Source organism: Fringilla coelebs (assembly GCF_963513975.1).
Source record: "Fringilla coelebs genome assembly, chromosome: 8".
Taxonomy (NCBI): domain Eukaryota; kingdom Metazoa; phylum Chordata; class Aves; order Passeriformes; family Fringillidae; genus Fringilla; species Fringilla coelebs.
The window spans coordinates 3215530-3276813 of NC_140066.1; the positions used below are offsets into that span (position 1 = coordinate 3215530).

At 47.6% G+C, this 61284-nt stretch overlaps 1 protein-coding gene across 1 annotated transcript; it reads right to left on the bottom strand.

Annotated features, from left to right (window-relative positions):
* Positions 1–26639: 26639 nt before the first annotated feature.
* Positions 26640–58550, bottom strand: SGPL1 (sphingosine-1-phosphate lyase 1). Its single transcript, XM_084210540.1, has 14 exons — positions 58430–58550; positions 49099–49264; positions 46620–46687; positions 44368–44515; positions 43006–43085; positions 41608–41736; positions 34710–34798; positions 33917–34022; positions 33378–33476; positions 32461–32610; positions 31458–31696; positions 30800–30946; positions 29799–29919; positions 26640–29713 (listed from the first exon to the last, which is right to left on the bottom strand). Exons 1-14 carry the CDS (start codon positions 58430–58432, stop codon positions 29573–29575), a joined length of 1686 nt encoding a protein of 561 aa, XP_084066666.1. The 5' UTR covers positions 58433–58550; the 3' UTR covers positions 26640–29572.
* Positions 58551–61284: the final 2734 nt, after the last annotated feature.

The following is a 61284-nucleotide window of genomic DNA, read 5'->3' on the forward strand; positions in this document are numbered from 1 at the left end:
GGGCTGGGTCCTGTAAAACTGAGAGAGACCTCACAGGGACGTGCCCCAGTGGACTCTCTCCCCTTATTCAAATTAGGTTGCAGGGCTCCTCTGTCTCCTTTGTGGACACTGGCCCTTCTCAGCATGGTTTTCTGTCCAAACTGGAGCCCTGTTTTGGTGGGTCAGCAGCACCCAAGATGTCAGTGGGATCCATTGATGGTGGAAAGCCTGTCTCTTTCTCTGTTTCAGTCCCTGTAACATTTCACAGCCTGTTTAGGACCTGTCCCTTGTAATTCAGCCATCTCCCACCACCTGTGCCCACACTGTGCAGATTCCAGCTTTTTCTCCAGGAGTCTCCGGGCATCCTCTGCAAGCTCCCACCTGCACTGGCCTCTCCTTCCTCACCAGTTCCACCTGGGTGGATGTACCCCAGGCACCATTGTGCTGCTGCCACCTCACTATCCTGACTTTTTAGGGCTGAGGGTAGCTCCTGGACCTTCTCCACCACATTCAAATGCTTTGAGCCTCACGTTTCATCAGTGCTGACTCCTCCCTGTCATTATCTTCCGCCCCAGTCTCTGCATCCAGATCTCTTTGATCCATTTACAGTAAGATCCACTTACCCCAATCCCTGACCCCTCATCTTTTGAGGCAACACACAGCCAATTCTTTGTGAGAGCCTCTTCCCTTGTGCCAAAGAGCCCTCCAGGAGCAGCTTTGTGTTACAGCCAAACCCATTCAAAGGCCCCTTCACACATTCATCCTGAAGCTCTCTTTCAATCAGCTCTCCTCGTGGAAGTGCTCTTGTCCACACATGCTCCAGGCTCTCATGTGCTCCTCACAAAGCCTCTCAGAGCCTCCAGAGTGGGGTTTATGGACCAATGTGCATTAACCTTTCCTCTAAAAAACCTGAATATGGAGAGCCAAGGTTATCCCAAAGGCCTAATAACCAGTGGAGAGCAGGAGGAACAGCTGCAGCCTTGCAGGGTGTTGAACTGCCTTCTTGGGTGAGGGAAACAAGCACAGAAGTATTTTGAAAGAGTGCTCCTTCATCTCTCTCAAAATTACCAATAATCAGGAACTAATTTTCTCTGTCCTGTTACAGCTTGTTAGATTTCTTCAGAAATTAATACCTGTCCTTAAGGTTAGGATGATACAAGCACCGATGATTTTTCAATGGCTCAACTTCAGCCTTGCAGAACAGCAAAATTATCATCACCTGTCATTAGGTAAAGCAGAAGTTTCATTATTGAAAGGAAAAAAAACATGCATTAATATTCTCTGTGATAAATGCAGAAGCATATCTGATAGAATCATAAAATATTCAGAGCTAGAAGGGGCCCACAAGGATTATCAAGCCCAGCTCCTGGCCCTGCACAGACACCCCAAAAATCCCACCCTGTGCCTGAGAGCATTGCCCAAATGCTCCTTGAACTCTGGCAGGTTTGGGGCTGTGACCATTCCCTGGGCAGCCTATTCAGTCTCTGACCACCTCAGTTCTGGACACAAACATTTTGCAGAACAGCCTGAACTCTTCTGTACTGTCAACATAATCCAAAATACAGATCAAACTGGAGCTGTGGCAAAGGAGCAGCACCACAGAAACACACATAGCTTACTTCTCACCTGTCCTCATGCAGCTGAATTTAAATCCTTGCAAGTACCTCACAGACAAGGTGTGGAGGGAATGGCAGCATCCAGATCCTGGGTTTAAAACATTTACTGCTGTCTCAGGTTGGAAGGTGTGGCTGGGGGTGTGTGTTCTGTCACCCTCTGTCAGAGCTGGGGCAGTTCTCTGCTGTTCTTGGGGCAGTTTGCTTTATCTCTCCCACAGCCCATCCTCCCTCCAGGAGATCTCTGCTGTTCATAGCCATTAATTATTAATTATCTTCTGTCCATGTCCAGTGAGTGTCCCTGCATGGCTGATCAAATTCCATCATCCCCTGGGGAGATGCTCCGCCCAGGGGAGGAGCCAAGCATTCCTACCTGGATACAATCTGAGGGTTGGGACACCCCAGCAGCCTTTGCCCCCTGCATTCCCAGAGGAGCAGCTTTCTCCTGCCCTGCATTCCCAGAGGGAGAGCAGCCCCATCTCCAGCAGCCCTGGAGCTGCAGAGGAAAACTCCCCCCTTGTGCAGGATCCTGCTGCAGCAGAGCCACAGCTGGCACTGCAGGAGGGCTGAACCACCATGGGATGGGGCTGTGCCACCCCTGGGACTGTGCCACCCCTGGGATGGGACTGTGCCACCAACCTGGGACTGTGCCACCCCTGGGATGGGATGGGGCTGTGCCACCACCATGGGATGGGACTGTGCCACCCCTGGGATGGGACTATGGCACCACCCTGGGACTGTGACACCCCCTGGGATGGGACTGTGCCACCCTGGGATGGGGCTGTGACACCCCTGGGATGGGACTGTGACACCCCCTGGGATGGGACTGTGACACCACCCTGGGATGGGACTGTGACACCACCCTGGGAGTGTGACACCACCATGGGACTGTGCCACCCCCTGGGATGGGGCTGTGCCACCACCCTGGGATGGGGCTGTGCCACTATGGGATGGGACTGTGCCACCCCCATGGGATGGGACTGTGCCACCACCCTGGGATGGGGCTGTGCCACCACCATGGGAGTGTGACACCACCATGGGATGTGACTGTGCCCCCACCCTGGGATGGGGCTGTGCCCCCACCCTGGGATGGGGCTGTGCCACCACCCTGGGATGGGGCTGTGCCACCCCCTGGGATGGGACTGTGCCACCCCCCTGGGATGGGACTGTGCCACCCCCCTGGGATGGGACTGTGCCACCACCCTGGGATGGGACTGTGCCACCCCCTGGGATGGGACTGTGCCACCACCATGGGATGGGACTGTGCCACCAACCTGACACACAGGGGGACAGGGCATGCTCTGACTCTGGCAGGGTTGTCTTCTGGTTTTTTGGGGTTTTTGTTTGTACTATTGCATTTGTATTTTTAGTTTCCTAGTAAAGAACTGTTATTCCTACTCCCATATCTTTGCCTGAGAGCCCCTTAATTTCAAATTTATAACAGTTCGGAGGGAGGGGTTTTACATTTTCCATTCCAGGGGAGGCTCCTGCCTTCCTTAGCAGACACCTGTCCTTCCAAACCATCCAATGAGATGTTTCCTTAGGGATGCACCTGTGCCTGGGGGAGTGGAGAAAAGGCCTGGAGGCTTTAAGTGCATAGGAGCACTCTACTCCTCCACACACACCAGCCCAAAGGTCAGGACGATGCCAAACCATCCACCCCACTCTGTTCCCCTGGTGAGTTCCACACTTCAAAACCTGAGGCTGTGCCAAGCCCTCCAGGACAGGAGCACAGAGCCCTGGGAGGGGGATGCCTGCCCCACTCCCCCAGCCCAGGGCTGACTGCTGAGCAAAGGGGGTGTCTCTGCCCCTCCCTTTCAGAAGCAAGAAGCAGAAACAGGGACAAGGCTGCCATTATTATTATTATTATTTGAGGTTTCAGAACTGGGAGGGATGGGGGAGGCTGGAAAATGTCACAGGCTTCTTGGGGACGTGACACAGGCTGGCTTGTGGGCAAATTAACACGACTGGGAGAGCTGGCTCAGGCTCATCAGGGTAATGAAATGTGATATCCACTGGAGAGAGCAGGGGCAGGCACAGCTCCACTGCGCTGCAGCAGCGATGCCCTTTAGACAAAAGACTCCCTGGTGAAATGCAAAACAACTCTTGGACAGAGTGTATTCAAACAGGATCCAAGGATAGCATGCCCATAACCTCCCCTAAGCAGATCCCTTCTGTTAATTTCTGGGCTGCACCAGGAGGTGCCTGAGAGTGTTTAGGGAGCAGGCATTCGGCAAACCTGCCATTTTCCCTTTCTCCTCTCTAACAGTCCTGTTGTTTAGGGTCCAGACCAAAAGGTCTCACCCCAAAAATCCTTGCTGACTGCACAGGTACAGGCCACGTTCATCAGCCACAGGTTCTTTAAGAATGATTTACAGTGACTGCTGCACCACACAGGGGGGCAAATCCACCTGGCAAACAACTCTGCCCATCTAGACACTTCTTTTCCCCTCCAGATCAACCCAAACCTCATTTCCCGTGAGGGCAGACAAATTTCAGCTCCTTTCATACTCTCCTGTTCAGGACCACTGGTTGTTAGGATGGTCTGTGTCATCTCAGGACCAGCAAGGAAATATTCCTTGCTAACAACTGGGACTGCCATTCCCACCTCTTCAGCAATGCTTTTTGGTGCTATCCCTGCCTCTGATCCTTCAAACAGCTCCCAGCCCTCGTGACCCTCTCCAGGCTTGCAGATGAAGACTTGCCTTTTGAGCTATGACAGTTTTTCTCTCCATCAGCCTTCTCTCAGGGCCCTCTGCCTTGCCCTTGCCTCCCCATCTTCTATCATTACAACCAGGTTAATTTTTCTAGGAGCAGGATTCCTGGAAAACTCCTTCAGAGGAAATTCGAGGAGATCCTAGGAAAGGTTCTCCAAAACAACTCCATCTTTGCCCTAACACGGCTTGAGCATTGTACACACACAGAGAGAAGGAAAATTCCCATTACCCTGTGGATGACACCACCTGAGAGCTCCTCTGCCAGTCTGCTGCAGCCCTGGGGAGAGGGAGAAGAAAAAAACAGGGATCACAGCTTTAACTTCGCTTTTCACACTTTCCTTCACAGAGGAAATGCTGCATCGAGGTGTTGGGTGAACGATAACACATCCCACACTCCCCCTCTCAGCTCAAAATGTGTAGCCCCCTGTTCCAAAATCCCAAATTGCTGCGCTCGGGCAGGTGATCAATTTGTTAAATCATTTCTTTGGTGCTGCCTGGACTTGAATGAATTTTAGTGAATCCATATCCAAAGATGCCAACCCTTGTCCCAGTGACATTCTGTTTGCCTCAAAACCACGTCCTGGGCCTTGATACCAGCAACACAGAGATATTTGTTTCTCCACACAGCTTATTTTGGGGTTTTTTTAGGGCTTTAAATAAGCTGTTGCCAAAACGTTGACTTTGCAAATAAAGTTTCCACGTGGAGCAATTTGTCTGCTGCGTGGCACCTTAATTTGGATGTGTGTTTTGAGAAGGGTTCTGCAGGCAGCAGCAGCAGCAGCCAGGCTTTGGGAAGTTACATAAATCAGTGCATTATTCACGTCTGTGTGTGCTAACAAGGAATGAATGCCTCCCTCCTCCCTTCCAGTTAGCATTTGTGTGTGTGTCACAGGCACTGCTCCCTCTGCCCACCTTCCCCACTGTCTTCAGGACAGGAGCACAGGAATTGTCACACGGAATCACCCCGATAAACCCCCCCAGTTCGGTGCCCTCTTTCCTGCCATGCCCCACACCAGCTGCCAGGGATTTCACTCTCCTGCTAATTGACAATGATGGAACAGCACCACCACCAGGGACAGGTTTCCTTTGCATTAGGGGCCCCCTCCATTCCTTCTGTGTTTTGTCACCTGGATTTTCATCCTGCCTCTCATACCTGGGGATGTTGTACGTTGAGAATACCTGCTGTGGTTTTTTGGGAGGGACATGGCAGCATCAGCCATGAGGATGGTCTGAGGGCTGGAGCACCTCTGCCACGGAGACCTGGGGCTGTTCAGCCTGGAGAAGGCTGCAGGGAGACCTGAGAGCCCCTTCCTGTGCCTTAATGTGGGTGTCTAAAAAGGAGGGAGAGTGACTTTTTACATGGGCTGATGGTGACAGGACGAGGGGCAACGGTTTTAAACTGACAGAGGGAGGTTTAGATGGGATATTGGGCAGGATCAAGCATTTCACAGCAGAAGAGGAGCAGAAGAGTCCTTGTATCACATTCACATTTTCTGGAAAAATCCCTTCGCCCAGAATTTTTCTCCTGGGAAGCTGAGAAACCTCAGAGAAAAAGGAAAACAATAATTATCTGATTTGATTCTCCTGTGTTTTGCTCCTGTGTTTGGAGATTGTTTCATTGGTTTCATGTGAATTATTTTCACTCATTGGCCAATCAGGGCCAAGCTGTGTTGGGACTCTTGAGAGAGTCAGGAGTTTTCATTATTGTCTTTTCAGCCTTCTGTAAGTATCCTTTCTGTATTCTTTAACATAGTTTAGTATAGCACTCCTTAATACAATATAGCATCATAAAATAATAAACTATCCCTCTGAGAACATGGAGTCAGATCCATCATTCCTGCCTTCATCAGACACCCTGCAAATACAATACCCCTGCAAATGAAGCAACCCGAGGAGGGACAATTTAGAAATGGGATGCTTGCAGTGGCAGGGAAGCCTTCCCTTGCCTCTGATCCCTGTCAGAGCCCATCTTCCCATTCTGTCTGTGCTGGGTGGCCCTCCCTGCCCGCTGGAGGGCTCCAGGCAAGGCACCAGCTCTCACAGAGCTCCTCTCACCCCAGAGCAAGGAAAGAAGGAGCCAGGCCAGGCTCAGCCCAGCTGGAATTCTTCCTCCTGTGCACCAGGCGTGCACACAGCCCCGTGGCCCAGGTGAACAAAACCCACAGTTTGGATGTTGCAGGGTTCCCACAGCAAGGAGGGGATGGGGCTGGGTTTTGGGCTGCCTTGCAGAGTTCAGCTTTCTCCCTCAGCCGGGGAATTTGCAGCGTAATTAAAATGAAATGTCGGTGTCTGTGTTGCACGTTGAAATATTGATGGAGGGAGGCATAAAGCATTTTATGAAGGGAGGCTTCCATTTTGTGATTTACTGCCCCCAAACACAGCTTTCACAGAACCTACTTGGGAGGAAAAGGGGAGAGATGAAAGAGAAATAGGGGTTTTATCACTGCAGAGAACGGGAAGGGAATTGGGCAGAGTTAAATACGATGTATTGAGATAGTCTTTGGCTCTGAACTTCACATTCAGCAGGGGCTCACTCACACCTGGAAAAGGTCCTCTGAAGTCTGTGGGCATTTTTTCCCTCTTTCCTCGTGCCACAGCAATGCTGGGAAGGGGCTACACAGCTCTTAGCTGCAGTTAAGAAGAGGTCAAGCCCCTGTTTGTAATGAGATTTGCAGCGAAGTGCTCACAGCTGTGTGGGAAGGCACAGGAAGGACCCCTCATCACCTTTACCTGCCACGCTCTCATTATTCCCCAGCCCACCAAGCACAGCCAAAGGGACCTTGGCTCCATCCTTGCTTCAAAAAAGGGGAGGAGGACATATTTAGAGAGCATTTAATCAATGACCTAATTACAGCACAGGCTACGACAGAGGCCTTTGCTGTAGCTACAGCAGCAGCTAACCCTGCCTGAAGTACATTTGCCACAGAAATGAGTGGTAAATTTGCTTCCAGGATGAGAGAAATGCCAAATCTGAGTCCAAGATGAGGGACACACAGAAGCAAGTTGAGTCTGTAGGTTGTGGCACCAGACATACCCAGTGCCAGGCACTGTCAGGTGCAGCTGAGGTCATGGACAGACCCTGGTGGAGCAGCTCAGCACAGCCCAAACGCTTCACTTCAAGGGTCTGTGCTGGTTTGGGCTCAGCCCAGCTCCCCCAGCTGCAATATTCTCTTGCTACTCGATGCAGGCACAGCCTTGTCTCATTGATTTTAACTCCCATTTCTTCCAAAAGTGAAGTTCATTAGACTTCAGCTTTGCATTTCCTACTTTCAAGTTCCACTTCCTCTGCTAAGCTTCAGGACTTGGCTCTCTGAGCTGACTTTAAACCATTAAATTTCTGACTGTACCTTTGAATTCAAGTGTTTACAGGTACAGTTTTGAACCCCTGGCACAAAGCAACTGTTCTCCCACAAGCTCAGGCAGAAGAGGAAAAATTCAGAAGCAAAACCAACCAGGTTGAATATTCAAAGCTGGCTGGGTAGAAGAGCCCTTACTAACTACTCACCTTGTGAAAATACATTTCATTTTAAGGTTTGAGCCTCTTTTAACATAGAGATGGGATTCATCCAACAGGGCAACTTCCTTGCAAGATGAATTTTTATATTCCATGCTCCCTTTACAAGTAATTCACTCAGAGCCATGCAACAAAACACTTTATGAAGCCCCTCGATTTACTGGCTCCTCAGCAGAAAATATCAGCAAGAGGTCTGTGGAAAATTAAATATATGCACATATTGAGAAAAACAGTAAGTGATAGATACCACTCAATGAAGTTTTATGTGACCAATTGCTGTGGGTGGATACGTGATTTAAAGGTTGCATTAAATATCTGAAGCTTTAACTAATCACTGTATGAATAACTTACAGTGGTGGCTCCAGGAAAACCACTGATTTTCATCTTCTCAGCAGACCCACAGCAACAGAGGTGGATTCAAATCAAGATCTACGGGAGGATGGGAAAAAAAATAATAATAATAATTCCAGGAATGCTACTGGAAAACCAGAGAGCAAGGCTGAGCACAGCAGCCTGCAAGGAGCAAAAATATCATTTGTTGTTCATCTCCAGCAGCCAGAGTGCCACAGGGAGCAAGGCCCAAAAGGTCTGAGAGACACAGGGAAATTCTGCACTGCACAATGCCTCCCTGGGTGACCCATGGGATTGTTACCAGGACATTCATGGGGGGGCTGGAGGATCACACAGGATAACCCAAGGGCAGGAGACAAATTCAGCATCTCAGGAGGCCTCACTGAGTCCTTTTGGCTCTTCAATCTGAATAATTTTAATCTGACAAAAAGAGGGATTGCTTCAGGGCTGATTCACCTGGCAGGAAGGAAATGACACAACTTCCCAACACGGCCAAGGATGTGCTGTGTTGCAGGAACATTCAGGAAATAACCTCAGGGATGAGCAAGGACAGCAATTCCCTCTGGTTTTGGGGAGCAGGGGTGAGCACGCAGCCGCGGCTTCCCAGGAGAACAACAGATGTTTGCCTGGGTCAGGAAACACTTCCAAAAGGATAACTCCTCCTTCCTGGTGTTGGGGTTGTGCAGACAGCTTTGGACAATTTAGGGGCACCTGTGTGCAGATGGGGCTCCACCACTGCCCAAGTTAGTTGTTATGGGGAGGAAGGTAACTGGGACATGGATAAATATTCATCTTCATTTTCCCTCCTTCGTGGCCCCAGAGACTCTCTGGGATTCCTTACAAATGATCATACATTATTTACCACCTTTAAAGAGCATCCTGTCTCCTTTTTCCCCCAAGGATGGTCACTTGGGATGAGGAGAGGAGCTGAAGCTCCTGCCCATCTTCTCCTTTAACCACCACATAAGGGGCAGGGAGGGGAAGAAACAAAAATATCACAACCTTGTCTCATTGATTTTAACTCCCATTTCTTCCAAAAATGAAGTTCATTAGACTTCAGCTTTACATTTCCTACCTATGCTACTTTCAAGTTCTCTTTCCTCTGCTAAGCTGAAGAACTTGGCTCTCTGAGCTGACTTCAAACCATTAAATTTTTGACCATACCTTTGAATTCAAGTGTTTACAGGTACAGTTTTGAACCCCTGACTAAGGAGAGGATATCCCTGGATAAGAAGAGAAGCTGAAGATCTGCCCATCTTCTCCTTTAACCACCGCACAAGGGGCAGGGAGGAGAAGAAAGAAAAATATCATCAAGGTCAGTTTTCAGTGGGATGAGGAAGAAAAGTGCCCTCTCGCTGTCCCTTTTGGCTCCTGCTCCTGATGTTGAAATCCAAGAGCTAATGAAGATAGATGGGTTCATCCATACCAGTGGGGTCTGGATACTAATGAATATTATTTAATGGTCAAGGGCTGTCACGGGGCACATTGATTAATTAGCAGAGTTAGCGGGAGAGTGACTCCAGCAGCACATCAGCTGCTAAGTATAGAACCCAAATCAGCCGGGAAGGATGAGGCAACTGTAGGCTCACAGCTCACCTTCACCACGAGAAACAAAGGCAAAAACCCTTCCAGATGCCTTTTGTGCATCACCCACCTCCTGCTAGGAGGAGATGTGTTGTTACAGGGCCAGGCGTCCCCAGGGAGGTGGAGGTGACTGATCCATGACTGTGGCTGTGGGAGCTTGTCCTGGATGGTCAAGCAAATTGGGTTCTGCTGCCAGCTGTATGGCAGCTGGCTTCTGTTCAGGGGGCAGTTTTCCTTATCTCTTCCACAACTGGGGGGACACGTGCTGATAACAGGCTATGGAATGTCCCTGCATGGCTGATAAGAACTACAGCATCCCATTGGGAGATGCGAGCCCAGAGGGAGGAGCCAAGCATTCCCACCCAGATATAATCTGGAGATTGTGACACACCAGCACAGCTCTGCCCAGAGGGAGGAGCCAAGCATTCCTACCTGGATATAATCTAGAGATTGTGACACACCAGCCCAGCTCTGCCCAGAGGGAGGAGCCAGGCATTCCTACCCGGATATAATCTGGAGATTGTGACACACTAGCCCAGCTCTGCCCAGAGGGAGGAGCCAAGCATTCCTACCCGGATATAATCTGGAGATTGTGACACACCAGCACAGCTTCTGCACTGGATCTTCAGAGGAAGACTACACCCTTTTCTCCAAGATCCCTGCTCCAGCAGGACCACCCCTGGCACTGCAGGAGGGCTGCAGCCACAATTCCAATGGCACTGCTGCCAACACCCTGACCCACAGGCGGTCAGGCTGTGTTCTGACTCTGTCAGTGTTGATTTGGCTCACTGCATTGTTTATTTTATCTTTTTATTTTCTTCCCTAGTAAAGAACTGTTACTCCTGCTCCCATATCTTTTCCTGAGAGCCCCTTAATTTAAAATTTATAGCAATTCAGAGGGAGGGGATTTACATTTTCCATTTCAGGGGAGGCTCCTGCCTTCCTTAGCAGACACCTGGCTTTCCAAACCAAGACTGAAGTCAGGGAAGGGATGCTTCTTTCCCAAAGGATCTGCTGCTCCTTTTCTGCCAGGGGATCTACACCCCTTGCAGACCTGACAAGAGACCTCAGCACAGGTCTCTTTGTATCCTCACAAGGTAGGTAGTTGTAAAGTTTTACTCAGAACTGCGTCTTAAACACTCTGAGGTCTCAATTTCCCCTTGCTTCAGCTCCCTACCTCTACAAAGAAACCTCCCCCACATCAATTTCAAGCATAATCTACTCAAAACATGAAATCTTTTTCCCTGTGTGGCTAAACAGCCTAGGAAAAAAAGCCCCACACAAAAAGCAGCCTGTTATAGAAGTTTTCTACGCTGCTGGAAAACAAACCAAAAAACAAATTTACAAAAGTGACCCCTGGGAAAGGAGAGCTGCACTTAAGAGAAGCTTCCCAGGTGTCTGGAGGAGTGCAGGGAATGATGAGGAAATAGCTCTATCACATGTACACACATTTGTTAGAGCACACACTGACACAGCTGGGAGACACTGACAGCTCTGCAGAGTAAGACTAATTTCTAAGCACTGAAAGTCATCTTGGTGGAAGGCTTGGGAGTAAAAATTATCCAGCCATTCTGACAGAGTGGTCATAATTTTGGCACCAAACATCTCAGTCATGCCTGAGCCACAAATTATCTTTCTGCCTCAGCAGAAAGCAGAGCTCTTCATGGTTTTTGTTGACATGGCAGACTTGCTACAGAGGAAGGTAAGACAGGTGGGTTTTGCATCATGCTTACTGCCAGCAAACACAGAGGCACAGGGCAAGGAGGGGAAAGAGCCTGGCCTGTTCTCCACTTTGCTGGTTTCCCACAAGCTCTAAAATACCCTTTCTGAAGGTCTGTAAGCAAAAACCACAACTCCACGCACTAAAGCACAGCTAAATCTCCCAGCAGTGTCAATGGAAGCAAGTGAAATAAAAGCCAATCTCTTAAATAAACCTGGAGTGTATCTCAGGCTGTCCCTCAAATTTTATCAGAAGATGGTGCCACAAAGATGGCAAAAAACCTTCTCCCCAACTCCTCCCTCCTTCTGGCAATGACCACCCAGAACCACAGCACCCACAGTCACATTTTTCTGGTTCGCAGCCCAGAAAGCAGCAGGTTTGTAGCAGGTATTTTACAGCATTAATTAATAAAAGCTATGCACCACTAATCAAAGCAGGACCCTGCTGCTGCAGTCCACATCTGAGCTCCAGACACAACAATTGAGATCCCAAATTTCCCTGTGCTGCTGAGGTGGGCTTTTACTCCTTCCCTCCCTGTGATCCCCACCTGTGCCCAGGAGAACTCCAGCGGCACCAGGAGGGTGCCCAAAACTTCCAGGGCTTTCCAATATCACCATCCTCCCTCCTGCCCTCAGCTGGATTTGCCCACAAAAGCCAGGCTGAATTTCCAAGCAGCTCTTGGGGTGAGACACTCTCCAGTGTCACGGATCAGTCACATAAACCCTCAGTTACCTGCTTAAGAAGGCAGAGCAGCTGCAGACACCAGGCTGGAGTGGATCAGAAGAGACAGCTGAGTTACTGCAGAGCTCCCCGAGGCCTCAGGCTCTGCAGCACCACCACAGAACCTGTATTTATTTCCATGCTGGGCATTTGTTGCAAACTGCTGATCAATACCTGGAGAAAAACCCTCCCTTTGCTGAGTGATGCTGCTGCTACTGCCCAGAGGATGCTTTTGGATCCTGCTGGCTTTAGTCCTTGCTGCCGTGGTGGTCAATATCACATCTCCCACTTGCCCTGGAGCCGTTCATCCTTTTTGTTGTCACAACAGGAGCAGGAGTCTGCGGAGAAAAGTTCCTGTTTTTTGTTCTCCCTCTTCTTCCACCCTTGGCCACTGGGTCTGTTCCTTCTTTGCTTTGCAGGCAGTTTGTCCAACGGCACTGATGATACATTAGAGGTGGATTCCCTGCTATGCCCTCCCAGGGGAAACCCTCCCATCCCATGAACAAGCACTGTCTGCCCCTGTGGGACACACTCCCCCTCCTCTCCTTCCCTTGGTGGGACCAACCTCTCCAAGCACCTTCTGAGGGGCTCAGGGCTGAGAGAAATCCTACAAGGCACAGAACCCCAGCATGGTTTGGGTTGGAAAGGACTTTCAAGCCCTTTAAGCCATGGGCAGGGACACCTTCCACTGTCCCAAGCCTCATCCAGCCTGGCCTTGAGCACTTCCAGGGATGGCACAGCAGAAACCCAAGAGCTGGAACAAGCCACCCCGAGTGACAGGTGCCCCCTTTTGATCCCAAAACCCTTCCAAGCAGGACACAGCTGTCACAGGGAACAGCAGGGCTGGCTGGACTCACAGCCAGCTCCATTTTGCCTGGCCCTGGCTGTGAATCAATGACACTTTGTGGTATTTCATCTCTCCCTCCTCACCATGCCTGCCTCAGGAATTTTTTATGCCCAGATTTTGAAGTGAGCTGCTCTGTTATCTAATTTGCTACCCCCAGCAGGTGAGGCAGGGTGGCTTTTTGGGTCCTCAGGATTGCCACTACACAGTTTTCCCATTAATTTTGATCCTGCTTTGAACAAAGAGTGCAGACAGCATGGTCCAGTGGTCCTTGCCACTAATAGCAAGAACAAATTCAGTCTGTGAGAAGCAGCACAAAGCTCATTAGGCTGGGGAGGAAGAGAGGTGGTAATGTAAATAAGAGAGTAACCTCATCAAAAGAGTATGTTTAATGCTAACAAAGAAAAAAAAAATCAGTGCTGCACCTGACATGAATACCATGAGCTTCCAGCAGCAGGTTCTGAGTTAAGAAAAATGCAAAATTTGACAGTGTGTCTCCAGCAGCTCCACGTGCACCACACTCCATGCCTGGATACTTCCAGCAGTGTGCTTCCACAGCTCCCCTGCTCACCCACCACCCTCCTGGGGTGACTACAGATGAAAGTGAGCGCCCCAGCACACTCCCACAGGCAATCTGTGAGAGACAGGCACACCACTTATCACCAAAAAAACCTCACTCTGTCTGCTCTCTCAGCCCTGATCAGAGGGAAAAAAAAAACTGCTACAAAAACCAGCCAAAGGCAGATTTAGGAAATAAAATCCACAGTTCTACCATATAGCAAAGCTCCTGGAGTTGGCCCCTGTCCCCTCTAGCCCCATCATGAACTGCCTCTGTGTCTGCAAGGAAATGCTGCCTTAGCAAATCTTTTCTGCTCTCACCTTCTCCTGTGTGATACAGTCATTCCTTCCTTCCAAACCACCCCCAGGTGTTAAATACCTCACTAGTCTCTGAGCAGCTCCTCTCACCTGGCATTGCAGCCTGACATCTCTGGTCTCAGCATGATCAGGGCTTGCTTGGCCAAAAGCTTCCCTACCTTCTCTATTACTACCCCATAAAACATTTGTAGAGACAGACTTCACCTTGACATCCACACCCAGAGCCCCTCTCCTGTCCCCTGACTGCTTTTGTCCTGCAATTGCAAAGTTGGGAATAAAACCACAGGACTTGCAGGATTTGAAAACAGAAATGGCAGCCAAATGATCTGGGGGCAAGCTTTCAGCAGACAGGGACCTACAAGCTGAACAGGGTCCCTTCATCAGGAACTGGAGTGGCAGGACAAAGGGGAATGGTTTTGTGAAAAAATGAGTATTTTATGATTGGCTTTTTGCAAATATTAAAATGAGTATTATGTGTGTTATGTAAGAAAGTTGTGCTGTATTAATTCTCTTAGGTAGTGTGTTAAATATAGTTTTAGGTTATAACAAAATGTTAAAATAGAAACTATGCTATGGAAGATATTTTTTTAAAGAAAGGACTAACAGCATGATAGCAGCCACAGGACACCCAAATCTTTCAGAGAAAGAGAATTTATTGCTCCATTATCGAGTTCTTCCTGCCTCACTCAGCCCTGAAGACTCAGTCAGGACTCAGAGGAAGAAGCTGACACTGCCCAGCCAGAATCCTGTGTGTGAATGGAATTGATGCATCATGGATGAGCTGTATGAATGTGCAACAGGCTGCTGCTTTTAAGGGTTAATCCTCTGTTAACGTGGGGCCTTTTTTGGGCTTATTTTGCCCAGAAAGAGGCACCTGGACTGTCTGTAACTCTTTGTTTTTGTTGTCTCATATTGTCCTAATCCAAATTGTCCAAATTATTATTTTTCTAATTATATTCCTATTTTTATAACCATTTTATTACTATTCAACTTTTAAATTTCTAAACACAAGTGGTTGGCGTTTTTCACAGTTTTAAATGGAAAGAGGAGAGATTTCGAGGGGATATTGGGAAGAAATTTTTCTGTGTGAGGGCAGACAGGGACTGGAATAGAGCAGCTGGGGCTGATCCATCCCTGCAGTGCCCAAGGCCAGGCTGGACAGGGCTTGGAGCAGCCTGGGACAGTGGAAGGTATCCCTGCACATGGCAGGGGTGGCACTGGATGGGCTTTAAGGTCCCCTCCAACCCAAACCATTCCATGATCCACAGAGACACCCTCAATGCAAGCATGTCCCAGCAACACCACTGAGGCTTTGGGACACCCCAAAGGCTCTGGAAATGCTTCTCGTGGGAAATGACCCCGAAGGTGCAGCCGAAGAGCTGCTCTGCAGAGCACTCCACGCTTTCACAGGGCTGCCAGGGCCAGGAACCACTCCTGGTTTTTGGGAGCAGGTGGGATGCTGAGAGCCCTCACTCACCCTGTGCCGTTTCAGGAAGATCTCCGGTTTTCCAGCATTTTCCTGACCCCTAGTGACGGGACGTGGCTGTACAGCAGCTGCTTAACACGCAGGGCCAAACCCTCCCTGAATAAACAAGGAACAAAACTCCTCAACATGGGAAAACGCTTTCCAGACCTGTCAAAGTACTCACTGTGAAAAATGTGTATTTTATGATTGGCTGTTCTCAAATATTCAAATGAATGTTAGATGTGTTATGTTAGAAAGTTATGCTGTATTAATTGCCTTAAGTAGAGTGGTAAATATAGTCTTAGGATATAACATAATGTTGAAATAGAAACTGTGCTATGTGGGATATTATTTTCAAGAAAGGAATGAGGTACTTGCACCAAATAGCAGCCACAGGACACCCAAATCTGGCAGAGAAAGAGAATTTATTGCTCCATTATCGAGTTCTTCCCACCTCGTTCAGCCCTGAAGACTCAGTCAGGACTCAGAGGAAGAAGCTGACAATGCCCAGCCAGAATCCTGTGTTTGAATGGAATTGATGCATCATGGATGAGCTGTATGAATGTGCAACAGGCTGCTGCTTTTAAGGGTTAATCCTCTGTTAACATGGTCCTTTATTAGGGTTATTTTGCCCAGAAAGAGGCACCTGGACTGTCCCTAACTCTTTTGTTTTTATTGTCTCATATTGTCCTAATCCAAATTATCCAAATTATTATCACTCTAATTATATTGCTATTTTTATAACCATTTTATTATCGTTAAACTTTTAAAATTCTAAAAACAAGTGATTGGCGATTTTCACACTCACTCACCCTCTGCCACCCCCGCAAATTTGCCAGAAAATCCAGCGTGTTCAACAAGGAAATTTGGGCTGAAAGTGAGGAAACAAGCTGAATGGATACAAGGAACTTCTTCCCTTGAGCCAGGCTCAGCTGTGCCCAGGGAAGCACAGAGATCCAGCACTAATCCATCAGCAAACCAGGCCAAACAAGGCAGTTTGGATGGATTGCCTTCCCCTGGGACAAACACATCCTGCTGCAGGACCTGGGTGACCTTGGCAAGGCCACAAACTCTCTGATCTCACCACTGTCTGCTGCACACCATGGGGCAAACTGCTGGGGAGCAGAAAAATCTGTGACACAGGGGTACATCAGCTCCCAGAGCCCTTGTGTTTGGCTTCCAGGGCAAACACAGAATGCAAACAGGATTGTTCTGTCCCAACTCTGAGTTTCCTATTCTAAACCAGAATTGGCTTGGAATGGGAGGTGACTTCTAGCACCAGTCTGACATATGAAAAGGGATTGTTAGGAAAATTGATCCACAAACAGCAGAGGTTTCTGTCCAAAAAGGAGACAGAGGAGTCCTTTTACTTTATTTGAATACAGGGAGAGGCCATGGGGTATTCCCCTGGGATCTCCCCAATTTTTGGATGACACAGCCTCCTTTTTATCCCAATTTCCCAGCCACATTTCCCTTCTCTCTTTCCCCGTTGGCTGAGGTACCTGAGAGGTTCAGACTTCCCAAAACACCTGATACCAAAGATTCCCCTCTAATGTATAACCCTCCCTTTTAAATTTTAATTCTTATGGAACTTAGGGGTTTTTCTTCCCCGTTGTTTCTTTCATCTTTCAATGTCTAATTTCATTTCTCAGCAAACCTAAAGTTTATTTGTAAAAGCAAATCTCTTTTTCCATTCATCAATCAGTGGAATCCTTCCCACTGTTTCTTTTATCTCCCAGTGCTGGTTTTATCTACCAGCAGACCCACAGCCTGTTTGGAAAGACAAATCTGCCATTCCTCTCAGGATCCATGGCAAAGCACTTTTGGATACCTTGGAGTCAGGTTTGCATCATCATCATCCCCCTCTGGGAAACCTCAGAGACAGCCATGAATATGATGAATCATATTTCTTTGTCTCTTGTCTCTGTGAATTCATACAGTCTTAGGAAAACCAAAACAAAACCTGCTCAGCTCTCAATTATTGTTGTTCTGATGTAAAAGCAGGATCACATTTCATTGTAACATGTGAGTTACGTGGATTTAAGAGCTTCCCAAATACCAGACAATTCATGAGACATCCCAGTAAACTGGGCATGAATATCCCAGCTAGCACAAGGAGTGGGAGCTGAGGATGGTTAAGCAATTTATCCAAAGCCACTTGTAAACTGTGGCAAAACTCAGATTTGTCACAGAATTTACAGAATCTCTGGGTTGGGTTCCAAGAGACCTCCAAGATCATTGAGTCCAACCCAGCCCCAACACCTCAACTAAACCCTGGCACCCAGTGCCACATCCAGTCTGTTTTAAACACACCCAGGGATGGTGACTCCACCACCTCCCTGGGCAGAACATTCCAGAACTTTATCACCCTTTCTGTAACAAACTTATTCCTAATATCCAACCAAGACCTCCCTTCAATGAAACTCTGCTCACTCCTATATGCTCTTATACTCTGAAAGCAGGAATATCAAAAAGCACCTCACCTCCCACTTTGAGACTTGTGTGTTCAACATATTAGAAGGGGTTATGCCATTTTATTGCTGTTTTTTCCATCTTATTTTCCACTCTGTCTGAGACAAAAGACACACAGCGTGAGCAGAACAAAGCCCCAGTTTCTGCCAGCCTCCAATTTATTTTGATCATTGCTCTGAGAGCCTCAATGATTTTGATAAAACACTGCTACAAGAGGAAATCTTGCACACAATTAATTAATGATTCATTTCTGTTTATTGGGCCCTTTTGCCAACTTAAACTTGTCACACCTGCCATAAATCCCCTCCAGTGCTAAACAAACCCTTTTAATTAAATCTATTTTGCCGTGAGAGCAATGTTTCAGATTGCAGATGATGAAAGAGTTTGGCCCATTTTAAAACACCCTTTGGGTCACAGCTTCTCTGGGCACCCTGTGCCAGGCCCTCCCTGTGCTCACAGGGAAGAATTTATTCCCAATATCCCATCAACCCCTGCTAAAGCAAATTTTGAGATGGGAGACACAACACTGCTCCCAAGCAAAGCAGCTTTCAGGGTATGTTTTTTTTTAAAGTTATTGACAAAATAAGAATTTCAGTATTGAGTGATATGAGACCTCCCTCCAAAAATACAGAGTCCTGTAAAACAGACAAAAAGGAGAGGGGGAAAAGAGCAAAAACCTGCTCCCAGTGAGGAGGTTCACCCCTTGCACAGGGTGCAAACTGCTCTGAGCAAACACCTTGCCCAACACCCCTCAATTAATCATTAAACACGAACCTAACGGGTCCCATTTCAGAAGGGGAAATTAAAACTGTGCACAAGGGGAACTCAGAGGTTCAGGAGGTGGAATCAGCCAAAGGATGCCCCTGGACACAATTCCACACTGCAGAGGGAGGAAAACCTCAATTGCCCTGATGCAAGAGTCCTTCCCATGAACTTGGCACTTAAGGCCCTAAATCTGCACACAATCATTTTTTTCTGAGGTGCTTCATTGCTCTCCAAGTATTTTCTCCCTGAACAGAGATCAGGATCTCCCAGGACACAAAAGATGGTCATTTTTCCTTTTCATTATCCTGGCAGACAAACCTACAGAGGGAAAAAATTTTAAAATTTAAAAAAAAAATAATAATAGAAGTAATTGTTTCCCTCTAACTTGCCTGCTGGAAAAACAAATCATCTCTGCAGTATCCACAATCCCTTACAGTAGAAAACAAAATGTGCACAAGAGTATATATACAAAGGATGTATATCATGCTGTACTAAAAAAAAAAAAAATAAATCTGGAATTAGTTGCTTCAGAGGTGAAGAAAGCCATGAGGGAATAGCAGGGGGCTGAATTTCTGTCTGCCACATGCACCAGCACAATAAAAAATGGTCAGCACTGGAAAACTGCCCATCATGTGAGCGGGCTGAGCAGACGACGAGCTGCAGGACGTGGGCACAAATCCATCTGGCCTGGAGAGGGAAAATGCCAGGGAACAGCACTCAGCATCCATGAACACACCATTCCCAATGCTGGGAAATGTTGTGTGGGGCATTTCTCCTTCTTCAGCCCCATTTGCAGGGCTCTCAGTCATATAACCCGGTGATTATTGATAATTATTGGTGATTATTGCTGATTATTGGAGATTATCAGTGATTATCTGAGCACCATCACCCTCCTCACAGGTGCTGCCAGCAGCATCCAGCAGTGCCAGCTATCACTGCCCTGTGAGAAATGATACTCACTTTTACAAATCTTAAAGGTTTATTAAAACCTTATCAAAAATGCAACAGAAGACTGAATAGAGAAAATGTTACAGTGCTGGGAGCAGAGGATTTATTTTCCCACCATGTGCTCATCCACACAATGGAGGTTTCACCTTTTAACCCTCCCAAAGTTCTGTCCATGGACTCCTTCCTTGCTGCCCAGTGATGGAGTTTTACTTCCCTAAACCTTGACTGGAGGTCAGCTGCTGCCAGAGTGACAACCCAAATGTCCTCCCAAATGTCCAAACCCAGGCCACCCCCTGAAAACAACACAAGGGGGTAAAACATAACTGTAAGTCTATAAAACTTCTCCTAGCATATATACACGATATTTGCCTTTTAATTGTCAGAGTCAACCATCACATTACCCACCACCCACATTCCCCCTCCATCCTGCTCTGCCTTCTCCTTGTGCCCCAAGTTAAGTGTGAAAAACAGCAATCACTTGTTTTTAAATTGTTAAAAGTTTAACAGTAATAAAATGGTTATAAAAATAGGAATAGAATTAGAGGGATAATAATTTGGACAATTTGGACTAGGACAATATGAGACAATAAAAACAAAGAGTTACAGACAGTCCAGGTGCCTCTTTCTGGGCAAAATAAGCCCAAAAAGGCCCCACGTTAACAGAGGATTAACCCTTAAAAGCAGCAGCCTGTTGCACATTCATACAGCTCATCCATGATGCATCAATTCCATTCACACACAGGATTCTGGCTGGGCAGTGTCAGCTTCTTCCTCTGAGTCCTGAGGGCATTTTCAGGGCTGAACGAGGCAGGAAGAAGTTCATTTCTCCTGATAATGGAGCAATAAATTCTCTTCCTTTGAAAGACTCAGGTGTCCTGTGCGAGTACCTCATTCCTTTCTTGAAAAAAATATCCCACATACATAGTTTCTATTTTAGCCTTATGTTATATCCTAAAACTATATTTAACACACTACTTTAAAAAAATTAACACAGCACAACTTTCTGACACAACACATATAACATTCATTTGAACATTTGTGATAAACCAATCATAAAATCCGCATTTGCACATTAAGGGAGCGACCCGCAGGAGAGGAGTGCGCGGCTCGGGGGCAAAACCCATCACGACTTTGTAGCGCAGCGCTTCCGAGAGACCCTGTCCCGGTTCCCCTGAGGCCCCACAGGGCTGGGAAGGCTGGGCTGGCCGGGGGTGGACCCGGTGCCCTCGCCACGCCTCCGCCGGTCCGGAGGAGCCGCGGCCCCGGTGGGACCCGGCGCGGCGCGGAGCATCCATCCCGGGCGGGCGCGGAGCATCCCCGGCGGGCACCGAGCACCATGGTAAGTGGCTGCCGGGCAAGCCGGCTGTCTGCCGTGCTTTTCCCGAGGCAGAAATGCTGCAGGCTGCGAGGAGAGGTAGGAGGAAGGGGAAAGGACGGAGCGCTGTGGTTAATCAGTAACGCGGCGGCTCCGCCGGCTGCTGCTGCTGCATTTCCCTCCGCAGGCTGCTTCCTCTGCGAGGGGGAGGGAAAGGATCGGCCAGCAACGACCCCTCCCCACATTCTGCAGACGTTCTGTAGGGCAAGGACGACCCCCGCGTGTGCTCCATCGGCACAGCCCCGCAAGGCGCCCGGGCCGGCTGGAAATCGGCTTTTCCACCGCAGCAAAAGAGCCTTGTGAGCCTTGTGGAATACAACATTCCAGGGCTGCCCCCTGTGCCTTCTCCTAGCTGGAAATTCTGCCTTGCATTAGGGAAAAATTGTTCCCTGGCAGGGTGGGCAGGCCCTGGCACAGGGTGCCCAGAGCAGCTGTGGCTGCCCCTGGATCCCTGGAAGTGCCCAAGGCCAGGCTGGACAAGGTTTGGAGCACCCTGGGATAGTGGAAGCTGTCCCAGCCCATGGCAGGAGGTGGCACTGGATGGGCTTTAAGGTCTCTTCCAACCCAAACCATTCCATGATTCTTTAAAAGGGAAGATTTTAGAGCAAAGAGGATCCAAGACCAGGTTGGACAGGGTTTGGTGCCACCTGGGATAGTGGAAGGTATCCCTGCCTATGAACCGGACGATTTTTAAGCTCCCTTCCCACCCAAACCATTCCATAATTCTTTAAAAGGGAAGATTTTAGAGCAAAGAGGGTTCAGATTCTCCCAATTTCCCTTGCTGGTTCCTTTCCCTCTGTTGCACAATGCATCTATTTGGTTTCCTGCTGGCAAAACAAAAACCCCAAAAATTAAAATCCCAACTTTTTTGGCAGTTGAGAGCCAGCAGAAGAAAACAAATTAATTTCATTTCCCTAACGAGAAGAATGTGTTTCTAAGGAGTGAGAGCACATGAAAGCATTAACATGCCATCCTGACAAAACCAGCAGGCTGGCCGATGTCCTGGGGTGGAGGAGGATGGATTGGAGCAGGATGGGGAGGGCAGGGGGTGCTCCAGGCAGAGGGTTTGCTCTCTGACACAGCCAGAGGAGCTGGCTCTGGGTGCCAAACCTCAGCCTGCCCATGCCTCCTGCTGGTGCTGGGAGGAGCTGGGCTGGAAAAAGCCCCGGGGGCCATCCTCCCACGGAGTCACAACGGAGAAAAAGAACAATTGCACCACGTCCCTTTGTTGCTCTGCCCGGGGAAGGCTGGTTTGGAACCCTGCCTCCATACCCCTCTGCTCCAAGCTACAACTCCAGCTTTCACCTCTCCTCTTTTTAGCATGGAGAGGTTTCAGCCCCCGGTCCCAAATCCTGGTGCAGCCCCTGCCCTGCTGCCACCAGAGCCCCCACAGGTGGCTCCCTGCCAGCAGAGCCATCCTCTGTCCCCAACCTTATCCAGTTGCTAAGATACCTGTGCCCGGCTTATCGCACCATCAGCAGGGAAGGGCAACGGCTCCGGGTTTATTGAGCTTGCTCATGTTTGCTCACTGCCTTCCCTGCCAGCACAGCGTTGACAGGAGGGGGGTGACAGAGCCAGGGCTGCCAGGGGGCCATCCAAAATATGCAGAGGCAAGGAACACCCTCCCCAAAAATCCTGCAGCTGCAATGCCAGGGGACAGGAAGCATCCCACACTCTCTGTTCCGTGCAGGGATACACAGGTAGGCACCCCCACAGCCACGGGGATGGGGTGTCACCTTCCCAGTCCTCCCCAAAACATCCAAGACCCACCCACAAAACCATCGGTTTCACAGCTGGCTCTTTGGTTTTGTGCAGCCTGTGAGCAGGGAAGGCACAGGAGAGGATGATTTGCCTCAGTTGCCCAATGCCATTTCTGAGCATTGATGCCCAAGCAAAGCATCTCAAGGGGCTGCTGGTCAAATACCCACCAAAAAATTGGGCCAGGTTTGTCAGGACTCACATCCAACTTGCCACACTTGGCTCTACAGCACATAAAGGAAAATAAATGGAAAAGAGCTCTTTATCATCACCAGCTGGAAAGATCAACTCACCCAAACCTGCCAGAGCTCAAGGAGTTTTTGGACAATGCTCTCAGGCACACGGTGAGTTTCTTGGGGCTGTCCTGTGCAGGACCAGGAGCTGGAGTTTGATGATCCTTGTGGGTCCCTTCCAACTCTGAACAATCTGTGATTCTGTGAAAGAATTTTAATTGCCAGAACATGACATTTCAGAGAGCAGTGCCCCTTTGCACTCGCTCCTGCCTTCCCTGCTGATCCAGAGCAGAGATGGCTCAGGCAGCCCCCATTCCCAAGAGCTTCATTTTAGTTTCATCTCTGCCTATAAACACTCCTCAAAGCCAAGAACTGCTGCTTCCCCACTACCAGCCCTTAAAAACTCAGTACCAGCAGCTCTGCCCAAGGCAGAGCTCAACCACAATCCCTCCCCTCTGCCCTTTGTTCCTCACAGGCAGAAACAGCCTCTTAAAATCCATTGTAATATAAAGGAGAGGGGGGGGGGAAAGGAGCTGAACTGCAGCTTAGTGTGACTCATCTCTGATCCACACCACTTCTTTCTCCTCAAAAGCAGGCCCCCAATAAATAAATAAATACATAAATAAATAAATAAATAAATAAATAAGCCCTGCTGCTTCAGGAACCCTAAAGCAACTCCCAGATCTAGAAAGGATCACAAGAGCTTCTGCTTTTTAAATTGTTGATTGTTTTTCTTTTTTTTTTTTCCCTCCCAGAAGATTATATGGAAAAGAAAATGTATTTTAGAGTTTAACTTCACACAGGTGTCGTTTCTTAGCACCTCAGGCACTGTGGGAGGTGTTGCAGGTGAGAGGACAGAGGGGACCAACCCTCCCAGCCACTCCACAGCTGCAACCCCCCAGCCCATGGGATCCTCATTGCTCTCAACATCTGCTTCATCCCACTTCTGCCACACTGACCTGCTCCTCTTCCCTCTCCAGGCAGGCAAAGCCCACAGGCTGAGCACGGAGGAGAGGGAGCAGCTGCTGCCAAACCTCAGAGCCGTGGGGTGGAACGAGGTGGAAGGCAGAGATGCCATCTTCAAAGAGTTCCACTTCAAGGACTTCAACCGGGTATGAGGACCTGGGGCACGCAATTCTGCACACTGGGAGTCCCCTCTGCAAACTCAGCCTAAGAAAGCTCTCTGTCTCTTCTGAAATTGAATGGCTGGACAAAATAACCTCCCCAAGACACCAAAGGGCTCAACCCAGCACAGAGTTTGTCTGGGAAACGCTTCTGAGGAAAACCCATAGAAAACTCCCAGCCTTGCATTTGGTTGGGTTATGTAGACATAGGCAGGGTAAAATTCATAGTGATGGGGGTGAAAACCATTATGTTGCAGGGTAAATGGTTCAGAGTTTACTTTCCTTCTTACCCTGCAGGCCTTTGGCTTCATGACCAGAGTGGCTCTACAGGCAGAAAAACTGGATCACCATCCCGAGTGGTTCAATGTGTACAACAAGGTAAGGAACACCATGGTGGGGACAGAGCACAGCACTTCAGGGAGCAGCTCCCTTTTCTGAGCAATAAACCAGGAGCAGCAAGTGCTGTTCTCATCAGCAGGACCTCTTCCCTCAGATGCTATTCCCGTATCACAGCCAGCCTACAGCTACCACAGATCCTTCCCTCCTCCTTTTATCCCGTCCAGCTGAGCTGTAGCTGCCAAAGGCTGGCACCAGCGTTGCTTTTTAAAATCTGTATCGAGCAGCAGCCACAGGAAAAGCCTCTGAGGAAAAGAGTGAGTTGAAAATGAGCACAGGTGGCTGCTGTGACCAAGGCAGGGGTGGCAGTGACAGCTTGTGGCCAGCATGAGCTGTAGGAAGGAAAAAAAGCAGGCGAAGGGCCAGAGCGCCTCTGCCAGCCCAGGGAATTTTGCTAACAAGTTTGGAGCTACTGCTTCATCAGATGAGAGCAGCCCTGCTGTTTCTGTCAACAACTCTGGGCCTGTCTGTCTGCCTTAGGTTCACATCACCCTGAGCACCCACGACTGCGGCGGTTTGTCGGAGCGGGACATCAACCTGGCCAGCTTCATCGAGCAGGTGGCAGCTTCCCTCTCCTGACCAGGGATCCACGGAGCCAGAACCCCACTGTGCCACTGTGTCCTGCCTCCATGGCTGCACCCAGAGCCTCTTCCCTCTTCCAAGATAGATCCCGGATCCAGACAGCCTGACACCCTGCCAGCCCCTCCAGTGCAGCTCAGATGGATGGAGGCACGGCTCAGGGGGCATGTATCCATCTCTGATCTTGCAGGTTCCATCCTTAAACCTTTCCTTAGCCATGTGATCCCACAGCCCCAGCTGCTGAGCCTCTTACCAGGAGTCAGTCATATCACAGAGTCATGGGATGGTTTGGGTTGGAGGGCACCTTAAAGATCACCTCGTTACAGCCATGGCAGGGACACCTTCCCCTATCCCAGACTGCTCCAAGCTCCATCCAACCTGGCCTTGGACACTTCCAGGGATCAGGGGCAGCCACAGCTTCTCTGGGCACCCTGTGCTAGGACCTCACCACTCTGACAGGGAAGAATTTCTTTCCAATATCCCATCTAAACCTATTCTGTGTGAATCCATTTCCCCCCATCCTGTTACTACATGCTCTTGTAGGAAGCCCTTCTCCGTGTTTCTCATCGGTTCCTTGAGGCACTGGGAGGCTGCAGTGAGGTCACCCCAAAGCTTCTCTCTGAGCAATCCCAATTCTCTCAGCCTTTCCTCACAGCAGAGGTGCTCCATCCCTCTGATCATCTTGGTACCTCCCCTGGACTCGCTCCAACAGGTCGATGTCCTTCCATAGCCACGTTACACCACTGCACCAGTAAATCTGTCCAGAGCCTGCCCCTATCCTGCCCCTGTTGTTGCTCCTGACCTCCTGGAATGTGCTTTCTGCCCAGAACGTGTTTTGTGACCCCTTTGGCTTGTCTGTAGCCAAGGAGCACGGTGCTGTGCTGTCTGTCATTGCTGTGACCCCTCTCCAGCAGTATTACACCAGGCACATGGTCTCACCCCGACTGGAGCCTGCCTTTCCTAGGATACCAATGGAAAATGTTTACAATAAACATCTCATTGAACCCCTGATGGCTCTTTGCAAAGAGGCCTCACTGACCAAATGAGGTTTCCCCAAAGGCAGGTACTGCCCTGACTGCTCTCAAGAAGGTGCTGATGCCACAAAAAAACTTCACACAGAAACTGCAGGTGCCTTCACCTCAGAGTGACTGGGGTCTGAAAGACTGAGAGGATCAAAGCCAGGGCAGGTAAAAACTGCTTGTGTGAAATCACAGCTGTGCCACAGCCAAGGCACAAACACAGGGAAAGGCCAACCAAAAGGTACAACGGCAGCATGGCACCAGGGCAGGGTGGAATACTTCCCAAAATGAGGTTGTGGGTGGATTTGGTGGTGCAGGATCTTCACTGATACAAACCAACAGCATTTGATTTCAGCACCACAGTCTGGGGAAAAACACTACAAACATCCAGTTCAAGTTGGGTTTTTTTTCTTCTCTCTTTTTAACCCTTTAAAGTTCTACAAAGTATTAATAGAAAAGCCATAGCACTTTTAACTTCCAGCATCTTTGAACATCACACACAAGATGCAGACAAGGACACCACCTTCATTTTGACAGAAGGACAGAGCAGCCCTCAGGCAGAGGTAGTAAGATTCATACACCATCCTCCCTGCCACAAACCAGGCTGTGCATGAGCAGATTCCAGGAACAACAGGCCCACATTCATTCAAACAACCACTGAAGCAGAAAAATAAGAGCTCAGTGAGCCTAGATAGCTAAATGCACCATTTTAATACAAACCAGGCCCATTTTCACCATCCCTCCAGCTATTTCAGCCTCCAGTTTAACCAGTGGCAAATCAGAGCAAAGCAGAAAGCTGCCATCAGATCAACTCATCACGTTTGTCCATTAAAAAGTCCTCATGGATTTATTGGGCAAGGTATTATTGTGTTGTACGCAACCCTTCCGCTCCCCTCTCCCCCAAGTCATCAGAAAAGTGCAGGTGAAATCCATGGCATGAAGACACACATCTCTTCTTGGTCCATCCCAATGGATATTCTTCATTCTAGTACCTAAGAACAGGTGAATCCCTTGGGAAGTGCTTTGTACAAGCAACAAATTGAGTGTCCCGCTTGAAAAACCGGGAAATCCCGCAGGAATTAACAGTGGCAAGGATCCCTCCAGGTCTAAAAGTACCGTCCAGTTTCAGATCATAATCCAGTTCATCAAATTCTTCTCTTTTTTTGTCTTTAAAACAATCACACAGCCGGTAAATCTGTTTTTCCAGGACCATTTGGCATGATGAAGTGGATGCAGATTACATGTTAGGTGACAAGGATGAATAAAAACTACACACCAGGGAATTACAGTGGCCTACTCCTGACCACAGGATTACATTTACATAGTATAGGACAAATACACATGGAACAATTAAACCCACAAATATTATTAATAAGCAAAGGCCAAAATAGAATACATTGACTTACAAATAACATCTTCAAATACATCCAAAAGTGCGAAATGGAGCACTGATCTGTTAGATCCACCTACCTCCTGGGAGGAAAATGCAACCAGGGAAGGAAGAGAAGGGTTTTGCTCTCCTTCAGCCCACCCCAATCCACCCCTTCATTCTTTTAAAGCAGAAACAAAAAGAGTACCTCCCTTTTTTTGTTTTGTTTTGTTAAATCTCGGTTCCAAAGAGAACCATCACAGTAGCCAGACACTGAAGACTGTCTCCAAACTCAGAGATACAGTAATGGTCACACTGGCAAGACCTTGAGAGAATAAATAGGTCCAGTACAAACTGCCAGAGCTGATATCACCATCAAGAGACTCTCAGGCAATTCAGTGATTTCAAAAGGGCTCAGAGACTTGCATGAAGTCATCAAGCTCAGGGCAGATGGCCAAAATACCAAATGTGTCTCCTAGCACAGGGAACAAAGCTGTTGGAAAGCCAGGATCCTTCCCACAGTGGATGGGCTGGTTTGTGCAGGAGCTGGTCAGTGACCTCCTCATTCCTTAAAATTCCTGTGCATCAAGCCAGGGCCAGCTTCAGGCTAACAGGCTGGAGCAGAGAGATGCCTTCAGATGCCCTGCACAGGACTGTGCAGATGAGCATGAAGTCTTCACACCCACGTGTGGGATTCTGCCTGGGAAACTCTGCTCCATGCAAAAAGCTGAGAGGAAACATGGGAAAGCCCTGCAGGAGTAACTCCAAGGCTACTTGAGAGATTCTGGCTTGTCCTTGAGGCCACAAGGCTGCTGGGAAAACTCTCTCACCCTAAAAACAGCGGGGAAAAATAGGAAGGCTGAGCCACGTGCCCAAGACTGGAACAGCTGCGACTTGCTGCATCCTTTCCTCTGCTTCTCTCAGCATCTTTGTAATACTGTGAAGGGACTTGGCTCATTACAACTACTATCCTACCTAACAGGCAAGGGTGCTTCCTCTGAGGCCAGCCTGCCTTTGAGGTTTGTTTTCAGAATTAGTACCATCAAGAAACGACCACAACCAAGGTCGTGGTCAAACAGCTGAACCCTCCAACCCTCCCTGGCCTGCCACAAAAAAAAAAAAGCCAGAGAAGCATCAAGGCACAATGGTGAATGCCCTTTTGAGAATGTGCCTTAAAAGAATCAGTGCAAAGAGCTGAGATTACCGCTATTACAAAAGTCACCTTTTTGATACTAAAAGACCGTGGTAAATAAAAAGTCTGCGCACGACGTCCCTGGCTGTGACACGGGCCAGGGCCTGGCTGGCTCTGCTACAGCATCGTGAGGGGACAGTGTAAAACCTTCAAGTTCTGAACAGTGAAATGAGCTTTGCACCTCCCTCCAGACTTGTGCAAGGGAAAGCAGCACTCCTGGGTGGTCAATGCGTGTCTTCTACAAGAGGCAGGGGAGCAGAACGGCCACCACATACCCGGGGTTTTCAGTACCTTCCAGTTCCTCTCCCTACGCCACCTGCTTGGTTTCTATTTCTGCTGTTGTTCAAGAGATTCCAGAAAAGGAGTTTGTGTTGTTTTTTTCCTCCCCCTCAGCAGATATTGATTGCAGTCTCACTCAGATTTCAAAGGGAGGCCGTGACTACCTCCCCTCTGCCAATTTATCAGCTCTGCATTACAGGCTCCCAGAACAGGCTGTGAAATGCAGCAGCTTACAGCAATACTGTAAAACAAAATTTCCAATTTACTGTCTGCCATTAACTTCCAGGAAGACTGGAGCCGTGGAACACAATGTGAGAACTCAAATTTGACACTTGGCTGGACACTGGCTGAATACCAGGTCTGAGGAGGAGAAACAACATGGAATGAAGGGGACATGCAGAATACCTGAGGAATTCGGAGCTGGGGAATGGACAGTGAATTCACCACCAACAGCCATGATGAAAACAGGCAGGGGGGAGGGAGGAAAAGCCCTAAAACTGAAATTGGGCATGAAAACAATGCAGATTTCAGAACAGACTAAGACAGGGAAGGAATTCTTCCAGATCAAGCCACCCTCGGACCTGCAATTGTAGGAACAAAGGAACTGCAATCTCTTTCCCTAGGAAACCTTTGGAACCACCCCAGTGCTGGCTGGCAAGGCACAGAGTGTTGCACTACAGTCAGTGGTGGCTGGGAGAGCCATTCATGTGCTTTTCAGTGCTGAGAACATCCGTGCTGTAGAGGCCATCCAGGTAGGCCTGGGAAATCTCTGCCACCAGGCTCCTGTCTGGGACGGACTGCGCCATCCCATAGATGGCTCCCTAAGCAGAGGAGAGAGAGGCTGTTACACAGGAGAAACACCCTCAGCAGCCCAAACAGCCCCTCACTGTGTGCTGGCCTCCTCACCATGCCCGTGGTCTTGGCGTTGAGGTCCTTCATGATGTCCTGGATGCTGTCCCTGACATCCTGCAGGAACCGCTCGGCCACGCCGGGCTTGGTGTGCAGCTGCGTGATGCAGAGATGGATGCTGGGCAGGCAGGGCAGAGGGCAGACATTAAACCACCTCCAGAACACACAGCTCCATCTTTTCTGAGCCCCCAACAGCTGCTAGGCCCTTCTGTGGCCAGTGATAACTGTGTGTCTCCTTGAAACAGCATTCCCACTAAGGGTAATCCCTGCAAAATGCTTGCTAGAACCAGCTCCTTCTTCCTTCCTTCCTAACTTCACAGTCAGATTAAAGTTTCCCACCTCATTCCAGGTACCTCTGGTGAGAAAAATGCAGCTGCCTGCAAGCATGGGGCCCCCTGCCATCACTTCCCTCTCTTTCCTCTGCAGCTTCTAAGCCATCACCAGAAGAAAGCCCCGATCTCTGAGCTGTCACCTCAGGCTCCCTGGACTTCACTTCCCACGGACACTCACAATTTTTTTTTCAGTGCAGTGCAGTTGCATCTGGGAGCATTGACCCCTTCTGCCCACAAAAGCCCCATTTCCCACTTAAACAAAGTCTCTGATATAGATTAATTTTACATTGAAAATGATCAGCCATTCACTGTTGTTTTAATTTCCTTCATCTTCAGCGGGCAGGAGGAAGACAGTAAAAATAAATAAATCAATCTACAAACCCTCAGTTAACCAAACATGAGATAGAGCCTTGCTTACTGATATTCTTCTGCTTGTATTAGACAGAGGTAAATAGAAAGTCCTCTGCCAGGCTCATTAAAATTACTATTACTTTATCCTCACTGCTGTATAATGGCAATTACGAAAGTGACTCCTGCTCTGCAGAGGAAAATTCTACATACAATTTATCAGCTAGGGACAACAGTACTCAGCAAATCATGAGAGCTACGTGGCCTGAAGTTGAGCATCTTGCTAAATACATCACTCCCTGGTCTCCACACACTCACCTTGGTGGGAACTGCAGGACATTCAAGTTCCATCCTTTTGCAGCTAAAAAATTAGATAATCGATAGATGTCAAAAGTGTCCGAGCCAATGGAGAGGACAGACACCTCTGGCTTCCCAAAAATGAAGATGCTGTCGATTTTTCTCAACCTTGAAAAGGAGGAGGAGAAAAGAAATGACTGATCAATGTTGCAGGGTTCAGACATTCTGTCCAGCCAGCTGAAGCCTTAAAGGAAAAGCTACAGGAGGGAACAGATGGCAGCACATTCCCACCCAAAAATCATGCACCCAGTCCGGGCCATTGGGACTTGCCAGAGCACCTGGGTCATTGCACACCCTAAAGTCAAGTAAACTCAGGAAGAAATGGAAAAGAGGGAAGACAGAAAAGCAAGGGAAGACAGAAAATCAGCTTCTCTTCCACAGCCACCCAAGCATCCCAACAAGGAAGAGTACAACCCTTCCTCCAGATTCCCCCTCAGCCACCGCTGAGGCAGAAGGAATTCTCAAAGCCAAGCTGAATGAAGGTGCCTGCGTCCCTCAGCTGTCTGGGCAGAAACAAATGTTCTCCCAGAACTGCCCAGCAGGTAAAAGGGAAAAACAAACCAAAAGCAGTTTGGGAGGAGGGTTCCAGCAAGATCCAAACCCCGAGGCACCCACGTACTCTGACTCCAGGAAACGAGCTGTTTTAATGATCCTCTTCGTGGCCTCAACGTAGCCCGACTCTCCGATGTGCAGCAGGGTTGCCCAACATGCAGCTATGATCCCACCAGGCCTGGAGCCTGCCACGGAGGGGGAGGCATAAATTCCCCCTTGCCAGTCAGGGGCTATGAAGAACTGGTACTTCCTGTACTCCTTGTCACTGTAGAGCACCACCGAGGAGCCCTTGGGAGCGTAGCCGTACTGCAAGGGGCACAGAAAGGGTTAGAAAGCAGCAAGAGGGCACGGGAACGCATCCAGGTCCTCACCAAGATCCCATCTGGGGATCTGCTGGAGAGCAAAAGGCTCTGCAGAGGGCTTGGGACAGGCTGGATCCATGGGCAGAGGTTCAGCAAGGTGAAGTGCAAGGTCCTGCCCTTGGGTCACAGCAAAACCCTGCAGCTCCAGGCTGGAAAGCTGGAAAGGAGCCCCCAGGAGGAGCTGAGGGAGCTGGGAAAGGGGTTCAGCCTGGAGCAAAGGAGGCTCAGGGGGGGACGTTCTGGCTCTGCACAACTCCCTGACAGGAGGGGACAGCCAAGGGGGATCAGGCTCTGCTCAGAGAAAACAAGTGACAGGACAAGAGGAAACAGCTTCAAGTTGTGCCAGGAGAGGTTAAGGTTGGAAATCAGGATAAATTTCTTTGTGGAAGGGGAAAAACAGGCTGTCAGAGTTGAAGGGGCTGCCCAGGAAGGTGGTAGAGTCTCCATGCCTGGAGGTGTTCATGGAATGACTGGATGGGGCACTCAGTGCTCTGCTTGATAAGGTGGGGACTGCTCACAGGTTGGACTCAATCCTGGAGATCTTTCCCAGCCTGAGGGGTTCACGTTGCACAAAGCACATGAACAGATCAGCCCCTACCCCTGCACCTCAGTGCTCCTCCACACAGTAGGGAAGAAATGCCTGAAGGCCAGGATGGCAACAGGAATCACAGCCCAAAAATGAAAGCCCTGGAAGATCCTTCTCCTCACCTTGTGGGTGTCAGCAGAAATGCTGGTCACGCCTTCCACACGGAAGTCAAAGGGACGCTTCAGGGGGAACCCTGCCTTGTCCATGAAAGCAATAAGGAATCCACCCAGGCAGGCATCCACGTGGAAGGGGATCTTGTACTTCACTGCAAGCTGTGTGTGAACAAGAAAGCAAAATTATGTGGCTGGGACACCCAAACTCCAGTCACCAAAAGGTATTTGGCATTTCACAGTTAAATGTTCACTGAACCCTTTGAGAACATCACAGCACTCTCAAGTTGTGGAGGACAGGAGATGTGGGAGGGCTGGCTGGCTGTGGGATGCCTTTTCCTGCCTTCCACACACAGGAAAAACAGTGTGGCATTTTGGTAGTTTGCTGTGTTTGACAAAGGAATGTGACAACATTGTCTGAAAGGAGTGCCCACAATAAAATATAAGGGTGTGAGAGCCAAATGAACAGAAGGTCAGAAGCCCTGGCTGATCACATACAAAATAAATAACTGGAGCACAGAGAGGAAAGAAATCAAGAGGTAAGTTCAGAAAATAAGATCCCAGCCCTTTGACTCCTACTCTCTCCACACATTTTTCAGACTTCCACACCAATTTTGCTACAACCAGCAGGCCCTAAATCAAAGCCTGTTCACCAGGTGAGCCATTCAGGTGTTCTTTCCTTTCAGGCAGTAAATCATGAGCACTTCTGCTCGGTCTCACAGTCACACATTCCCCCCTCAGTCCCAAACTGCATCCTACATACCCTGCTGTTGGCAAACAGCTCCTTTGAGAACAGTAATGCCCTTCCAGCCAGCGGGATCCCTCCCACCAAATTCACTGCTCAGCATCCTGAAACCCCTCCAACCCTTCCTTCTTGTGCTGATTTTACTGCTACAACACACAGGTTCCCACAGGTAGGGGTACCCTACCTCTGCCACCTCTTCAATGGGGTCCATAATTCCATGTGGGAACTGGGGAGCAGAACAGACCAGCATGGCTGTGTTCCTCGAGATGGCTCTCCTCATTGCCTGAAGATTTAAACAGAGAAGATGCTCACATTCCATTTACCAAGTGCCATCCTGCCAAAAAAGATAAAGGGTGAGAACATGCAGGGTCTGGTCTTAAAAACCAAGGCATGAAAGAGTACAGAGAGGGAAACAACGAGCTACAACCACTCATCCACTGGGAAATAAAATAATATTTTTGTTCACCCTCCTCTGAAATCTGGGGCTATTGAAGAAATACATAAATTACCTGAGTCTAAATGAATCCCATGGGACAAAGGGATAACATCCAGCTATTTCAAATATAACTTCATCTGCAATGATACTTGCTCATGCTGGTTTTCATTGTTTCCACAAAGCATTCCTCCCTCTTTATCACTGACTCGCTACCTGGACAGGCAGATTTCTCGCCCAGTTGCTGTGCAATGCTCATTTCCTCACAGAGAGAGAGACTAAAGTGATACCTGAACATCCACTTCCATGGCCTTGGTCAGAGGTATTTGGATCAGCTTCATCCCAAAGTAGTGTGCTGCCTTGTCAAAGGCAGCGTGGGCACTCACGGGGACCAACCTGGAAAAGGAACAGATCAAATGAGAGCAACATTTGCTGATTCCCATCTCCAGTGGCAGTGGCTGAACAGCCTCAATTAACCCTGTTTTCTGAGGCCTCACATCATCATCAGAGCCTTAAATGCTAGAGAGGGGAGAAAAGAACCACCAGTGTTTGGTTTCCTTTAACATTTTCCCCTCAAAGCAATTAACCAGAGAAATATTTCCCATGCACCATCTAGAAAAGAGGCAGCACATTAGAGGCAGCAAACCCTCTATTAGCACTGTAATGATTAGCACAATTCCTCATTTGAGCTCCAACCAGCCCAACTCCAGCCTCAGAGTTTTCAGGCTAAGCCTTCTTTGATGTGAATAAATCAAATCCCTTGGATACTTCAAAGAGCCTGGCAATCTCTGGCTCAAGTGCAGAGCTGATCCAAGCAGGCTGTCTGGAGCAGCAGACAGGTACTGCCAAAATACAGCTGCCCCAGCAACATCTGTGCCCCCTAGGCTGCTTGCTTTAGAACTTCCTGTGCTTTTGAACTCTTCTTTCCACACAGGTTTCTCTCCTCCAGACAAAGATGGACCAGGAAGAGGTGGCAATGAGCTATGAAATGAAGGATTATCGAGGTCCAGCACCATCTCAGCTCCAGGGGACAGTAAATCCCACAAGCCCCCAAAGGAAAAAAGCTGTGGTGGCACCACTCACATTTCTGGCTGCTTGATGCCTCTCTCATAAGCCAGGTCTCTGTATGCCTTGCAGGCCATCAGGATGCTCTCCGTGCCGCCAGATGTCATCTGTCACCAGAAAAGAAGCAAACAAGGAAAAATAACAATGGGAGTTACAGGAGGCAAAAGCAAAAAGGGGATGCAGGTTCAGCATCTCTTGCCTCTGCTTCAGAGTGCAAAGGACAGCTCAGGGTTTAAAGGGCAGCAGAAGCCACTGAAGGGCACGAGGCAGCTTTCTGACACTCAGCTTGAAAATGCACATTTAAATGCTGAATCCTCTCTTTAAATGGGGTGGAGGAAAGAGAAAACAAACAAAAAGTACAGAATTCCAGAGCCCAGCAGGAGGGGGCCACATTACACAGTCACCTCACCTCACAGAACTACTGGCACTTAAGCTCTTGATTACCTGGGGATTGTTTATCTGCATTACAGATTAATTATGCCACGTATACAGAAACAACAAAGCTGACTCTGTGTTAAGTCAGCTGCAGTCCAGCAGGGTTTATTAGGTCTGGAGCAGTGCCACACTGAGGCACAGAGCCTGCTCAGGGCTGGCACCACTCCTCAGCTACACAACCTTCCCAGAACCTGGAATGCTGCAGGACTTGGAACGCTCCCACCTCCTCTCCGCTGAGACCAGCCCAGCTCTGCTCAATACCAGAGCTTCTAAGAGCCCTCAGGGACACGAGGAATTTTACACCAGGAGGAATTTGTGCATCCCTCTCCCCAGCCAGGGCAGTCAGCACCCACACCACCCACACTAAGGCTGCTGTGCCAGCCCTCTTCACCCTGACCACAGGGTTTGCATGAGGAGCTGGAAGAGAGGGAAGCACACACACAGGTTTGCTGTTGCATACTTGAAACTCAAGAGCTGGTGCAAATACACAAATTAAACTCTTTACAGGAAGGAACTCCTCAAGGGGAAGGTCTCTTGTAGGTCAGCTCCCATGAGTTCTGGCACGCAAGGGACGCTGGGTACAACCTTCCCCAGTAAAATTTTAACTGGGAAATGTGAGGTTGGGTTTTTAAGCAGCCTGCAGGACTTACTTTTTGGGTGAGCCAAAACCTGAGGATATGGAGTAACTAGGACAGTTATACAGAGGTTCACAAATCTAAGGAATCAAAACTTACTTATACTGCTTATGGGGGACTAATTTTGCTCCTCAGACCTGCTGAACCAACTGCAACTTCCCCTTTTAACCTCTTCCCCCTCAAAAACAAACATAAAAAGGAGCTAATCACATTTGTATGCCTTATGACATTTGGGTTTTCCTTAGGTTTTTCCCTGCTGACATGGCTGCAAACCCTGAAAATGCCAAGAAGTGTGACTGTGTGACAATGACTAAACATGAATACTGAGATAAGGAACAAAGTTCACAGCCTGCCAGGATTTGTTCCTAACATAATCCAAGCCAGCAGCAGCTGCTGCCACAGGCAGTGTGGAAGCAACTGTCACACCACAGACAATTCCTGCTTTTTGGAGGAAGTTTAAAAGCAACAGCTGTCAGAGATAAAAGCTAACAGAGCTTCTCACTGGATAAAGACATCTCTGCATTAATTGTGGAGCAAATGGATGGCAGCAGGAACACAATGTTTGAAGGCTTTTATGGGCTGTACCACTCACTTCTCAACACCCTTTACGAATAAAGATCTGTCAGGTTGTGATTGCTTTTGGGAGAAAAAAAAAAAAAAAACAGCTAGAGAAAAACTGCCTTCCTACTGGGTAGGAGAAGAGGAATGGGATTATTGCATACCTGTACCTGTCCTTGCAACACTGCTTAGGATAATGATTGTGAAAGCTTTGCTAGGAAGGACCCAGGCCTGCTCCTTGTTGGGCAGCATTCCCTATGCTCACCTAGATAATCAATCTGCTCTTGAAAAAGCAGCCTCTGTACAGTCTTATTCCCATTTCAATCCTAACACCAAAACAACATCTTGCCTTCATATGGAACAAGCCTTTCCTCAAAGTCTGGCTCTACCATGGGAATGCTGAGCCACACAGTTTTTGGCAGGTCACAGCCAACACTTGTCAGCAGCCAGTCACGTGCAGGGTGAGGAAGAGCATCCAGGATGAATCTTCTCCCAGGCATCCAGACTGGCAGAAGACCACACAGAAAGCTTGTTCAGACAGCTGAAAATCCACCCAAAAAGCTGAACTCCAGCCAGCTCAGCTTCCTAAACTGGCCCACAGTCAGCACAGTGTGAGTCTCCATCACGGAGAAGGTGCAACAGCACCTTGAGCCCAGCACAGCTCCAACACCAAAATCCTCTTGGTCCACGTGGATGATACCTGTGCAAGGAGGCTGCTCCTTGACAGGAGGCATTGCCAGCTCAGCCAGTGGCAGCAAACTCGTCCTGCTGCAGCCAGAGCCTGAATCACTGTCACAGGATCCAACTTCCCCCGTGCCTGAGGCGCCCGGCCAAGGCTGGGTGATTCAGCACCCGCCCAGGGCTCACACACATTCTTTTCTCCCCTCAATGAAGTCCACAGGCTTTTCCATGCCATGGGAAAAGGGCTGGAAACAGGCATTGTTTAAGCAGCTCTGCAGCCCTGCACTATCTTCAAAGGCCAGGCAAAGTGTGGGGGAAAAAGGAAAGTAAACAGACATTTTGTGTTCTTGATTTATTTGTTGTTTTTGCGAATGGGAGGGGAGAGGAGAGAGCACAGGGAATAAATATCCCTCCTGCTTTCCAAACTCAGTGAATCACTTCCATTGCTCCCTCCCTCCAATTCCCAGTGCTCTGGAACCTCAACATTACAACAGCAATAGGAGATATGGTCCCTATTCCAGGATTCCTTTGGCCATGTCACTGTCAGATATTAAAGAACCACTTTGGTTCACAGTCTCTGAAGTTTTCCTTCCATTTTCACCTATAAACATGTCCATTCAGACCCTGGAGACAAAGCTAACCAGAAGTTTCACTGAGCTGAACCACACCATGAATTTAGACAAAAAAAAAAAAGCAAACAACAATTTACTTCTAGGGTAACACAGTAAAAAAAAAAAAACACACCACAATCCACTGGATGGTCATAATGTTGTGGCAGCCTCCCATAAAACCCCTGGAAACCTGCAGGTTGTAAATTGCACAACTTGTGTCTCTCAAGGTGACCTGCTCATCAGTACAGATAAAATCTGACAGATCTGCACAGTTTAAGCCCCCCTCAAGACATATCACTCACGTCTCCCTACTTCAAATGTGCAGCCAAAGCTTGTAAGCCACAGAATTTGGGGAGAAGAGACAAAATGGGTTTCTACAGGAAGCTTAGGCTTGCATCTGGTGATTTTGCTTTCTCTCTCCTGTCCTGAGGTGTAGAATAGGTGGAAGAAGAGTTCACAGAGAGATCCACATCAAATGCTCACAATGTCTCACACGCACACAGAATTTTTCCCTACACTTCAAAGCTGCCCTTTTCTTTTTAAAGTTCAAAAAGCTACTAAAAACCAAAAATACTGCAGCTTGCATAAAAGTGCTGACTTCTCCTCAAATTACAGGGGAAATCCACACAGCCAACACTGCAAAACAAAGCCACTTGTGAACATGAACACATCAGACAAGAACAAACTCCCCTGTTCCCCTTCTATGTGCTGAGCTTAATTAGTCCCTCCAAATCACTGCAAGAATGTGATCAGAATCTTCCAGGCACCCCCAACTCACTGATTCCTGTCTCTTTGCTCTTGCATAACACAATTAAAGTAAGAACAATAGCAGTAATTAGTGAGAAATAGGAAACATCCATCCACTGCTGAAAAGCATTACTTTTAAAACTGCTTAAAAACTTGAAGCATCTCCCAGAGCAATTTAAGACAAAGGCATGTCTGAACCTCCCCAACCACCAGGGCACTGTTAGAGCTTTTATACCCATGTCAACAAAAGGAGAATTACAGCCCACACGGCTCAGCTAAAAGCAACTCCTGTAAACCACACAAGCTGCTCATCTGATTTAGCATTCAGAAGTGTAAAAAAGACAGTGTTTTATGAAACACACCAAAAACTTTCAAAGAGGAAGCTCCCCAGAGATCCTGCTGAGGGAGGTGTCCACATGGCACAGGGCAGGACCACACAGAGATCCCAGGCTGCTGAAAACCTTGGGAACAGCATGGATGTGTCACTGGGCAGCTTCTCCCAGGCTGAGCAGCAGTGTCACTGCCACGAGGTGCTGTTCTGCAATGAGCTATGGAAATCAGAGCACAAAGGAAGCGAAACTGCCTCGCTGAGAAGTCCAGACAGGAACTTTTTGGTGATTTCCATGCAGCACAGATGCAGACACCGTCTCCAGAAATACCAATGAGTTCCATCTGCCTTCAGGGACCACCACCAACAAATTGGCCAAGCAGTCCCTGCTGCTTAAACCAGGTTAGTAAATCCAGTGGACTGGCAGTGTGACACTCTGCCTCTCAGAGGTGGCAGTGAGGAGGGGAAAAAAGCAGTTGCTCTAAATTTCAACACTGCAAAAGTTGAATCAAGTAAACCCAGAGGCCTTCTCAGTAGAATGAGCCAGCAGCTCCTCTTGAACAGATTAAAGGTAACTCAGAGGATTGCACCTCCTCTGGTTTAGCATTAAAACCTCTCTGCTTTACAGTCTCACCAGTTCTGGAAGTGTAACTGCAGCACTGAGCCACCAGCTGCAGCAGGGCCTTCCCAAGACAGAAAGCAAATCATCAGTTTGAAAAAAATCCTCTTTTTAACTGAGTTTGCAACTGTCCAAGCCTCCAGAAATGACTCTGAAATGTTAATTCAGTTCTGGGGAGAAAAAAAGAGGAATCTTTGAGCCCAACTACTTAAAGAGCATGTGACCTCCATATGCCCACCCACATCTCTCCATCAGTGATCAGCAACTCTGGACACTTCACAGTCAGGAAGAAGAGAGGGAGGAAGACAAGAAGTGCACTGGAAACGCTCCCTCAGACATGGTAATTACAGGGGTGCAATTCATCTTCTGTTTCTGGCTGATCAGCTTTCCAGCCCTCCCCTTCTCCCTGCCAATGGGGCTGTGTTCAAGCAGCTAGGACAGACCCCCACAGTGGGCTGTGCCCTTCCTTTGCTGCGTGGCACCATCCTCAGAAGTGAGAGGAGGACAGAAGGAAAAGCAGGGTTTCCCAAAGTATGTGTTACCCGTTCTGACCTCCTCTTAGGCAATCCCACTTTTCCATTTCAGTGGGAGAGCACCCAAGGCCAAGGCTGGCACCTTTACATCGTGTTTTACATAACAAAACCCCAAGGTTCCCCGTGCAGGCTTCAGCAAGCTGAGTTCCCCAGGCACCCAGCAGGGGCACACAGCTCTCTGCCTGCTGTGCCAGCTGATGTCCCAACTGCTGACAGAAACCAGTCCCAGCAGCTTCGTGCCCAGCCCCTGCCCCACTCCAGGGATAATCTCAGCTCTGCGAGCCAGGAAGCAGCTGAGGTGAGGTGAAATGGGTTTTGTAAGCAAAGAGGCATGTTCCTCCTCTAAACCTTGTGAAAAATGCATATTTTATGATTGGCTTTTCACAAATATTCAAGTGAATATTGTATGTGTTATGTTAGAAAGTTGTGCTGTATTAATTCTCTTAGGTAGTGTGGTAAATATAGTTTTAGGTTATAACACAATGTTAAAATAGAAACTATGTATGCAGGATATTTTTTTAAGAAAGGAATGAGGTACTTGCACCAAATAGCAGCCACAGGACACCCAAATCTTTCAGAGGAAGAATTTATTGCTCCATTATCGAGTTCTTCCTGCCTCACTCAGCCCTGAAGACGCTGTCAGGACTCAGAGGAAGAAGCTGACACTGCCCAGCCAGAATCCTGTGTGTGAATGGAATTGATGCATCATGGATGAGCTGTATGAATGTGCAACAGGCTGCTGCTTTTAAGGGTTAATCCTCTGGTAACATGGTCCTTTATCAGGGTTATTTCACCCAGAAAGAGGTACCTGGACTGTCTGTAACTCTTTGTTCTTATTGTCTCATATTGTCCTAATCCAAATTGTCCAAATTATTATTAGTCTAATTATATTACTATTTCTACAACCATTTTATTACTATTCAACTTTCTAAAATTTTAAAACCAACTGACTGGCGTTTTTCACAAGCTGAAGGTGGTACAAGGAATACACTCCTGAGAAGAAAAGTCAGGTCAGAGGATGTCACCTCCTCCTCCTCTCAAATGCAATCACGTCTTGCACTCCCACACAGCTGAGCTCATCTTCAACCCCACTGGGAGTCTGATCCCAACTACACCTTCCACAAAGCTACTCCAGCACTCAGCTCTTCACCACAAGCAAGCCTCCAGCTGACAGGGAGAGCCCACTCAAGGCCAGATCAGCTCCTAAGCTCTTGTGTCAACACTGCTTTCCATCAGCTTAAGAGCACACATTTGGACTCTTGCTGGGAATTTTATCAAGACTGGTTTGCACAGGAAGGCCACATGAGGCTGGCAATGCAGCTTTCCAGCTGGACAGCTGACAATCCATGCTTGTTGGTGAGTAGCCAGCCAGCCAGCTGGCCTTGCCCTCGAGCTCAGCAATCTGGCAGGCTCACAGATCTCCAGCTCAGAGACTAAAACTCAGGGGAGCTCCTCAGAGTGACACTTCTCTGTTCACAGTTCTCCACTGACATCCAGCCAGGCTGCATTACACCAGTTCTCCTTTCCAACTGCCATCAAGCCTGTGCCACTTAAGAGTGGGGGGAAAAAAAAGCTGAAGTAAACGGTCTTGTTTAGAGAACTGTTTCTCTGAGTGAAATTGCCTCTCTCAGGAAGAGGAATTAAGCAACCTCCACACAGCTGGCATGGAATACACCAGAATGAGCTCACCTGGAGAGCACAAGGTGCATTTGCACTTATCAAAGTCAAAAATATCCAAAATGTTCAGGAGGCAAAGACAGGCTACTTACAGCACCACAAGATTTGGGACCCCCGTGGAAGAGCGTGCAGGCAATCCTCACCACTTCTGCTTCCATCTTCCTCAGACCAGGGAATATATCTGGATGGAGAGGATTACTCCAGGCAAACTCTTCATACACCTTCAGAAAACAAAGAGAGAAAGTTAGACTTGCAGATGGGGCTTTAAGAACTCCCCATGTGCACTCTAGAAGCAAATTAGCTGCATTTTACCCAAAGAATATTACAGGACTTAACTGCTCCTGCAAGTAAATGCCACAAGCTGGGAAGCAGAGGAATAAAATAAAGAAAAAAATAAATGTTTTTCTAAGGCATTCAGATCTTTGCAGTGGATTCTACAGCACAGCAATACTGCTGGTTGCAAGGACAGATCTAGTAATTTCTCTCTTTTTAAAGAACACAAGATACACCCTGCCTTTGCTTTGCACAAATCAGGACAAAAAAGTGACTTAGCAGAACTTGTTCTCAAGTTTACTCACTGTTCTCTTACTGTTAAGAGGGGTTCTGAAGCAGGCAGTAAAGCACAAATGCCCACCCACACCACAGGGAAAGTGGCTGTGGAAACCAGTATTTCTGCTCATTCCACAGCTGTGGACTCAAAGGATACAAGGCTGGAACAGCCAGCCCCAACCTCCTGCAGTCCAGATCAAAAAGCAACTGCAGGGATGTTAAATAAAATACAGCAAAACAAACCAGTGAATAATCAGCACAAACAAAGGCAATGTTTCCATAAAGTGATCCCAGCCAAGGCCCTTCCAGAAAGGCTGCTCTGAGCTTTGTTTCTCCAGAAGGGGTACAGAAAATGTCAACATGAGGAAGAAAAGAGCAATAGGAACCACCAAACAGAGCCTGCTACAAAAACTGTTCCCAGGAACAAGAGGGCCAGACTTCCCTTTCTGACAAAACAGCTCTGGAAGGAGATGTACTTGAAAACAAACATTTAGTCTGTTTAGGTTATTTTGCAGCCTTCTCAAAAGGAGGAGTTCCTGAGCAGGTAACCAGCCCTCACAGGAACACCAGTGAAGCCTGCCAGTGCTCCATTGTCTAAGATTTGGACCACAGTGCCAAAAAGCATTTCCCAAACCTTCCCTTTTGCTCAAACCAGGAGCAGCTTAGCTTTGCCCAGTGAAAGCTGTTCCAGTACCAGTCTCCAGTTCACCTGTAATTAATAATTACTACCTCACTCAAAGCAGCACCTCATCTGGTTAGATCCCAGTTATCTCTGGGTGCTTTCACAGGGACACTTACCTGGCCAGAGTCACACTGCCCAAACTGCCACTAATTCCCCTTCCCAGACTTAGACCTTTCCCTATTTACTCTGGGATGCTGGAACAGCTCTGAGGGGTTTCTGGTCACCCTGAAGATGCAAAGTTGGCCTGCTTGCACCTTACCTTGACCAGCAGGTGGGTGAGTTTCTCTTCCCCGCTGTACACAGTCCCTGAGACTTTCCCATCCTGCCAGCGTACATCTCCTGCGAGAGAGGGAAGGGCACACTGCTCACAAACACAGCCATTCCCAGCCAGGGTGGGAAAGCACATGGAAAATCCCCTCAGTTCCACAGAGGAGGACTCAGCTTTTGAGATTTCCCCGAGTTTTGTGGCCCAGGGACAGCTGTGCGTGAAGCTGAGCCCCTGGCACTGTGTGAACTTAGCAACCAGTAAATGATGACTAAAGAGTCAGCACATAACCAACATGTAGCTGGAGCAAGCAGTTATATTAATAAATAATCCACTTAATCCCCAGCAGTCTCCCCAAACTGCTGTTCAACCAACTGCACACTAAATTAAAGCCACTTTCAAAGAGCACCCACCACCAGAGGAAGCTGGGAAGAGATAGCAAAGCCAAGTTTGTACTGCTAAAATCCACAGTGCTGGCACCTCAATTAAATTTCACCTAAACTGGGACTTCCAGGCAACTTCCAAAGGGGTGGGGGCTGAAAATAGGAGGGACTTTAGAAAATAAAAAAGAACCCAGTGAAGGAAGGAAACAAAAATTTAAGAGAAAACACAGGAGCAATACACAGCAGCAGAAAAGAAGGATATTGTTCCAGGATACTGGATCATGAAATTGTGTGTTTCTGAATTTGGAGCAGATGCGCTGTTCTAGCAGAAAATGCAAGGCATTTCTCAAATTTGGGATAGGAGCAGGGCAGTTGTATCTTCTGCCCTGGACAGGAAGTCACCCAGATTTGCTCATTAGGAGTGAGAGGCACACAAATCAAGAGGCAACATGTTTACATGAGAGAGGGAACTCAGATGGAGTGTCAGACACTGCTTGTGTGGACTCAAGCCAGGAGAACATCATCATCACTCTTCCTTAAAAGGCTTTTTTGAGGCACAAACCATTGTCTCTCAACTGAGGTCACAGTCTTGGAAATTCCCTAACAATCCTACTTGGAAATTGCTTTTTTTGATTGTGAGTATTTTCTGGGGCTTCACATTTGTGGTAAAAGTCAAACATCAAGGCAACTGCTCAGAAATGCAACCCAAAAAGAGAACTTCCTCCATATTTCTCCTGTCCTCAGCTCTCCCATCTCCCCATCAGCCTAGAATTCTTGTGGAAGGAACAGAATTTCAGTGTAAATACCTGAACACAGCATTAAAACTCATGAATCTCAGTCACATCCAGAAGAAAAACAGACAAAAACTCGCAAGGGGACAAAATATTTAAGCTGAAACCACGAGCAGGAGTCACTGGGACTCATTTAAGAGAGGAAGTGTCATTGTGTGCTGTCTGCTGCAGTACAGACCCACCTTTTGAGCTGTACTCTTTCATCTTCTGCAGCACTTCAGGCTGGCTCATGCCCTGTTCTGGCAGTGCTTTGATATATTCCCTTTCATCTTTCAGGAAGGACAAACTGGAAGTGACATCATTCAAGGCTTCATCAATCTTCTTTTGAATCTAAAAAGAAAGAAAAAAAGCCTATCAAACTATGGCACTGGTCAAATTCTAAATAATTGTTGAATGTGTGCAGGACAGGACCTGCTGCCTGTGTCTGTGGTGCTGATGGAGCAGACAGGAACTGCTCCACTGGGAGCTTTGACCCCTTTCCTTAGTGCTTAAGAAAATAAAACTCAAGGAAAAAAACCTGCATTTTTATCCAGCAAACCTTTTCAAGTCACATTTTTTATTTGTAGAGGTCTTCAGGAGCATTGGTTTGTATTTTGCCTCCTCTACCCCAACACACACACAGCTTAGAAACTCACAGAGACACAAGAAATCTCCAGAACAGGAGATTTTCTTTCTTCCCACCCACACCCTGCACTCAGGAAACCCCAGACTTCTCCTCTCAACACATTCCAAAGTAAGGATTCCTCTTCCAGGCAACACAGGGGTTGGGATATTGACTTTTGGACACTGGAATGCCTCAAAGTCAAGGCCTCTTGTGAGCACCTGATAAGTTATCAGGTATCAACCTAGCAAAGAGCAGGAAGAGGACACAGACAGGACACAGCAGGAGTGCTCTGGCACAGGGGAGCAGGGTGAGCCCTGGGAAGGGAAGTCTGGACACAACAGGGATTGTATCAAGTGTCCTTTTCTGACAGGCAGGCAAGAAACACAAGCAGAAGAGAATTTGCTTGATCAAAGGCTACTGAGGGTAGGAGGTGAAAGCTGGGGCATTTAACAGGCCAGGAGGGGATTTAGTCCCTTCCAGAGAGAAACTGGAGAACTCCTCCTGTCTCCACAGCAAAAGGAAAAAAAATTCCTCTGTGTCACAGTCACATTCTCTGAAAAATCTCCTGGCCCAGGATTTTCTCCTGGGAAGCTGAGAAGCCTCAGAGAAAAAGGAAAACTAATTCTTATCTCATTTGCTCCTCCTGTGCTGTGCTCACATGTGGAATGTGTTTGGAGATTGTTTCACTGGTTTCATGTGAATTGTTTTGATTTACTGACCAGTCAGGGCCCAGCTGTGTCAGGACTCTGGAAGGAGTCAGGAGTTTTCATTATTATCTTTTCAGCCTTCTGTAAGTCTCCTGTGTTCTTTAGTATAATTTAGTTTAGCATTCTTTAACATAATATCATAAAATAATAAATTAGCCTTCTGAGAGCATGGAGTCAGATTCATCATGCCTCCCCTTCCCCTGGGAACCCCACAAATACAATTCCTCTGTGCTGCTCTTTGGATAAAATGGCCTGGAAGAGATGTGACCCCTGGAATCAAGGTGTAAATACACCAGCACAGCAAGCAGCAGGAAGTGCAATCGAGTGTGATACCATGGTTTACGAGGTGAAATAAACCCAGCTGTGCATTTCTTCAGCCCCAGTCCTTAACCTGCTAAAACATGCTGACAGTTGTGGTTTCCAGTTTTTATGGAAAAAAAAAGAAAACAAAACAAAAAAACAAAATAAAAAATTTAAAAAAAAAAACAAACCACCAACCCCCCCCCCCCCCAATAAAAAAAACCAAAAACTAAATACCCCAGAAAATCAAAAAAAAAACCACCAAAACAAAGCAAAAACACAAACCAACCCCAAACACCACAGCTCCTGGGTCATTTAATGATTACACAAAGTGCTGATATCCTTCTGCTAACTTTTGCTGAGCCTTGAACAAATCATGGCCAGCTGCTTGATTAAAATAAACACACATTGCACAACAATGTGGAATTGCTGTCAGTGTGACAATTGCTGTCTGACACTCCACACTGCTTCAGAAGAATAATTCCAGTTCAATCCTATCCCTTCTTCCAGGATTAAAATATTTTCCTTAAAATTTAAAAACAAGGAAATTTAAAAACTGGAGAATTCACTCATTCTTGGTTAATAGAAATAGCTCAAAAGTTAAAAAGAGGTGGAACCCCCTTGTTATGGGAGTGATGCTATGACACAAAGATTGGGTAGAAATTACATTAAACCAGGAGGCAGCAGAAGACATTCCAGATGTATGTCCTGGGTCATCAGGATCACAGTGACATGACAACAAAGATTTACTGGACTGTATATTCTCCAAAAGAGCTGAAAAAAGGACCTAGGACAGTCCTATAATACTTGTTCAAATACTTACTATAGCCCCAACAAATGGCATTCTTCTCAGCAGTTTAAAGAACTGTTTTTTAGTTCGGGATGTCAAACCTGAAAGACAAAAGGCAGAAAGGAACCTAAGGACCAAAAAAAAAAACCAACCCAACCAAAATAGAAACTTCTGATGCAGCTCATGATCCAGGCTCAGCATTCCTGATCCAAGCTGAAATAACAGAGAGGACATGGTGGACAGATGAGCAAGGTTTTCATGGATAGATCATGCCATGGAAACATGTGGACTGCAGGAATCAGTTATTTGTTTCTTACTTGCACGGGAATTCACACCCACATATGGAATTTTACAGGAAAAGGAGGGATTTCAGAGTTTGCTAAAGGTAAGGAATTATTAACATTTCCTGCCTCTTCAAAGCAGAATAGTTCCTTAAAAACAAAACCACTGAGCAGTGTGAACAGGCTCCCAGACCAGAGGAGGGAACAGGGACATTTGTGACAATGGATTTGCCCCGTTTGATGCACTGGAAGATGACTCAGGGAAAGGGGATGGACAGAGGGAAGAGCAGAAATTCCACCACAGCACAGAGACTCAAGTGAGAGAAGCCACTGATGACAAGCACTGGAAAACTGGAAAGCCCCAAAGGGAGGAATGAAATCTGAATGACAGAGATGCTTTACAGCCACCAAAAATGCCTTCCCAGTCCTACCTGCACACCAGCACTTACAGGACAAACCAAAAAATAACTAAATGAAGTTTAAAAATCAACCATTTTAAGACATTGCAATTTTATCTACACTTCATACACACTTCATATATACAATTTGAAGTTAAATGTATATGAGGTGTAGATAAACCAAGGACACTAATTTGTAGTAAATACTTTTTAGTGCCCTGGTAATAACATTTCTACTGCACATCTCAGTGTGCACACTGTTCCATCAATAATTTTCACAGTAAGAAAAAGACTGCAAAGCCCTGAAAAATTCTGACAGTCTGATCAGATCTCCTAAGAGCCAGCCCATACTTAAACAAAATACATTGTGCAAATATTAGCTAGGAAGATAACTGTCCTGAACAGAAGTTTCACAGCAATTTGCTCCTTACAGACATTCCCACTGTTCAGCTGCTTCAGAAAGAGAAAGGGCTGCTTCAGAAACAGCCACAGAAGGAGACAGCAAGTTAAAAACTTGGCTGTTTTTAACAAGCTGCCACCAGAGTGCAACACCAAGGCCTGTGGGAACTGAAATGCACCTCGGAGGGCATGGCAGTGCCCTCAGGCCATCACACAACCAGAGAAAACTGCAGGTTCTGCAGAACTCAGCTCCACTGAAGAGCTGCCAGTATCAGAAACTACTCAAAACAGGAAGATACTCCGGAAACACATTTTTTTAAAAAAATAACAAGAAGGAAATTTCCTCACACTATCACATGCAGTTATATCTTGAACATTTGGAGGATGAAATGTGCCCCCAGCATGGAATCAACCACATCTCCTCCCCCAGCAGGAAGGGAAACAACCAGGAGTTACCCAGGCATTCTGCAGCAGTGACTAAGTTCACAGGAACCCAGCTCTCCATAAATCTCCCCAGGGCTTGGGCAAGAAGAGTGTGCTGTGACAAGCACATGGCTTAGCCAAAGGAAAAAGGGAGGGAAGGAGACAGAAGCACATTCCATGCACCCTCTGACAGAATGGGGGAGCTCCATTCACCAGACAGGCCTGGACCTTAATTCAGAAGAATTTGGCAAATGTTAGGTGACAGCAGACAGTCTTGTGAAAAACGCCAATCGCTTGTTTTTAGAATTTTAAAAGTTGAATAGTAATAAAATGGTTATAAAAATAGCAATATAATTAGAGTGATAATAATTTGGACAAGTGGGATTAGGACAATATGAGACAATAGAAACAAAGTTATGGACGGTCTGGGTGCCTCTTTCTGGGCAAAATAAGCCCCAAAAAGGCCCCACATTAACAGAGGATTAACCCTTAAAAGCAGCAGCCTGTTGCACATTCATACAGCTCATCCATGATGCATCAATTCCATTCTCACACAGGATTCTGGCTGGGCAGTGTCAGCTTCTTCCTCTGAGTCCTGACAGCATCTTCAGGGCTGAGCAAGGCAGGAAGGAGTTCATTTCTCCTGATAATGGGGCAATAAATTCTCTCTGAAAGTTTTAAGTGTCCTGTGGCTCCTATCTCACTGTTAGTCCTCTCTTTAAAAAAAGTATCTTCCATAGCATAGCTTCTATTTTAACATTATGTTATAACCTAAAACTATATTTACCACACTACTTAAGAGAATTAACACAGCATCACTTTCTAACATAACACATACAATATTCACTTGAATATTTTGAAAAAGCCAATCAGAAAGCACACATTTTTCACAGCCTGTTTTAACAAGAGTTTGGCCTTGTTCCACCCTCTTTCCTTCCACTGCCCAGCAACAGCTCAAGGCCCACTCCCCTCCCTGCAAAGGTCAGAAAATCCCCCATGTCCAACACTTACTCTCAGGCTGGCAGAGGAAGCCATGCAGCCACACACTTGCAAGTGTGGAAGAAAAAGTCAACCCGATGAGCTGCCAGGGCTCCAGTCCATCACAGCGGGCGTTCACAAAGCCTGTCACCTTCTCCCAGTACATCTGGAGGATTTCCTTGTAGGGAGTAATGGCATCCTGTGCAAAGTTGAGGAGAACACAAGTGAAAACAAGGAGGGCATCAAAAAGCCTGGCTGTTGATGAAAAAGGGGCTTTCTGGTATGCAGACTCCATGCTTTCCTTAAATACTACAAAAATTAGTTAGAGTTCTAGAAGTCCTAGAGATACATTTCAACTAAATTGGGCATCTTCTCCTTTTTCTTCAAGTAAGGAAATATTCTATTTGCCTTTCAAAGAAATCAAATTATTCCAGCCATTTTTTGGAGTGGTAGATGACCTAAGCTTTCTAAATCACTGCTGTGGAGTCTAGATACACCGTTTAGTTCTTTCTAGAATAGTTTAAAGCAATTAGAACTTTTAGCTGTTTATTACTGAAAATTTAAGTTGAATTAGTGAGGGTGTCATTGTTTGGAAGTTGTATTTTGGATCACTGTAGTACAAATTTAGGGAACAGATATATCAAGTCAAGCAGTCTGCCCATGTGAGATTTGAGATGAAGAGGAAGAGGCAAGTGTCCCACTCTGTGAGGAATCAGGATTTTGGTATCTGAGCTGCCTACAGTCAGCTGTGGACCTCACTGAAGGATCTGTGACATAAAAAGGAGAGGTAGGAGATAGTTTTTATTCCTTTCCACTCAAGAGTCACAAATAAAACCACACACCTTCAGAGACTTCAGACACTGAGAGAGAAGCACCAAGAGCAGCTGAGTAACGCAAGGCTCTCTGCACAGTCCCAAGAACCACCCCCAGATCTTCCCACTGACCAAGAGGAGGAACTCTGTTAATTTTTTTCCAAGGAATTCTCAGGTGGTGAGTGAAGGCACCACCAGAACAGGTCTACGAAGTACCTCGGGCTGGATTTTCAATGAGGATGGAAGCACTCAGCAAGTCCTTAATTTAAAGATCTAATTAGCATGTTACACACCGTGGGGGGATGGGAGAGAAAAACACTGCAGCCGCCAGAATAACCCCCAGAAAACTGTGATGCAAGCACAATTACAGTGTCAAAGCAGGAATTACTGTCGGGACACGGCCCAAGCTCCTAATCAATAGCTTCAAACCAGATGCTCATCAAGAGCATCACAAAAACTGGATGTGCACAGGAGAGAATGGACACTTCCCCCTTAACAGGGTCTTCCATGCAATTCTCTGGGAAAGGGATTCTAGAGATAAGAAGATGAAGCAAGAACTGAGCCCAGTTCCAAATCCCTCTTCCCTTTTGACCAGCCCAGTTTAACTGGGGAGATCTCCAGCACTTGAGAGCTTCACCCTCCAAACAACGGGAAAGTACGTGGGGCTTTTCAAAAGATTTGTAACTAAATCTTGGAAGGAATTAATCCTTGATTCCTGTGCTACTGGATTTTGGGTGGGGATAGAGCAGTTTTTTCAACAACCACTAAATTAAAAACTTCCCTTCTCAGGACCCTTCACAGGTCTCACTTCTGGGTCAAGCCAAGAACAGGAAGCATCATTTAATTAACTTTTTTTTCTTTAGGTGGTAATGTGCTATTCCAATACAGCTGGAGAGGCTACTAACAGTATTAAAAAAAAAAAGTTTTTCCTAATAATCAAAGGAGAAAGAAAGGTTTCCTTACCAAAAAGCAACAGTAATGAATACTCACTACATTGGAAAATAAGTTAAATGCATATAACATGGCAGAGTTTGAAAGTATTTAAGCAACCCAAACATAAATTCCAGCAGAACTAACGCATCACTCTTAACAGAGGGGGTTTTTCACCCATGTCCCAGCACAGGCTGAAGGGACAGGGACTGAATTGGGCGAAAGCAGGCAGCACAGAGCTCTGAGAAGGCAAATCAGCACCTATTCACTTGGCAAAGGGCAATTCAAAAATACATGAGAGCCTCTGCAGCCTCCAAAACAAGGCGGCCACAAGAACCGCTGCAATTAGGCAATGTCCCAGCTAATGAACGCCCCGTCCTCCAAGCCACTCACCACAAAGCCGATTTAACCCCAGAATTCCACAAGAGCCACCTTTTCCAGCTAACCAGCGGTGCTACTTAAGTTTCAGCGAGTTTGCACTGGCAGAGCCCTGGAAATGAGGGTTTAACCAGCAGCAATTGGTTCTTTGCCTAGGATGAAACGCCAGGATATCATTCTGGTTTGGAGCTGCACTTTAAGGATGGAAATGGAGCCACTAATGGGGCTGCTGCCTCAATAGCTGTTCTCAACTCGCGGCAAGAAAATGCTGTGGCATCAAATATAAAGTGGGCTGTGCCTCTTTCTGTATTTTTCCTGAAGATGGAAGACACTGTAAGCCCTGAGTCAAAATGGAACATGACCTCCTTGACAGAAGTCACCCTAGTCAATGGCCGAGCCAAAATAAATAAATCTGGCAAGAGATTGACCTCACTCTTGGAGAAAGCTCGGGACAGAAGATCCCAGCTGTCTGCACATTTTGTTGTCACTGAAACCCCTGAGAAATGACATACAGGAACTCAATGGTACGTCCAAATTTTGAACAAATGAGAGAAGATTTTCACTATGCTCATTCTAAGACATCAAAGAATTTCTTCCACTTTCTTGCTTTAAAAAAACCCAATCTGAAACCAATTCACAAGTGTCACAGCTTGACCAGATAAAGTTTCCTCTATATTTCTCACTTTCCTTCTTCACTCATTTCACACTTAGATGAGTTTGAAGGATGAGGTTGATCTATTTAGGAGGATAATAAAAACTGGGATTTAAAAACCCAGTGAAAATTGGCACAGAAGATGATTTAGCAGTGAATTACAATTTCTCAGCTGCCTGGCTCAGTTTTTCCCTAATGCTCCTTTCCCTGAAAGTATCCAGCAAGACACAAGAGACCTTTACATTCTGAATTATTCACTTAATCCCACCAGAGGGCACTTAGAAGGATGCACTCAAATATTTTTATTACACCCAGGAACAGGCTGGGTTAAAAGGGAGCTTATAAAAAAGAGAACAGAGTGACTTTTTACAGGAGCAGAATGACAGGACAAGGGTGTGTGGCTTCCCACTGGCAGAGGGATGGATGTCAGGAAGGAATCCTTCCCTGTGGGCTTCCCCTGGATCCCTGGAAGTGTCCAAGCCCAGGTGGGATGGAGCTCAGAACAACCTGGCTGAGCAGAAAGTGGCTGGCACTGGATGATCTCTAAGGTCCCTTCCAACTCAAACCATTGTGGAATTCTCCATTACTTCCTCATTTTACAGGGAGGGGGCAGGGGGAATAATCAGTCTCTGGGTAGGCCAGCCATCAGAATCCCTTGCCCTGCAGGGGCTGCTCAGAGTGAAAAAAACTCTTCCTGCTTCCCTAGCTGGGCTAAAGACACCAGGCTGACCTGATTTTAAACCTGTCTACAGGACAGAATTTCATGTAAGACAATAAACTGCTTATTTGTGAAGGCATCAAAAAAATAAAGGTTTTCCTTCCCATTAGAAGGGAGTAGATAAGCTGCTTTTATTTCTGTAAGAGAACCTTCCCCACACAAAAGCTTCACAAGCCACAAGATTATTTCAGCAGCAGTTTAAAAACCTGACTTATGAGCACACTAAAGAGCAGGGAGAAAAAAAACTTCACTGGAGCATTTGATTTTAATTCTCAGAGCAGTAAGACAGACCCAGGTATCAGATAAAATACTAATTGCTATCATTAGGACTTGCAGCGCTCATTTGTACTGATATTAATGCACTCAGCTACCTAAGCAGTTTACATATTGAATTTTTAGCTGCACAGATTAGGAATACATCCTTAGTACTTTATTTCTAAAAGTCATTAGCTAGCTGAGCTGGTTCCAGGGATAGCACTTATGCCACTACAAAAGAGCACAAATTAACTGCAGTAATGCTCTTCTGTCCCAGATGATGGAAAAGGGAGGGGGGAGGAATGCCAAAGCTAATGAGAGCACATTTTGCATTTCTGCCAGAACAGCATTTCCTTGGCTGCAAGTAGTTGTAGGACACAAAAAAAGCTTTAAAAAAAAAAAAAAAAAAAAAAAAGGAGAAACAGAATGGCAATAAACTGCAGAACCTCAGACTTCCATTACAAGTGCCTTCTGTGGAAATTGAAACATTGTCTGAGTTTACCTGTGAGAAAAACAGGAAGAAAGATTTTACCAGCTGAACATTCCCTCCTCCAAAAGAACATTTAAAGTGGGTTTCAAACGGGGCCAGAGAATAAAAGCAGCTTTTAAAGGCGAGCTTATGTTATGCAGTACCATGAGGCTGACTGTCCAGGGAGGAAGTGCTAAGATCAAAGAATCACAGAAAGGCTTAGGCCAGAAAAGACCTTAAAGACCATCTTGTTCCAAACCCTTGCACTGCCCCCAGTGGCACCAAGCCCCACCCAGCCTGGCCTGGGACACTTCCAGAGATCCAGGGACACCTTCCACTATCCCATGTGGCTTCAAGTCCCACCCAGCCTGGCCTGGGACACTTCCAGGGATCCATTCTCTTTGCCTTTCAAAGAAATCAAATTATTCCAGCCATTTTTTGGAGTGTTAGATGATCTAAACTTTCTAAATCACTGCTATAGATCCTAGATACACAGTTTAGTTCCTGGAAGGGACAGTTCAGATCTTGGAAGGGACACCTTCCACTATTATCCCAGTTGGCTCCAATCCCCACTCAACCTGGCCTGGGACACTTGCAGGGATCCAGGGACACCTTCCACTATCCCAGGCAGCTCCAATCCCTACCCAAACCTGGCCTAGGACACTTGCAGGGATCCAGGGACACCTTCCACTATCCCAGGTGGCTCCAATCCCCACTCAACCTGGCCTGGGACACTTGCAGGGATCCAGAAGCACCTTCCACTATCCCAGGTGGCTCAAATCCCCACCCAACCTGGCCTGGGACACTTCCAGGGATCCTGGGGCAGCCACAGCTTCTCTGGGCACCCTGTGTCTCCACCCTCTCAGGGAAGAATTTCTTCCTAATATCCAATCTAAACCTTCTCTCTGTCAGCTTATACCACGTCCTCAGCTTTCACCTGAACCCACACGTGTTCCCAAACTAGGGACCCTCTGACCACTTCCCCACACACCCCAACCAGAACATCTGCATCTGCCACCAGCTTCCCTCATATCCCCAGAGCTGAGAGGCAGGAGGTGGCTGTCACACAGTAAATCCAGGCCAAGGGAGATGACTCCAAGGGCCCGAGTCAGGTCAGCTCCGATTACAGGCAGAATATTGGTACTGCCACTGTAATTAAGGTCTCTGCTCCAACACAACGAGTTCTTCCCAGGAGAAGCTTCCTGACTGAAAACAAACCACACCAAGCCAGCAAGGACACGGCAGCCTCACTTATTTATTCTGCTCCTAAGTGGAAGGAAGACTCCAATTAGCCCTGCCTTCGCTGACACCTCGTTGCCTGCACGCGTGCTGGCCACAAAAGGCACATCTGACCGGAGTAACCAGCCTGGACTGGGAGCCACCAGCCTGCCCAATTCCTGTGGAGAGCCAGCAATGGGATTGAGCAACAGCAGCCCAGCCTCAGAGAGTGCTGCTGGTTGCTGCCTGCGCCTGCGGTGTTTTGGTTCGCACCCCGGTAATGGCTCTGCTCCTCCGGCCCTCCCTGCCAACCCCAGCCTGACAAATCTCTTTGCATAAGCAGCAGGCAGGGAATATTTTGTTAGTCAGCTCCTAATTACAGCTCGAGGTTTGGACCACGTGCTGCCCAGCAGGACCAAAGGATGTGGGCAGACAGAGCGACACCGGATGCGCGATCGCTCAGAAATCAATAAATGGTGAACTTTTGGGTGTATGGGCTGAAGGAAGTGAAATTAAAAACACATTCAGGCCACACTCATCTTACCACAGCTCCCCAATACCACCAGTTTCATCTGCCTGGCACTTATTTCCACCACTGCCATAGTGAAACTTTTTCTTTTTCTAGAATGACAGCAGCTGGGGGGGAGGTTTGCCACGTATAGCGTCTGCAAAATGAATGTATACATACTGTACCACCAGCCCTGAGAGCTCAAGGGGAGTGGCTAAACAATGGCTAATTATAGCTTCAGCACAAAAACAAACAAGGCAGCAAGTCAGAGTAAGTACAGCAGCATTTTAGCTTCCACTGCGGAGATGGAATGTAAAACACTCAAAACAAAATGGGAAAAGACTGACTGGTGGCTCAAAAAAATTACGATTTTACAGGAGCCCAAATGACTCCAAAAATCAAGTCGGAATTTCATTTTAACCCAAAATACACACGTGGTGTCATGTTCACATTGCTCTCTTAGGCAAACCAACTTATAAAAGTTTCTGCACACATCCAGGCACACTCCAGGCAGCACAGACCTCACAGGGGACAGGATTCACCCAATGCTGAGCTCACCATGGATCTCAGCTCCAAGAATGTGCAAGGAAACATCCTCTGCTGACACCCACGATAATTAGGGTAAAAGAAGTGCCCAGCTCTCTGCATGCTGGGGCTCATCTGGACATATTTCATTCCTCCACGCCTTGCATACCTTGCAGAGAATAAAATGGGCATTTCTTGGAAATATTTACTGAGCACCTGGGTGCCACCAAGAGGTGCCCACAGCACTGAGACACGAAGCCTTGGCAGGAGCTGTCTGGAAGCAGAGCCCAGCATGGCAATTGTTCTGGGAGCAGGCATCCATGAACAAAGGCAGCAGGGAGCCCTGGCACAGCTCCCCAGCAGGGTTATGCAAGCCTGGGACAAAGCCCCCAGTATCAGCACAAACTGAATGCTGCTATTCTACATTAAGGGCCCTGCTCTTGGGCAGGTCCAACCATAGGGCAGAATCCTCAAAAATTATCTTATCAAACACCCACACAGAGAGCCCTTCGACCCCTGCAATATCCATCACCATTCCTGATATGGCATGGATAAATCTTGATGAGCAAAGAGAGGCAAAGGAAACAGAACACAAAGGATCCTGAGTGACTTCTACAAGCAGATTTCTAGGAAATATAATTTTTTTCCTAACAGAGAAAACTGTATCACAATCATCACAGCCAACAGACCAGGACACCTGCTGCTTCATCAGTTGGTGGAATCCTAAATCTCAGCAGAATCTTAAATAGGTGGAATCCTGCTAGCACTTGAAAGGGAATGTCTTTCACTGCCTGGGATGCAAACAATAAGAGCAACACAATCGTAAAATCACAGACCCATTTGGAGAGACCTTGAAGATCACGTCATTCCATCCCCCTGCCATGGGGCAGGGACACCTTCCATGATCCCAGCTGGCTCCAAGCCCCTCCAGCCTGGCCTGGGACACTTCCAGGAATGGGGCAGCCACAGCTTCTGTGGGTTCCCTGTGCCAGGGCCTGCCCACCCTCACAGGGAGGAATTATTTCCCCATATCAAACCTAAACCTAACATTCTGTCAGTGTGGAGCCATTCCCCCTTGTCTCTTGTAAATAGCCTCCCTCCAGCTATCTTCCCAGCCCTTCATGCACTGCAAGGCCACAGTCTGGTCACCCCAAAGCCTCTCTTCTCCAGGCTGAACAATCCCATCTCACCCTGGTGCCTCCTCCAGACTCTCTCCAGCAGCTCCAGGTCCCTCCTGTGCTGGAGGCAGCTCTGCAGGAGGGGTCTCACCTGAGCAGGGGCAGAATCCTCCCATCCCCTGCTGGGGCTCAGGACCAGCTGCCACCCACAGCACCCCCAAGTCCTCCTCAGCAGCTCTGTGGTGGAAGCAGCTGGTGCAGGAGAAGCTCAGATGGAGACAACTTTTTATTGGCAAAGTTGCGTATTTGGAAAAAGAGACGAGCAGAACCCCAAAATCCCTTCTCAGAAAGGGGCACAGGAGTCACAGCCAGGCTGTGATTGCTGCCACACCAGGCACACCACACACAATAAACGCTGGGATTGGGGTTATCTCCACACCACCAAGCACTGCTGGAGAAACCCCAGGCAGGAAGTGAGTGAGGCAGCAACTCAGCAAACCCTCTCCTGCTCATTCAGACACAACTCTCAGGGTGAGAAGAGGGTGGGAAACTCTGAGCAGGCTGGACATGAGCAGAACATGGAAAAAAAAAGATTTTACCCTGTCTATGTAAGAAAGAAAGAGGCTGGACATGAGGAGAACACAGAAAGATTTCACCCTGCCTAGGTAAGAAAATTCCCAGTGCTTCACACTGCCTTTTGCTAAGGTCACAGGAAGGATGCCAGAGTGAAACCACAGTTCAGGGAAAATGTTGTGTGTCAGTGTTTCTCCTCCTTCCCCGAGTACAAAGCCAACTTCCTAAGCTTTCCAGAAGCCGTGCAATAGCTACTGCCCAATCTAGGGAATAAAAGAGCCGACCTGAGCAGGTCTTTCAGGTGCAATAAGCAGCAATTTCCTCCGCAAAGCTTTGGCACAGAAGGGACTGGCGTGAGAACAGCCTGAGCGCACAGCAGGGCCCCAGCAGCCCCAGGCCAGGCTGGACAAGCAGCCAAGGATTTATCCAGTGCCAAATTTCGGCAGCTGAAGCAACCCCAACTCAAGCTGTGCTGGCTCTGGGTGCTGTCCCACGGCTGCTCCACGCCAAAACAGGAACACTTGGGAGCTTGGGAATGCCATAAGCAAGCGGGACAAAGGAGTGGGACAAAGATAATGCTGGTTCATTTATCACTCAGCAGCTGTGATTTCAATTCCCTTCGCTGATAAGGAGGGGGGGGAAAAAACAGCCAACCAAACAACCAAGAAATCTAGTGTCCCCTTCCAGGTTTGAGGAATTGCGGGATTCATGCCGTGCCAGTGCGGGCTATACTCCAAGCAATCCCGAAGTTTGCTCCTAGCTAAAAAAATAACAGCCAATTAGCAAACAGCGTCTCTAAAAAAAAAACAACAATCAATCAGCGAACACGATTTCTCTCAGCCAGATCGGCACCTTCAGCAAAATCACGAGGAAAACATCACCGCGCCCCACCCAAGGGAAATTAACCAGAGACAGGCAAAAACACCGCTCCTAATCCTCGCTGCCCCGAAACCAGGTAATTGTGGGGAACCAGGAAAGCAGTGTGCGAATAAAAGGATATATTTACGCTCAGGGGAAGAGCATGGGCCTCAGATGGCGGCCAAAGAGAGGAGCCGACCACAAACCCCGGGCCACGCATCCCCTGAGGCGCGCCCGGGACCCCTCAGCCCGTACCCAGCCCCGCCGGACGAGGCCCGGGCCTGGCTGCCTCACAGGCCGCGCCGGGATAGCGCTCCCCGGCCCGCGCCGGCCTCGCAGCCCCCGCTCACCATCGCTCCTGCGGCCGCCAGCTCTTTCGTTCCGTCCGCCCTTCTTTTCTTCTTCCCCGCTCCTCCTCCTCCTCCTCCCGCTCCCCGCGGGGTCCCGGCCCGGCCCGGCCCGGCTGGCCACGCCCACAACGCGGGGAGATCACGCCCACATCGCACGAGGCCACGCCCCGTGAGTTCAAACCACGCCCCCACAGGGCGAGGCAGCGGGGGAGCAGCGCCCTCACCTGGAGAGAGGCGGTAAAGCCTTACAGGCAGAAATTGTTGTTAAAATACCAAAAAAACAACAAATAAAACCCCACAAACAAACAAAAACAAACAGTTTGTAAATCCGTCCTAGTTATTAATTATATCGGGCTGGAGCCTCTCTGCTTTGGATGCGGCCTGGGAGAGCTCAGGGTGTCCACCTGGAGAAGTCCCCAGGGAGATGAGAGCTCAGAGCCCCTGGCAGTGCCTGAAGAGGCTCCAGGCGAGCTGGAGAGGGATTTGGGACAAGGGGGAATGGTTATGTGGGATAAAAGAAAGAAATCCTTCCCTGAGAGGGTGGAGATGCCCTGGCACAGTGTGAAAAATGTGTATTTTCTGATTGGCTGTTCGCAAATATTCAAAGGAATAATTATATGTGTTATGTTAGAAAGTTGTGCTGTGTTAATTCTCTTAAGTAGTGTGGTAAATATAGTTTTGGGATATAACATAATGTTAAAATAGAAACTATGCTATGGAAGATAGTTTTTTAAAGAAAGGACTTGCACCAGGTAGCAGCCACAGGGTACCCAAATCTTTCAGAGAAAGGGAATTTATTGCTCCATTATCGAGTTCTTCCTGCCTCGCTCAGCCCTGAAGATGCTGTCAGGACTCAGAGGAAGAAGCTGACACTGCCCAGCCAGAATCCTGTGTGTGAATGGAATTGATGCATCATGGATGAGCTGTATGAATGTGCAACAGGCTGCTGCTTTTAAGGGTTAATCCTCTGTTAACCTGGGGTCTTTTTTTGGGCTTATTTTGCCCAGAAAGAGGCACCTGGACTGTCTGTAACTCTTTGTTTCTATTGTCTCATATTGTCCTAATCCAAATTGTCCAAATTATTATTATTCTAATTAAATTGCTATCCAGCTTCTCAGGAGAAAAGATCCTAGCAAAAGGATTTTTCAGAAAATATGTCTGTGACAATGGAGTGCTGGACAAACTGCCCCTCTCCCGGCAGATAGCAGCAGGAGCAAATGCCCACGCTGAGCCATTCCTGGGCAATCCCTACGGAACACATCCTGGATATAAAACAATGTGCTTCTGGTTGGCAGAGTGACAAAACTCTCCTCCTTTGTCCCTTTAAAAAGGAAATGATCCCAGAAGTTTCTCTCCTTGATGAGGTGAAAAAGGCATCGCATAGGACCTGGGGGACTTCACCTCAAACTTAAGGATAGCCAGCTGGACAGGAGCCAAAAAGTCTCACTTAGGCAATTTACTAGAAAAAGAAGAGAACAAAAAAACTAATGGCTTTTGTGAGGTGTTTTACCAGGAGCAAGAACCTCTTGCACCTGGCTCGGTTTTTCTGTTTGTTATTTTGCCTTTTATTAAAACCTTTTTGTTTCCATCACCGCCACAAAAGCCATCCTGCTGATTTTATGCCTCCAAAGGTAGCTGAGCTATCTTGGGTGAGAAATAGATCTCCAAGAGCTTATGAGACCTGGCACAAAGAAGCTCCTGTTACTCCTGGCTTTGGAATTTATGAATTTGTGCAGCATTTTAGACAGATTCAGGCGCAGCATTTCAAACCTCTGCTCTTAACCTTTTGTCTCCACACTCCTTTGAAGCAGACACGGCAGCAGCAGCAGCTCCTGTGGCATTTGGAGTTTGCTGTGTTACAGGTGCTGTTTGCCTGCTGTCACCGTGCCACCCCGGCTGTCACCTCTCAGAAGGGGACACCTGCAGACAGCGCTTTTATCTCGAGCACGCTGCCCTCCTGGGATGGCTTTTAGAGCTGTGCCTAGACATCAGATGCTCTTTTTAGCAGAAAAAAAGGAGCAAAGAGGTCTGTTAGTGACCCAATACCAGTCTCACAACGCTGGTCTCCTTCCCACGTGCTTGCCAAGACAGGAATGTGAAAAATGTGTATTTTCTGATTGGCTTTTTGCAAATATTCAAATGAATATTATATGTGTTGTGTTAGAAAGTTATGCTGTGTTCATTCTCTTAGGTAGTGTGTTAAATACAGTTTTAGGTTATAAAAAATGTTAAAATTGAAGCTATGCTATGGAAGATAGTTTTTTTAAAGAAAGGAATCGCAGCGAGAGAGCAACCACAGGACACCCAAATCTTTCAGAGAAAGGGAATTTATTGCTCCGTTATCAGAAGAAATGAACTTCTTCCTGCCTCAAAGACATCATCAGGACTCAGAGGAAGCTGACACTGCCCAGACAGAACCCTGTGTGTGAATGGAATTGATGCATCATGGATGAGCTGTAGGAATGTGCAACAGGCTGTTGCTTTAAGGGTTAATCCTCTGTTAACCTGGGTCCTTTTTTGGGCTTATTTTGCCCAGAAAAGGTACCCAGACTGTTCATAACTCTTTGTTTCTATTGTCTCATATTGTCTTAATCCAAATTATCCTAATTATTATCACTCTAATTATATTGCTACTTTTACAACCATTTTATTACTATTAAACCTTTAAAACTTTAAAAACAAGCGATTGGCGTTTTTCACAGAAATCATCTTCCCAGGAGAACCCCAAAGGAGCTGGGGTTCTTCAAACTCTAGTGACCCCAGCCTTCATGGAAAAATAGCCTTAAAACCCACATTTATGCATTCTAAGTGACACCTTGCCCTCGAGGGAGTGAGGGGAAATCCTGCGTGTTCCT

Bases quoted from the DNA above. Each gene is read 5' to 3' on its own strand.
- SGPL1 (XM_084210540.1), bottom strand. The intron at 43,086-44,367 runs GTGGGTCTGTAC...CCTCTCTCGCAG, and splicing joins GAAAGAGTACAGCTCAAAAG to GAGATGTACGCTGGCAGGAT. The intron at 41,737-43,005 runs GTAAGGTGCAAG...TGTTTTCTGAAG, and splicing joins TCACCCACCTGCTGGTCAAG to GTGTATGAAGAGTTTGCCTG.